At 39.9% G+C, this 72,089-nt stretch overlaps 1 long non-coding RNA gene across 4 annotated transcripts; it reads right to left on the reverse strand.

The window, feature by feature from the left end:
- Positions 1-8,809: 8,809 nt before the first annotated feature.
- On the reverse strand, positions 8,810-57,069 carry Gm38477. 4 transcript variants are annotated; one of them, XR_876201.2, is made up of 6 exons: positions 56,838-57,069; positions 52,989-53,135; positions 38,376-38,473; positions 12,053-12,285; positions 10,684-11,018; positions 8,810-9,527 (listed from the first exon to the last, which is right to left on the reverse strand). It is a non-coding gene; the product is annotated as a predicted gene, 38477 (long non-coding RNA). The 4 variants fall into 4 exon arrangements; XR_876202.2 differs by lacking the exon at positions 38,376-38,473; XR_876204.1 differs by lacking the exons at positions 8,810-9,527; positions 10,684-11,018; positions 12,053-12,285 and adding an exon at positions 33,151-33,249.
- Positions 57,070-72,089: the final 15,020 nt, after the last annotated feature.

The raw sequence follows: 72,089 nt of genomic DNA on the forward strand, positions 1-72,089 counted from the left end.
TCTTATTGAATTCCTACTGAATTCCAAGCTCATTGGCTTCAAGGATTTTCTAGGACATTGGAACACTGATGGAGGCTCACCTATGTCAAAATTCAATCTTTAAAGGCACTTATAATAAAACAATACTGAAAGAGAGCATACACCATACTAATGCGGGCATAGGTTTGAGTATAATGGTTATGAGAATACCAAAGTTCCAGGAGGCTGAGTTTCCTTGAAACTCTTTGCCTCTTGAGTGCTTCCAGGCCACTTAGCCTGTCAAGCAGATTTCACTGGAGTGGGCGTAGCAGAAAAATGAATGGAGGGAAGCTTGACAATAACGTTAGTTCTATAAAGCATCATTAATAAAAAATGAAACGTAAGTCTAGAACTAGCTAGAACAGTACCTGCTGTCTCCCACCCCTGCCCATCAACAATAATTCTGTATTGATATTAGTTAAAAAATGGATATGATTATTTTCATTTCATTACATGTATTTCATTTGAGATTTATATTTATCAATGTGTTTTAGTTTTTGTGGTTTCCTAGGCAACAGAACTTCCTAGCCAATGGAATGGCAGAACAAGACTTGTGGCTTGATGTCCCTGAGTACTAGAAAAGATTGATGAATTCTTTTTAATGCTTGCTTAATTGCTAGAGAGATAGCTTAGTGGTAGACGATGTGCTTAACATACACAACGTTTGGGTTCAGTCTCCAACAGCACACATGGAAACACATGAATACATTCATATGCACATTAACACATCATCGGTGCTAGCATTAGCTTAACAATTTTTCATAATTCAGAGCTACCCAAGGAAACAAATCATTTAAAAGTATCTGTATTTGTAGAATTTTTCCCTTTAGCATATTTACAACCAATACCCATTCCTTTGGACACAATGAGAATAAATAAAGTCATGTGCTCACATATTTCCTGCACCAATTACACAGTTAAGAAAAATATGAACTTATCTCAGACTTGTTCTTAGAGTTTTACTCATCTACTTAGCATCAATTGTTTGGGTCACCTAATTTATGGAAGAAAAAAATTTCATGTAATGTTCAAAAAGACTTAAATCAGTAAATAGAAGAAAAACTGAGAGAAAACTTTCTTTACAGATTGCTAGCTGAGTCCACATCATTACTCTCTTCCTTCTCCATGTCTCTTCTGAAGCTCTTCTACACAGATACTGAAAGCAATGGTGCACTGGAAGCTATGGCTGTATGAGACCAGAAAATGTCTAGTAAGACATAGGTTTTTAAAACAGTGTTTCCTCCTCTACTTGAAATCTGTGCAAAATCAGTAGAAGATGAACATAATATGGTTCTGTCCTGCTGAAGCCAAGTTGTTCCCCTCCCCTGTAGTTTCTGTCATAGCTATTCTAGAAATTCTGCGACTTCTGTCCAGAGAGCTGTCCTCAGAATGGCCCTTCCCACATTAGAAGTCTAAGAACATCGCCACAGACAGATGATAGAACCTAAAGCACAAAGGCCATCCACTGCAGATACACATCCCTTTCTCTTGAGTGTGTCTTCTCAGTTTTCACTCATTTTGGGTCTTCAGACTCATTTCCCAGAAGACATAGATGGCACTTGAGTCACTGGGGACTGATTTACATTGCTTTAAGGACTCCAAACACCTGGCTGTGAAGTGCAGCCCTTTCAAAACTGCCCTGCACTCACAGAATATTTAACAGGATCCGTGGACTGATAGGAGTAGTTTTATGTGAACTGTTGGATGGCAATGACGTTTCTCAGATTGCCACTTTTAAAAGAGTTCTCTCGTGTGCGTCAATGGCAAGAGTCGTTTTCCAAACCTGTATCATTTCCTTAGTGAGTCAGCCTCACAAAGCTTATATTGCCGTCATTGTTTGTACTACAAAAATAACGAATCCCTAAAGTGAGAAGAAAAGCCACATACAGTCTCTATAAAATTCCAACTGAAACAGTCATTCAAAGTGCTTTGCCTTCTGAATTATTGCTTAATGTCACCTACGACCACCACTGGGCAAAAATGTGGAACACATAGAATCAGACAGGGCAACCATGAAACCTAGAAAAATATATGTACACTGGGAAAATATATTCAGGGAAAGAGAAATAAACTTGAAAGCAATAGAGGGGGACTATGTAAGAACTGAGAGTGTTGTGTTTGACTGACCGTATGGCATCATTTAGCAATCTAGAGACAGTTTTCTTTTTTCCATTGTGATGGCTTGAGAGTCAACAGACACCGTTTGGCCTTCTCCTCAGGCTTGATGTTGAATTTATGCTCAGCTTCCAAACCACACACACAAACTATTTTTCCCTTAGAAAGTGCTCATCTGGTGGCTTCATAAAAAGCTTTTAGTAGCTGAAAAAAAAACCTATTTGTTTATTTTCAATGTATAGCTATTTTAGACTTAAACAAAATGCCTGTAGCAGCATCATTCAATAAGGAGATAAAGAAATGTAAGTGTTGGAGGGTGAAGTCTCCCACCTGCCCTGTGGTTCCTCTTTCCTGCCATGGAGCAATGGTAGACAAGTCGAAGTGTAGAAGACTGAAGCACAGGTAGCCAGCTCTTACAGGTGGTTGACTGCTTATCTCAAGGGTGGTTTTTCATAGGATAGAATAAAGAGCCACCACATTTTCCAGAGATAAAAATTAACTGATGGTTCTGATCAACTCCCACAATCCCTGAAATGGCAGAGGAGGGAATCAAAGAGACTGGCACCGAGTTCATGAATTACAGACATAGCTCCTGCGACAGTAACAGTTTCTGACTATTTACTCTGGCCAATAAGCTAAGCACTGTGTGAAACACCTCCCCTCCCCCACACACATTCACCATGTTTATGGAAAATGAAACTTAAGAACATTACCCAAATTGACAAGGATAATAAGTCAAGGAGTCCAGAGAAGGAGCCTGTTTCTTCTCCGTCATTCCAATATTCTGTCCCTAACTCTCAATGCCATTTCCCTATCTGAAAAGAAGATAGATCAGATGATGTGAAAATTCAGGAAAATCTCCTCCAAACTTTGGAGAACACATCAAATCTCAGGGCAAGATGAATGCTGGGTTCTGCTCATTCTCTCGTTTCTTATACAGTGAGACCAGGGACCATGGGATGGTGCTGCTCTCATTCACAGAGTTATCATCCTCAGGTAAACCTGTCTAGACATACCCACACAAATATGCTGGAAGCTATCTATCCTGTATGATCTCAATTCCATGCAGATTGACAATGAAAGTTAATGATAATAAAAAACACTGACAAAATCAAGAAATTATAATTCTTTTTTAATGTTTTTATTAGATATTTTCTTCATTTACATTTCAAATGCTATCCCAAATAATTCTCTTTTTTGTTTGTTTTTTGGGGGGTTGTTTGTTTGTTTGTTTGTTTGTTTTGTTTTTTGTTGTTGTTGTTTTTCGAGACAGGGTTTCTCTGTGTAGTCCTTGCTGTCCTGGAACTCACTTTGTAGACCAGGCTGGCCTCGAACTCAGAAATTCACCTGCCTCTGCCTCCCAAGTGCTGGGATTAAAAGCATGGGCCACCACGTCCGGCTCTGAATAATTCTTAATATCTTGATTTTCATTCATCTTGATTTAACAATGTTATCTCAATATTATATTATTGTCAATGGAATGTTAAATATTTTAAAGGATATCTGTAATTCTTGAAAACATAACACATTATACAGACTAGTAATGTTTGATCAGTGAAGATGCACATGTATCCATTTGTCCAAGAATTTCATAAATTCATTCTTTTTAATAGCTGAGTAGTATTCCATTGTATAAATATACCACATTTTCTATATCCATTCCTCTTTTGAGGGACATCTGGGTTCTTTCCAGCTTCTGGCTATTATAAATAAGGCTGCTATGAACATAGTGGAGCATGTGTCCTTCTTACCGGTTGGGACCTCTTCTGGATATATGCCCAGGAGAGGTATTGCTGGATCTTCCAGCAGTATTATGTCCAATTTTCTGAGGAACCACCAAACTGACTTCCAGAGTAGTTGTACAAGCTTGCAATCCCACCAGCAGTGGAGGAGTGTTCCTCTTTCTCCACATCCTTGCCAGCATCTGCTGTCACCTGAATTTTTTGATCTTAGCCATTCTGACTGGTGTGAGGTGGAATCTCAAGGTTGTTTTGATTTGCATTTCCCTGATGATTAAGGATGTCGAACATTTTTTCAGGTGCTTCTCAGCCATTTGGTATTCCTCAATTGAGAATTCTTTGTTTAGCTCTGCACCCCATTTTTAATGGGGTTATTTGATTTTCTGGAGTCCAGCTTCTTGAGCTCTTTGTATATATTGAATATTAGTCCCCTACCAGGTTTAGGATTGGTAAAAATCGTTTCCCAATCTGTTGGTAGCCTTTTTGTCTTAATGACAGTATCTTTTGCCTTACAGAAGCTTTGCAATTTTATGAGGTCCCATTTGTCAAGTCTTGATCTTACAGCAAACACCATTGCTGTACTGTTTAGGAATTTTTCCCCTGTGCCCATATCATCGAGGCTTTCTCCCACTTTCTCCTCTATTAATTTCAATGTCTCTGGTTTTATGTGGAGGTCTTTGATCCACTTAGACTTGAGCATTATACAAGGATATAATAATGGATCAAATCGCATTCTTCTACATGATAACCACTAGTTGTGCCAGCACCATTTGTTGAAAATGCTGTCTTTTTTCCACTGGATGGTTTTAGCTCCCTTGTCAAAGATCAAGTGACCATAGGTGTGTGGATTCATTTCTGGGTCTTCAATTCTATTCCATTGATCTACCTGTCTCTCACTGTACCAGTATCATGCAGTTTTTATCACAATTGCTCTGTAGTACAGCTTAATGTCAGGCTGGTGATTCCACCAGAGGTTCTCTTAATGTTGAGAATAGTTTTTGATGTCACCCTTAGTGAGGTAACCCAATAACAAAAGAAGTCACTAGATATACACTCACTGATAAGTGGATATTAGTCCAGAAACTTAGAATACCCAAGATACAATTTGCAAAACACAAGAAAATCAACAAGAGGGAAGAGCAACATTTGGATACTTCATTCCTCCTTAGAATAGGGAACAAAATACCCATGAAAGGAGTAACAGAGACAAAGTTTGGAGCTAAGATGGACTATCCAGAGCATACCCCACCCAGGGATCCTTTCCATAATCAGCCACCAAACCCAGACACTATTCCATATGCCAGCAAGATTTTGCTGACAAGATCTTAGTATAGCTGTCTCATATGAGGCTATGCCAGTGTCTGGCAAATACAGAAGTGGATGCTCACAGTCATCTATAAGATGGAACACAGGGCCCCCAATGGAGGAGCTAGAGAAAGCACCAAGGAGCTGAAGAGGGCTGCAACCCTATAGGTGGAACAACAATATGAACTAACCACCCCCCCCCCCCAGAGCTGCATATGTAGCAGAAGATGGCCTAGTCGGCCACCACTGGGAAAAGAGGCCCCTTGGTACTGTAAACTTTTTATGCCCCAGTACAGGAGAATGCCAGGGCCAAAAAGTGGGAGTGGGTGGGTAGAGGGGGGGTTAGGGAATTTTTGGGATAGCATTTGAAATGTAAATAAAGAAAATAATAAAAATTTTAAAAAGAAGGTGCTCATGCATTAACTATGACCTCCCTATGCATACATAACTGATAACTTCATTGAGAATAATCCTATCAAAAGTAACTTTGTCTCTGTGTTCATCTGACCCAGTGATTCTCTGCCATTGAAATGGTCAAAATTTAGCATGGTTTCAGACACAAGATGAAACTCAGAAGGTATTTGGTGGTCAACAAAACCACACACTGGCATTTCTTGTGCCCTGTGAACCACGATTTCCCCTTTAGTTCCATGATTCAAAGCAGATAATATTGGCCCATTGGAGCATCTCTTGTTGATCTTTTTAACACCTAGATAAAGGCATCCAATAACATAATTGGTTCTTGAATTACAGGTAAGAAAAGTATTACCAGCGCTACTGTATTTTCACTTAAGATATTATAAACTTACACTAACTCTGGCTTGACACTAACCCTGACATTTACTGAATTCGCTCCTCTTCTGCATTTTAATAATTTCAGTATTTATAACCATTAAGAGATCTTGCCTAATAATTATTTCATTTCACTATCAAGGTTAATCCAATCAAAGTGGTCACTCAAGTGAGTTTCTTAGGGGTTGTCAAAAAATGAATGCCCTCTAAACCTGCTAGAAGAAAATATATTTTACATGATACAGGTGGAGAAAAGGGCATTCCAAATAGGGCTCCATTTACCCAAAATTAAGGCCAACAATAGATTGGGATTTCACAAAACCAAAAACTTCTGCAGAGCAGAAGAAACAACCAACTAGTAAAGAGAGCATCCACACAAAGGCAGAGAATCTTTGCCAGCTAGGTATCTGACAGGTGATTAATATCCAGAACATATAAAGAGTTCAAAATCAAGGTATCAAAAATTTAAAAAAAGAAAACATTCAAAAAATAAGCCTAGGACCAAGCAGTGAGTTCTCAAAAGAAGGAAAAATAATGATAATGGCTAAGAAATATCTCAAGAAATGTGTATCATTGTTAGCACATAGGAAGATTCAAATCAAATCAGCTTTGAGATTTCCTCTTACCCCAATCAGAATGGTAAGGGTCACCAGAAAAACTGACAACAAATGCTGGAAGGGATGTGAAGAATGTGACACTCATTCACTGTAAGTGACTTTCCATATGGTTGGAACCATTATGGAAATCAGTTTGGAGAAATTTGACAAGGCTGAGCCTACCCTATGACCCAGCTTTACCACTCTTGGATATGCCCAAAGGACTTGACATTATACTCCACAGATACTTGTCCATTGTTGTTCTATTCACAGTATCTAGGAAATGTCCTAAAACCAACAAATAGACAGTGAAGATGTGCATATACACTGTGGAATACTATTCACCTGTAAAAACAAAATCAGATCATGAACTTCTCAGATTGTGAAGGCTAATCTTGCCTGTCAAGTTGACTATATCTCAGATTAGCTAAAACCCAAAAATAGAGGAGCACACCTGTGAGGAATTTTTGCTTGATTTAAAGTGGGAAGATCCACTTATAATCCAGTTCTTTGAGGTGTGAAGACAAACCTTTAATCCAGGTCTTTTTTTATCCATATATATGTGGGATTTATTAGAATGGCATGTGTGTGTACATACAAATATTCATATAGATAGAGAGAGGGGGATTAATTTTATAGGTGCTTTTACTCTAGTGATCCGTGATCTCTGACTAACACACAGATAAATGGATGGAACTAGAAATTCCTATTGAGTAAACTGACTCAGGCCCAGAAAAAAAAAAAAAAATCACATGCTCTCTTGTCGAAAACTCTTAGCTCCACATCTTCAGACGTGAGTACATACTCTGGGGTAACTGAAGACACCAAGAAAGTAACAAGTGATAATTTCTGGGGTAGAGAGAGGGGGAGTGATAGAGAGAAGAATAGTAAAATATAAGTCATTTGATGGGGTAAAGGAGGAAATGGGAGTCTCTAAATAGGAAAGGGACAGGGAGATAAATACAGACAGACAAGCACACAGACATGCACGCACATGCACACACACACAGAGACAGACAGACAGACAGACAGACAGACACACACACACACACACACACACACACACACACACCAATGTCTAGGGCCTGTAAGTTGACTTGGTAGGTCAACGAGCCTGAAAACGTGAGTTTAGACCTGCAGTCCAAATGGAGGAAGGAGAGAACTGACTCCCACAAGCTGTCCTCTGACATCATCACAAGTGCTGTGCCACACATCCTAAATAAATTAAATGCAACTTTTAAAATTCAAAAAGAATCTGTCTTCCTTTCTGTGAATACGGTAATTTGGAGGAGAAAGTCAACATGGTTTCTTTAACTTTTGCTATGAAGACACCAATCAGAAAGAGCATAAACCAGTAACATCTTGACAAAGCCTTCTGCCTTAGTCAGGGTTTCTATTCCTGCACAAAACATCATGAAGTAAGGTGGGGAGGAAAGGGTTTATTCAGCTTACACTTCCACATTGCTGTTAATCACCAAGGAAGTCAGGACTGGAACTCCAGCAGGCCAGGAAGCAGGAGCTGATGCAGAGGCCATGGAGGGATGTTCCTTACTGGCTTGCTTCCCCTGGCTTGCTCAGCTTGCTTTCTTATAGAACCCAAGACTACCAGCACTGAGATGGTCCCACCCAAGGTGCCTTTCCCCCTTGATCACTAATTGAGAAAATGCCTTACAGGTTGGATCTCGTGGAGGCATTTCCTCAAGGGAGGCTCCTTTCTTTGTGATAACTCCAGCTTGTGTCAAGCTGACACACAAAGCCAGGAGTAGATCTTCCCCAATTCAAGCTGCCCCCAAGGTTGTAATCTCTCTTTAGTCCTCAGGTGCCCGTGGTGAGGTTCCTTTGCTGACACCCAGGGACGTCAGTTTCTCAACTGATTCAGACGATTGGTATCATTGAGTGCAAACTGAGTGGTTGAAATGCCCCCATCCCTCTCCTCATCTAAAAACATCTGAAAATGTAGATAATCGTAAGAATATTGTTAACTGCTGAAAATACTTCACCTTCTCACACCATGGCCCTTTCCTTCATTGAATTCTTCCTGCTTATAGTTATACTTATCCCATATTTTCAAATATCAAATTGTTTAGCCCCTGTAGCCACCCCCTTTAGGAATATGTAAGTCACTGGGCACTTAGCAGTTTATGTTTCCGATATTATTCCACATTTTATTATTGTGTGGGAGAGTTATTGTAGCTATTTAAAGTAGACATATGGTTACCTAAATAATAACAAGTAAAGGGTCCATGAAAATACAAACCACAAATCATTTTTCAACCCCATCATTTCATATTGAAAATAACACGCTCAGAAAGAAATTCCCCATTTGCAAAGAGCAGCAGTGTAATTAGCCTCCACTTTGATTTCCTTACTGGTGATGCAGCCCTTCTTCTCTCCACACAATGCCACACGTTGTCATAAATGGACATTTGCATAATGGATTGGAAGAGCATATAATCCAAACATCTGGACCCTTCCACATATGGCTCATTAGCTGTTGCTACAAAAGCCAAGAGAATGCCATGCTGATGCAATTAAATGTGACTGGAAAAATACATGCCTCTCACATTTTTAGTTATCCATATGTATATGGTTGGCAGACAATTCAATATAGTCACAGGAATTTCGAGAAAGCAAAGTGTTCTATAGCCTGGTCTGTTAACCAGCAATGTGCTACTTCCTGGAAGCATGGGGGTGGGGTAAGAGAGAATGAGTTGTTCTGGGCTGCCGGCCACTGCTGCACATTGCCATAGTGAGAGAATAGCTAATACATAAATAAATTCAGTCAAGTATCAGGATTTCATGCGTCCTTCATGAGGGTCAGAATTGGCTTTAAAACGCTATGGAATGGTAAGAAGAAGGTCTTTATCCAGCTTTTCTTGACTTGCAAAGAAGACAAAGCAGGTGATTTCTGGCAAATCCTTTTCATCGCTCTCATCTTACACCAGTCTGCAAAGTGTGTGGCCTGCCCAGAGTCAAGGCAAGAACACAGCTCATTAGCCTTAAGGACTGGGCAAGCTTTCCTGGTAGGGGAGCCAGCAGTTAGGGAAGGCAGGAAGGCACTGAGCAACAAGGCTGGCTCTTTAGTGTTCAAGCTTTCACTACTGCCTTTCCAGCTGACCTGTGTATCCTGAAGACATAATAGTCCCTCCCTGCCCTGGGGTGGCCTTTTCCTTTCACAGCTCAGAGGGCAACAGAGTTTTTGTAAATGGAGAGAAGCACCTTTTCACACCTTGCTCAGTAACCGCCACAAAGAAAGAAAATGTACCTGCTCCTTGATCTTGGGAAGATACTGAGTTACTTGTTCCTGCATGAAATTTCTCACCCTCACTGTAAAGCCAATGAGCTCCAAATGTAAGGTCATTATTTATGTCATTATCATTTAGATTGCCTAAACGGCCATAGAGGAAAGTGAATTGTTGTGTCTTTGATCAGAATTATCCATCTGCCTTCTCTAGAATAATGTATCTGAGTGATGCACGCAAGAATTGATGGAGAGGATGCTGAACTATGGTCGCTGTCATATCAAAGGCTTTAGAACTCTGCACTTGGGATGGTACTTTTTGGAGAGCCTAAATAAGACAATGTGAGAGGTTTTCTATTGCTTAACTGAACCCCTCACCAGCTCCTGACTTGTCAGGATGGAATGGGAGCACAACCCTGAATGAGAGAGTGACCTTCCATCATGAGCAATTTCTAGAGAGAGACTCAGCTAGTCTGCATCACAGCCCACATATTCAGGATAGGAAAATGAATGTCTTTGGTGGTTTACAGCAGTACCCACTGCAATCAAACCTCACTTAAGAAATCTGATTTTTCAATGTGTCTATGATAAGTTTTTTTCCTCATTTGGAGGATTCTTTAGTATTTCAGTTTCTCTCTTCTCTAATATAAGGAATAGGTTAGCCACCCTTTCAGGGAGACCTAGTCTCTAGATTGCAAGTTTATTTCCCATTATAAATTCTGCATATTCTCTCTCTCTCTCTCTCTCTCTCTCTCTCTCTCTCTCTCTCTCTCTCTCTCTCCCCCTCTCCTCCCCCTCCTCCCCCTCCCTCCTCCCTCTCCCCCCTCTCCCATCCCCCTCCCCTTCCTTCCCTCTCTCTCTTCCTCTGTTTGTTTACCTGTTCTGTGACTCCGTGTTTATCTCTGAGGAGGTTTTTTTATGGTCCAAATGTCATTCCTGACTGTGATTGCTGTTTGTCTAGTACCATCTTGCCATAGTGGACAGAAGAATACTGGATGGAAGCACATTAGCGGATCCATGGTACCCTTGATTTCAAAGAGTTTCTATTCCTGAGAGTAACTTGCCTTCATGTCTTCTTTTCCTCGTTTGTCTGTTATAAGGAGCTAAAATTAACGGGCAGCCATAGCAGATTAAAATTCACCATACCCTTTCATTGTATACCCTGGTGAAAGTCTTCACTTCCAACAGTAGGGACCTTAATGCACGGAAAACCTAAAATTAAAGAGAGATAGAGCTGCAGGTAACCAAGTGGGCTACAGGAGTAACAGAAAGCTGAGTGACCCCACTTCCTGGATTCTACACCCATGTATGTCCCATGCTTGTTCTCATAGTATTATTTACTTTGAATATTTCATAAATCCTGGAGAATAGAGCTGATCACCACAAGGTATCAGCATGAAACTGGCTTATTTCTTGCACCACAAAAGAAGGTTCTCACATCTTCAGTCCAGCAGACTCCAGCTCTAATAGTATATCCACTCCAGTTATACATTTGGCAACCAAGAGCAGCGACTACCAGATGACTCCATGAAGTAAACCAGCCACTTGGCCTCCTGGCCTGTTATCAACCCCACATCCTCAGTCCAACAGTTGAACTAAATTATGCTTCAGTTCCTCAGTGTCAGGGTCATCCCATTTATCCTGTCTTCATCATCCTCTCTGGCCCATGAATATTGTTCAACACCATTCATAATACACTTGTGTTATATAACTTTTAGAGTCACTACAGTACAGATTTTCTGTGTTGCAAAATCTTTCTTTCTGGGCAATATCTTTCTCTCTGTAAAATATATTCAAATATACTTGCATCTATCGATTTCTGTCTTCTAAGGAATGTTTTTCTAAAGCGGACAAAGATCAACTTTTGTGTGCTCTCCAGTTTTAATACATAGCAACTAACATAACCTATCAAATAAGATCTAATATAGGGAAACATTACCCAAAATACTAAATTATGCATATCATTTGAACTATGGACAAGAGCTAAATTACACACCTATATCTACCTCTAATTATATTCATCAATTTACAGATGTATAAAGACATACCCACATAGATATCATTTCCTGGAAGTTGTCCATATACTACCAATTCCTGGTTTCTTGGGGGAAAGAAAATAACAGTATGATAAATTATACTTTGACACTCCAAATTTCTTTCTCCCGTAGCAATACTGCACTTAGTCATCACAATAATTAAAAATAAATAGATATGTTTCTGAAAAGCTATAGGAGGAAGTGATTTACCAGTTTTCTCCACTTTATGCACACTCTGTCCTTGATTTCAGCTTATGTTTTCAAGGATGTTGGTGTTTTCCACAATCTCGGATGATGAAGAAAAGGTTCCACTTCAATGCGTAGCTGGATATACTTCAGATTAGCAGTGAAAATGTTTGCTTTGGGAGTGCAGCGAGTAGGTATCTCCCCTCCACATTCAGAGTTCCTGTCTCTGTTCTGCTTGCATTCTCTCCAATCGTGAACTTTGCAGAGGGAAACAACACAAAGCTGTCAGTCCTCAGGGTCCTGCTACTGTTGCACATAATAAACTGCTTTCATCTCAGACCTGGAGGTCTGTATCTCCCACCAACATCCAGGAATCTGCAATATGCTAAACTGTTAACTCGCAAGGATAATACAAAAACAAACCCTCCCAGTCTTCAGAGTTTGAGGCACGGTGGGATATGGTAAGCATGCATCACAGGCGTGTCAAGCACCGTTCTAAGAAGCACTACACTGATAACATAATCACCAATTTTACTATTACTTGGTGAGGAAAAAAGGAGGAGCTAGCAGGGGAAATAGCACCGTCCCAAAATCTTAAAACTACATGTTGGTAGAAACAATACTAAATGTCTCTTCACTAACTGCATTGCTGCAGACTCAACACACAGTGTGCTTCTTTCTACTTTTTGTACTTCACAGGGACATATGGAGTTCTGTGTTGGGAGCTCAGAGTACAGAGTTTTATATCATCACTGAACTCCTCTGCCATTTGGACCAATGACTTAAATCACTGCTTTAGCCTGAGCCCTTCCAAAGCAGCGTCTGCACAGAAAGGGTTTGAGTGCAAATGAAGTTTTCTTGGATTGAGCTGGAAGTCCAGGAGCACTGAATCTGAGAAAGAGAAAAACAATTCAGAGAGCCAACCGCTGCGTCAGGCTGTGCCCAACCCGCAGAACTGTCAGCGGAGAGTGAGGAAATACAGATTAGTACGAGAGAAAATGCTGATCCAAGTGTCCTTTTCCCCCATGGTAGTTCACAGGCATAACCTGAGGTATCAGCTACTCTGGGTTACCCATGAGTGAAGCCAAATAGCTTCCTACAGAATCAGCTGAGAATCCATCCCTATATGAAGAAAGAGACGGAATGACAGATGTCATCAGATTGCTATCCATTTTTCCTGCTGTAACAAATACCATAGACTTGGTACAGGTCTCGGTAGAATTGAATTTTTCTATAACAAATTACCATAGACTGAGTCTCTTCTAAATAACAGATTTTACTTCACAGATCTGGAGAACTAGGATCAAGGAATCAATAAGTTCAACCTCTGACAATGAATTGTTTTTCCTTACCAGTTCATAGGTGGTACTTTCTGGTCATTTTTACCTTCAGGAAGAGGTAAGGCTGGACACTAGACCTATTCAAGTGCCCTGTTCTAAAATAATAAATGGAATGCATTTAGTCTTGGTAACTTACATTTTAAACATACCCATAAATCATGTGTGTGTGTGTGTGTGTGTGTGTGTGTGTGTGTGTTATAAATGTATATGTGAAGAAAATTTACTGGGGATAGTAGTCTGCTTTGTCTTATTCTAATCTTCATAGACTTACCAATGTCCCTCTTTCCCTACTCTTATCCCTGAAGCTTATCTTTTTTCCTCATACTGCCAGGATTAAGGTTGTCCTATGCAAAAGTTATTTTAGTGGTTAATTGCATCATGCGCTCTCTGGTACTTAACTCTCATAAGGTATTCATGTTGACTGCAATACTATTACTCTTGGATCAAAATCTCTAATCCTTCAGGGCTCAAATTCTCCTTTCGGGGGAATTTTACAGCTCCCAAATCAGAGCAAGTTATCTTTCTTCTTTGTTCCCACATCAACCATTCTCAATGACTCCCTTGTTATAAATCACTGTATCATAGCACCTGTCCGTGTCTGCTTCCACACTCATCTACATGCCACAGTGAGGTATTCATTTTCGTCATGTGTGTAGTTTAAGGCACAAAGTGAACCTTTAATAAACATCTGTGGAACAGACAGATAACAAAAAGAATAAACATACAAGTGTATTAGCACATATCTCGATGTGTCTTGGTATACGTCCTATTACTGAGCTCTAATCAAAAGAAACTTAGGAAGAAGAGTATACTTGGCTCTCAAGTGCCAATCACAGTCAATCAGTAAAGAAATGAAGGGCAGGAACTTAAGCAGGGCAGGACTGTGCAGGTAGAATGCATGGAACTGAAACAGAGGCCATGGAGCAATGTTGCTTAATAGTTTGTTTTTCATGGCTTGATCATTGTGCTTTTATCTGCTCAGGGATGGCACTTCCAACATTGAGCCTGACCCTCTCACATCAAGCATTAATCAAGAAAATGATCCCTCCAACACACACACACACACACACACATACTTGTCTATAAGCCAATCTGATGAGAAAGGGAGGCGGTACTAAGAGTTGTAGGGACAAGGAGCAGGACAGGAGAAAAAAAAGAAAGGAAGATGGACAGAGAAGAAGTCAATACAGCTTCCACATGGCTTTAAATAGCCACAGGTAGCGATAATATCATATAGGGATAGAATAATAGGGATTGCTTGTCTAATCTAGGTGGGCAGCTTGTATCATTATTAATGGCTCTGAAATTTTTGTGTGGGCATCTTGTGAACTGAGAATTTATTGATGTATAAATCTGACTATTTAATTATAAGCTTATAGAGGTTGATTTTACCGGGTTACTGGGAATTATGACAGCTAACCACGAGGTGGATGGTCATCACATAGGGCTGGCATGGCAATGAGCTGCCAAGGGAGCTTGGCAAGTCGGGTGGAGACCTCTCAGGAGCTCCAGGCCAGAGAGTCTACCGAGAATGATAGTTCTCTCCTTCAACCACATGGTTCCTGAGAATTTAACTCGGGTTTCAGCCTTGACAGCAGTCCCTTACACACGAAGGCATCATCGAGGTCTTAAACTGTGATCTTCATCAATTTCAAGGTGTGTGTCTATAATCCCAACTTAAGGAATCTAAGGTAAGAAGATCACAACTTTGAGGCCACCCTGGGATACCCAGTGAGATCATCTCTCAAAACAAACAATGTCCATGTCTGCATCTAAATTAACAAACCCTTGCTTTCCCGTGTGAACAGCCTAAGTCAAAAAATCACCATGTAAAGAATTTTTTTTTACATAAGGACCACATGAGTTTATCAGGCCATACGGAATTGAGATCACACTGTCATAGGAGTTATTGACTCTGGCATATGACATAGGCTTCAACCTGAGGCCAGAATTCATGGACTGCTTAAACATACATTTTTAGCTTCTAGGATTTGAATGTTTTTATGGTAACAAACACAGTTGGAAGTCTGCAAGGGCTAATAAATTTGGTAACCTTGGCAATGGACACAGATGATTACCTGAAATGATGTAGAACATAAGAGGAGTGTTACTAATTGTGGAGAATTCAACGTGGAAGAACAAGTTGATGACTCCACTTGAGTAGAATCTAGAATTACTGACATGGAAAATGTTCGACTCATAGTAGCATTAAGCAAAACAAATGAAACTCCAGTAAATGGACAATATTTGTTTCTGAAGTAGGAGGATGTTTAAATAATCTTAGGACATTTTTCCTCAAAAATTAGCAATCATTGTCTTATAAAGACAATGTCTTTACTAGCAAAAATGCATTTATTTCTTCATTTAGATTTTTCATATTATTTTTAAATTGCTCTTGAGTTAACACTATGCATGTTCATTGTGACCTCTGGTCTTTTTAAATAAGCATGATTAGTTGTACCTAAATATGATGGTAAAAATCTTCAAATAAAATTCCTTGACTAGACATGGTCTCTTACAATGGGATAATGATTACAAGTTCTTTCTTCACTGTGAGGAAAGACATCCCATTCACATTTTACCTCTGTAGAGTGAGATACTGGGACTTCAGGAAAGAATTCTTGTCAACAGAACATAAAGTGTCTCCGTATGACACCAAGAGATTTAATTACAAGTGGGCTGGTGCAGCTGTCTGTTAAGACTTGAATCAATAAATGCATTGTTATCATAACTTGATTCAGTAATAACAATGATTACCAAAAGGACGAAATTGTATCAACCACAGAAAACCTACACGGACATTCTGTTTAACCCATTTGTTATAGTATATATGTAATAAATAAAAATTAAATTTGTATATCCTCACAGAACTTCATATTGATATAATACACTTTGTACTTCACTTAATATGTTTAATTAAATGAAAAAAAGAGATGTGAAAACTAAATATAAGGAATAGTACACTGAAAGAAATCCTGGCCTTCGAGCTTTTAATTTTTATTCTTTCTCCTTTCTCGAGTGAATGTTATTAACTATTTATATGGGCCTAATGCCAAATATAATATCAGTAACTCAAAGAGTCATAGTACAGCCATGTCTCTGCTTCACATAAATTCAGACTTAGTAGGGAGACATGAACATGAGCTAATAAGTTTAAGACAGTGTACCATAATTGTTATAGCACCAGAATGGCTTTTATATGTATAAATACGTGCATGTGGTTCTCAAATATACTGACTCAATTTAATCTTACCAGAATAAGGAATAGCGGCATAAAAGTATTCACAGTAGGGAAACTGGACGTGATGGTTCACACCAACTAATCTAAATGATGGAGTCAAGCTCCAGGTATGAGAAAATCCAGGACAAATAAAGAAAAGCGTTACAAAACAGGGTCAAGCAGCAATGCAGGGGTCACCGTGGCCCTCCACAAAACAAAAACGAATCACATGAACTGCCTTCTAAATGAATAACAGAAATTTCTCAATAAAAGTGGGAAATATAAAACTCTCCACGAGAAGAAGAAATATTTGTTGAAAAGGAATGCAATCATATGACCATAGTCCCACAGAGCTTGAAACTCCATTTTAAATCCCAAGCTTCACTTGCTTAGGTCACAGGCGGCTGTGATTGTTCATAATCACAAGGATATTAAACAGAAGGATGTCTAAGTAGGTCAGAGATGTAGGTCACTAATCATCTGATGCTATCCGTCCTACTTTAAAATTTCTTAGCGCTAACCCTTCCAGTGTGTGGAATTTGAGGCTTGCCTTTTCTGCCAACCTTAGCATAACAGAAAAATAAAAATCATGGCATGCCCTTGAAACTCAAAGGCTGCAAAGATATGTGGCAGCTCAGCAGGTGTGGTTACTCATCTGAACAGTTACTGATGTCATAGGCCGTCCATATTCACTAAGGTTTTACAAATACTGACAATACTCTTATAGTAAACCACACATGCAATAAATGTTTGAGCAACTCCTTTGACGACTGTCCTTCGCCCTTCCCACTCTATGGTACTCAACTGAGGCAAATAGATTCTAGAGAAGCACCTTGCCAGTTAACTAAAGAACAATATCTTTCATCTTACAAAGGGAAATGTTGCTAAAGAAGATTGATAATCCAGAAAGAATATTTTAAAGAAGATTGATAATCCAGAAAGAATATTTTAAAGAAGATTGATAATCCAGAAAGAATATTTTTTATACTTAAGCTTTGAAATTATAATATAGTTACATTTCTCCCTTCCCTTTTCTCCTTCCAAGGTCTCTTTCAAATGCCCGGCTTTGCTCTTTCAAATTTATGGGCTCTCATTTCATTAATTGTTATTGTATGCATAGATGTCTATTTCCTAAAAATAACCTGCTTAATCTACATAATGTTATTGTATGTATGTTTTCAGGAAAGAGCATTTGGAACTCAATACAAGCTTTTTTTTTAATCTTCATGTACCAGAATATGCTGTCATTTTGACTTTTTAGAATTCTGTACTATGTGTTCTAGAAGGCTTCCCATTCATAATGACCTTAATTGCCACAACTATATGTTGTGCTACTCTTATAAAATACATTGCCTTCACTTTTAGGACATTGTACGCTAGTATATAACAATTAACTATAATATTTCATGGAAAATAAAATATAACCATATACCCGTAGATAATTTCTGGAGGTTTTGCTCATCTTTGAGTGTTGTTTACTACTCTACACAGATGGTGTTGAGTGTTAAATTTAAGCAATAAAAAAGACATTACCATGGTTAGGAAATAAGTTTCAGAAACCTTTTAAATCTGTTGCTCTGAAGTTCCAGAATAACCTTTGGCTTGGCTCTGCTGTTGTAGAGCCTTGGAAGTTTGTAAGAAATCTGCGTCAGCACCCATCTGTGCACTGACTCACCACGGGCCCCAGTGTTTAAAGATCCTCACTGTGAAGAGGTTAGCTATCCCTACAAGTTTCATGATTCTTCCAGTAGAATCATTATGGTCAAGATTTGGTTCATGATTTAATATTCTTCAAGGCCAGGAATTTAACAAAGAAATTACCTGGCTTAATTCTTTACTTACTCATACAACAAGGGCACATATTACTAGCCAAGCCTCTCTAACTAGAAATAGTGAATTAAATATTAGGTATATATTTACATATCTTCAAAGGTACTAAAGGTCTACTAAGATATGTAAACCTTAAAGTGTCAGGCTCTTAGAGAAGGGAAGGCAAGAAACTGAGCAAGAAATTGTTTCATCTTCCTAACTCAGTCTTTTGCCAGATCTTAAGAATGGAGGAAAGGGGGAAAGCCAACTAAAGATAGGAGTCAAACAGAAACTTTAACTTTCTCATGCACTTGGAAAACTAACAAAAATAGGTTAACTACTTGGAATGCCTTAGGAAGTCTTTAATCGAAGACTAAAACCCATTCTCAAAACTGGGCCTGCATTTCTAAAACTAAAACTTAGCTTCAAATAAGTTCATTCTCTCAGTGTATTGAGGTAATATTCACCTACTTGCCACAGACTAACACAGATTGGGTGTCCGATCTTTAGGGAACGGGTTTCTGGTTGCAGGTGAGCAAGGGTCAGTGAGAACTGACAAACAGAGGCAGACATGAGGGAGAGCTGAATCTGAATGTAATTTTTGTCAAAGTTAGCATCAGTTATATAGAATACAGGAAACAAAGGAGTAGGGTGTCACAGCAGGCAAGGGACATAGAAGTTATCTGACACAAAAGGAAGGAATGACTTCAAAGGACTGACAGAAACCAGGTAATGTTTACAGTAAAGATAAAACAGCCCTGCCTAATGATAGGTAAAGATTTCACATCCTAGTCACAATTTATGCTACTCCTTTGAGCCTTGTGAAAGCTAGTATCAGGGGGGTTCTGCTCTAGCAGCCCTTATCATGAATAATGCAATACCGCAGTCCCCCTATTTCCTTGGCCTTGGTAAATTATTGCATATGAGAGTAACTTGACTGTTCTCTTAAGTATCTGTAGGGAATATCCATTTGTCAGGAGAATTCACCAACTTTCTTCTAATATGCAATGTGGACTGCTATACCTGGCTGTAATGAAGATTCTAAGTATACTTTGCTAAGCTTGCCCTGAGACTTCTAACTCTTATCCAGTAGAATACTGTAAGAAAGCATGCAAGACCCTCCACAATATTACAAGGACAAATCTGGGGCATCCTAGCTATGGGAATGCCATGGTTCCAGGAGGCTAAGTTTCCTTGAAACTCTGTCTCAGGACGGCTTCCAGGTTTCTAAACCTATAATGCGAGTCACTACTGGAGTGGATGCAGTACCTATTCTAACTCCGTCAAAAGAAAAACAAATTCTCCTGGAGGATGGGAACAATAACCATACCCTCAAATGATCTTGAAAATATACCAAGTATATGACATTCTATCCGAAGTTATCAGCCATACAAAGAAAATTTATCAAATAATTGAAAGAAAAGGCAAACCATACGGTTTTTTAAATGAGTGATGAGAGATAATCTTCATAGTAAGTATGAGTCATCAAATTAATGCAGTTAATACAATGGATGGGAAGATGCAGCATTTTAAACAGATCCCATTGGAATCGATAGGACATTGATGCCAATACTGTGGTTCTACAAACATGAGCCCAGTTCCGGGACCTGTCTTAGGAAGTACAAAGACTAAACTGAAGATGTTTACAAACTTCTTAACACTAGGACATCTAGACCAGAGAATTCCTAAGTTGTATGATAGCAAAAGAGGAAAAATATCACTGAAAAAAATCTACAATGTTTTAGCAGGTGATTGCTGCACTGGAAAGGATCCAGTGGAGGGGGGGCAGGGGGGGCGGGGGGGGGAGATATGTTTTGATGTGTTGGTAATATTCTACCACTCAAAATGAGTGCTTCTTCTGAAAAAGAAAAACATAAAAATATAAGAAATGATGAAGTTTTTAATTTGTGTACAGTGTCGGTTAGTTTTCCAATGACATAATCAAGAAATAAGATAATGTATGAGAGGAAACTTGGTTTTCCTCTTTAGATGTTTCTGGTCACCGTCACATTACTTGTATGTCACACAACACAGCTATGGTCAATAAGGGGAAGGAAAGAAGATCATGGAATAAATCTATACTAAATTCCACTGGGAGCTCTTGTAAAAACCAGAAATTAGGAAGTTACACATTGACAAGATATAAATGCCACAGGATAAATATGCCCAACCCGAAAGGAAAATAAAGGGAAGGAGTTGAGAAAAACAAGAACAGATGCCACCAGAGTAAACATTCTGGATACCTGGCGTCCCAGGATGCTGTTGCAGGATGCAGGCTCCTCAGGTCTAAGCTTTCAGGTCCATGTGGCATATGCTATGCTGGTTGCTTCCTCTTTTGGCTAGCTTTATGTACTGCCTACAGCTACTTTAAGCAGGGGTCTATAGTTCTGAAATATCAGGCTTTCTTGGATTTCTATTGCAGCTGCAGTCTTTCCCACAGCTCCACCGATCACCCACACAGAAGCAGTAACGGCATCCTTGACACACAGTACTTAGTCACCCAAGTTTTCCTCTGAAATTTGGGTAGAAACCTCCATGACCTCATAACTCTTGCATTCTAGATGCCTCCCCTGGACAAGGACAAAGCCTACCATTGGCATGAGCTATGCTGTGTGCCTTGAGCCCCAAGGGTCCAGGTTAGTTTAGACCTTGTCTTTTAAGGTCAAGTGACATACAAATGGCAGAGCCTCCTGAGACTAACAAGCTTTTTTTAAAAGAAAGATCTAAACAAGAAACAAAATCCTCTTGTAGAGAACCCCAAAACGGTTTTAGTTTTTCCACACTTTAAAATCAACATAAGACTTTCTGAATTAAAAGAAAAGTTTTGAACAACCTCATATCACCTCAGCAGTATGGCTGTAAATATACAGGAAACTACTTCTGTGTTACTTGTCGGAATCCACGTGGTCTTGCTAAGGGCAAGCTGTACAGCACTGTTACGCTTTCAAGGAGGAGAGAAGGCAGAGGGTTAAGGAGGAAATCTCCTCAGCTGTGAGGATAACATCACAAAGAAACATAACTCTATGAGTCATGGTGTCTTGCACAAAAGAGTGGGTGCTACATCTAGTTCTTCAATGGTGTTAGCCTTCCAGATAGCAGCATGGTCTGATGAGTATAATATAGACCTGGCTGTCCTCAGATTCCTGGCTTTCTCTCTGTCGCCTTGTTCCTCCTCTGTTCTATACCTCAGCAGATGAATCCCTGCCTATTTTGCATATAGCTTCACAGCTTCCCCTTCAGTTCAGCCAATGGGAAAGACCCATAGAAGATCAGACTGGCATCATTATCGGCCTCCCACGCCCTTGAACTTGGCTGTTACGGTTCTAATTCCTAATGGTACCCACTGTCCTTGGAGTCTAGTGAAACTGCCTTCCTTAGCTCAATCCCTTCCTTTGATATCCAGTATGAAGTTTCTCAATTCATTTGGTTTATCTACTACTACATCATTAATGGAATAATTCTTTATGAATGAAATATTCTTGGTTTTAACATACAAAGTAAATTCTACTTTCCTAGATTTTGTAAATAAAAGTAATACTACATGAAGTGTGTAAGTGAATTCTTCTATGCTATACATGAAAATCTGAGACTACAAGATATGGGACCATCTTTATAATAGAAGATTGGCAAGTGTTATATGAACGTCTTAGAGAGATGGGCTGGGAGTTATAGAGAAGTCACAGCCTAAAGGAAGAGACAAGAAAACCCTTAAAGTCCAAAGCTGAAGTCACGGTGTTTATTACAGCAACAGAAATAAAACTAGCAAAGGAGAACTTCAAGTCTAATCTGATGTTAATTCCGTTCTTGAAGTTAAAATTGAAACACCTTTGTGGTGGTTTGAATGAGAATAGCTCATAGGTTCATAGGTTTGAATCCTTGGTCTCCAGATGGTGGAACTGTTTAGAAAGAATGAGGTGTGGCCTTGTTGGAGAAGGTGGGTGCCTGGGGGTGAGCTTTGGGGTTTCAAGAGACTCATACCATTCACAGTTCGCACTTTCTGCCTCCTGTTTGTGTGATGTGAGCTCTCAGCTGTTGCTCCAGCTATCTGCCCCAGTGTGTTCAATAAACTGAAACCATAATCCTCTAAAATCATAGGCCAAATTAAACACTTTCTAAATTTCCTTGACCATGGTGTTTTATCACAGTAGCAGAAAAAATAACAAATACAACACTTTTCTGAACTTTTCCCCTACTATTATCTTTTTCTACCTAGCTTTATAAATCCAGCAACTGTACATCACACTCTTATACTTCAAAACTATTTCAACTTTAATTTTTTTCCTTAACCTGAAATCCATAACTAAGATTCTCTAATACAAAAAAGTTAAGGAAGTCAAACTGCAAACACCCTGTGTCTCTAACCCCACAGAGCAGCTCCAGACCCCAGGACTGTAACAGAGTGTTCAAGATGAAGGAGCTCTCAGAGGCTGTCAGATGAAGCCATGGCAGAGGTCTGTGGTTTGAAGCTGTGTTGGTGGCTTTTGCTTTCCAGTCCTGGTTGGAATCCAGCCTCAAGAGAATGCTCCTTGAGTGCATGGGTCAAAACACTTTGTGGGGATCACTGTTGGCCAATTCCATTTGATTCTTAAAATTTGTTATTCTCACATGAGTCTAAGACTGGCCTTCCTCATTTCTCTCCATTCTCCATTCACTCCCCTTCAGGATATGTCTTTCAATCTCTTAAATGTTTAGCTTTTGAAAAAGCTAACAAGGGAAAGGTCTTGAAGACAATTCCAGCTCTTGTCACAATCACAATGCATGTCACATCTCCTTGTCATCCATGGAAGAATGACAAACCATTTCAACACACTATTTTCATATATTGCAGAGGAAATAGTTCCCATTCGTGTACTCGTGTCAGTATCTCCACAGTGCCTATTATGTGTCACACACATCTCTAAACATTGATAATAAAAGTGATCAAATGAATCTCTGCTTTCACCATCCTTCCATAATAGTGGAGTAAAAGCCACACCAACAGGTAAGGAACAGGTAACTATCTGAGGGAACTGTGAAGAAGCAATTTTAATTGGAAAGATAATCTTGAAATGTCATTTTACCAAAAAAGGAGTACTGTGGGAAGGGCAGTGTGTAGAAGAATTCTACACTGAATGGTGAGAAGAGGCTTCAGCCACAAAGACCAGATAAGAGTACTGGATGTGTATGGGAGAAGGGAGATGGTGTGTTTCTGTGCATGGGTAGTGTGTGTGTGTGTGTGTGTGTGTGTGTGTGTGTGTGTGTGTGTGTGTGTGTATGGTGTATATGAGTGTGTGTCTGTGTGGTGTGTATGTAGTGTATATGATTGTGTGTGGTGTATATGAGTGTGTGTGTATTTGTGGAGTGGTATGTCTGTGTGTCTCTGTGATGCATGCGTCTGTGTGTGTCTGTGTGTCTGTGTGGTGTGTGTTATGTGTTGTATTTGTAGTTGTTGTGGTGGTGAGGGTAGTATTTGATTTTTGTTTTTACTTGTTTGGTCAGTTGGTTGGTTTTGTTTAACCATGTAAAAGAATAGGGATAAAACAACCCCCTCCACTTTTTTTTTAAGATTTATTTATTCTTCATGTATACAGTGTTTTGACTGTCTATATGCCTGTAGACTAGAAGGACCCAGATCTCATTATAGATGGTTGTGAGTTATCATGTGTTTGCTAGGAATTGAACTCAGAATTCAAGAAGAACAGTCTGTGAGTGATCTTGACCTCTGAGCCATCTCTCAACCCACCTGTCCCCTGCATTTTATAAAAAAAACAAAGTAAGTGATAGGATAAGCTTTGTCCTTGACATCATTACTGTATTTTCACTACAGAGCTAAAACCCTCCTTCCAACTTCTCATACCAAAATGATGGCATACTGCACCCTATGTAGTCACCCATTTTTCATTACCATAAAGAATAGAAGCTCCAGTCATTGTGACACATGGCTGTAATGCCAGTACTTAAGAGGCAGGAGCAGACAGATCTCTGTGAGGTCAACCAGCCTATTCGAAAAAGTGAGGCGCAAGCCAAACAGGGCCACACAGGGAGACCCCCATTTCTACAAAACAAACAAAAAGACAACAAAGACAGGCTAACTTTAAGAAGTTTGTTTAGCTTATAGTTTTGGGTGACATCATTCTGGTAAAGCCTATCCCAAGCTCAGAGAAGCTCTCCTTAGTTGCAACATGTCATGGCCAGTGCAGTAGTGTAATTGGATTGAAGCAAGAGGATTCACCACAGGTCAAGAAGGCATGAGGGAATTAAGGTTGCTTAAACACCCATCCCAAGCAAGGAAGAGCTAGCCCTGCCCGAAGTAGAGAACCAAGTGTATTTCTTTCTCTTTTGTCAGTTTCAATAACATTCCATGACTTAGTTTTCCAGATAAGAACATTTGTCTTGACACTAGTGAACATACATGCATACACATATACATACACACACATGTGTGTGTGTGTGTGTGTGTGTGTGTGAGAGAGAGAGAGAGAGAGAGAGAGAGAGAGAGAGAGACCGTCTTTCTGATACCTGTCAGGAAACCTCATACACAGTCATTCAACATGCAGACGACAGAAAGTTGGAAAGTTGAGCACATTGTCCACTGAGCCAGGAGATGGGCAAGGCTGACCTAATTTAACCTCCAGAGCTACCTCCAAGCACTCAGGTATATCTCGTTTACTTTCAAATGCCTTCCCTAGAAGAATGACTTAGCACACAGAACTCTACACGTGCAGTTATGAGCTTATGCGTGTACATTGCATTTTCCCTGGCTCCAGTGTGCATTCTTTAGAAACTATTTCACAAACGTAAGGCTATTTGAATCAAACCAGACTCAAGTATCTTGGTTGTTTTCAGCCTGCCATGCTTCGGAAGCAACTGAGTTTCATTTGACTTTAAGTAGGCTTTTCTGAGACCTCTCTTCCCAGAGGCATTTGGAGAATAGCCAGGAATCTTTTGAAAAAACATTTCACTTTTCTCTCTGGAAAAAAAAAAGTCATGTCTCATAATCAGTAAGTACAGACATATATGAGCATATATATCCCATGACCGTAAATTGTGTATGTGTCCCTGTCCTACACACACACACATACACACACACACACACACATACACATACACACACACACACACACACACACACACACACACACACACACTCCACTTAGTTTACTGCAGTTTATATGGACCTATAATAACAGGCCAGCTCAGGAATGATGCCGGCCTCAACATTAACAGAAACGTGAGGAAGAAGTTTCCACTGTCACATACATTACTTTTGGGGTATGTAAGCTCCCAGTGTGGTTGGCATCTGAGAAGCAAATAATAGTTTTTCCAGATTCGAGTGGAAACACCAGCCTTGCCTGAGCATTGTCTTTTTACTTTTGCAACTCAAGATTCACCCAGATCTGGAAAACAAATGCATTTGTAATTGCAGCCTGTCCTCCTAAGGAATGGCCTGGTTTCATTCAAACTCTGCTTTGGAAGGCCCATCTCTGAAAGGAAGGACTAATCTGTGAGTAATTACACATTAGCCTAGCAGTGACAGGTTCCATATTTTACCCAAGCACTAAGACAAAGGACCTCTAGGGTGATGCCTTTGGGATTCACTTCAGATATACAGTGTACACCCAGAAAATAAATGGTAGAGTTTCACTGTTCATAAGTGGCTTAAAGACAATGGTCATACTGCCAAACCCTTCTCAACCTTGGTCATAGACATTTACTTTTGTGTGGGGAGCAGTTAACAAAAAGACTCATAGCTGGTCAAAGAACTAAGAACAAAAGACGGAAATTGCTCTGTCTCAAATGGGTCAGTATTACCAACTTCCTCACCAAGGCTCAGGGGACAGTGCCTAGGAGAAGCTAGAGCCATAGGATCAGGAGAAGTGTTGTGAAATGCTGTTTCCTGGTTATAACTAGGCCACTGCACTTAAAAACTCACAGTTGTGGTTACCTGCATAAGACCTGTACGAGATGAAGCCTGCTAAAACTACAATGTAGATACGGAAGGAGCTAGAGTAGTGGATAGTTCCTGAGAGAAGGAAAGTCATTCTTCAGAGGGTGACCCCTAGTAGGTTGCCATTCTCCAATTTACTGTCCCATACTCAGGCAGATATGAGCTGTATTAAATGGACTTAGTGTGTGAGAAAGGGATGGAGACTTATCAGGGAGAGTTAGAGGGAGGAAATGGGGAATATCATCATACTTCATCATATAAATATATAAAATTTTCAAAGAATAAGTTAACATATGTATAGTAAATAGTTGAAACAAAGAAACTGATGACAGACATTAAAATATGCAAACATATGAGGAAACTTTGTTTTAGATACAGAATAAAAACACACATTTACAAAGTATTAAACAAGGTCCCTTTGCCCTTCAAGTTCTTCTGATCCTTTTTGAAGTTTAGGGAGAGGAAAGAGGCAGAGACCTGAAGCCTGCAGATTGGCCTGGAAAGCCTTGGATGGGCTGTGAGTGATGTGTTAATGTATCATTGCTAACCTCTGCATCCATACGCAGGAGGCAGATCTACACTACTCAGATATCACCTCCATGAAATATCTACTAAGCTCCAAAGCTTCAGGACATTCCTTTGGGCATCGCAGCTATCCGTGTTCAGCAAGTGTCAGTGCTTTCCTGCGTCTTTGGAGGAAAAATAATTAAGCAGGCATCAATATTTTCTTTTCTAAAATGCAGAATGTATAAGTGACAAGTTGGGTGAAATTTTTGGATTGGCATCCTCAAAAATCAAAGCTTTCTCTGTTCCTATACCCTGGAATAGCAAGGATCATGGTTTGGGGGTGTCTCTATTGTCAGTTTTCCTGTGATTGCCCATGTCTACATGTTGTGAGACTAGGCCGGGGCCTAGCAAACACAGAAGTGGATGCTCACAGTCAGCTATTAGATGGATCACAGGACCCCAATGGAGGAGCTAGAGAAAGTACCCAAGGAGCTAAAGGGATCTGCAACCCTATAGGTGGAACAACATTATGAACTAACCAGTACCCCGGAGCTCTTGACTCTAGCTGCATATGTATCAAAAGATGGCCTAGTCGGCCATCACTGGAAAGAGAGGCCCATTGGACTTGCAAACTTTATATGCCCCAGTACAGGGGAATGCCAGGGCCAAAAAGTGGGAATGGGTGGGTAGGGGAGTGGGGGGGAGGGTATGGGGGACTTTTGGGATAGCATTGGAAATGTAATTGAGGAAAATACGTAATAAAAATATATAATTAATTAATTAATTAATTAAACTTTCTTACTTTTACATATTTCAATTTTTGAAAAAAATATAACAATTTGTTTATAGGGGGAAAATGACTACAGGGGTGAAAAGAAAGTCTTACTGTTTCTAAATTGAGAAAGATAGCTCCATTGTGGGTTGAAAGGACCCCGAAATACGTATTGACACCATGAGCCCAGTTCTTCATAATGTGACCTCACTTGCAAATATGATCTCTGTACATATACATTTGCATGCGTCTGTGTGATGCTGGGGACCAGACCCTGCCCCAAGACCTCATCACAGCTTTGTTCATATTATTTTATGCTCGGTTCCCCTACATTAAACAAGTATTTCTTGAACTTTTGAGCTCCAGCGATTCTTCTGCATAAGCCTTCTACACCGTGTAACAGAGTGTTTCTACTATGGGATGAACCCACTAAAGAAGAAATAGGAAAAAACTTACTGAAAAACACCAGTAACTTAAAAACATATAAAGTGGGGTTTCCTGAGAAGTTCAGAGAGAAAATGTTCCTGAAGATCACTAACTTTGGAATCCAACTCTCCAGTTTTATGGGACAACAAGATTCTCTCACAATACACTGACTGTACCATGGACCCATGAGTGGAAATAAATCTCAGCCCCCTTATGATGTTTCTGTCAGAGTATTTTACTACAGTAACAGGGAAAGAAAAAAAGAACAAGATACCACTTACTCTCATAACAACAACAAAATGTCAGTATACATAGCACCTTGTCCACACACGCCAAAGATGCAGCTAAAAAGACTTTGTCAACTGCTTCTTTTCCATATATAAATATCACGTTCTTATCAGTCTAATATAGTTACAAGAAAAAAGCTGAAACTTTTTGTATATAATCCAAATGCCCTCCTGTCCTCCAAATTCTTGAATCATATCCAAGCCTTTGGGTTCTGGAAACTGACCAATTCAGAGTAATATCCAAGCTTTTATTGAACGCTGATCAATTTAAACTATTAATCCTTTTTAAGTCCTCACTTCTAGTTTTTGTAGCCATTGAAGCAGTTTCTTCAGATGAAGAATTTCAAACTATACCCAAAAGAAAATCTGTGATGAGAAAAGTATCTGTTTCATAGATTAGAGGTACTGCTGAAACCATGGATCACTTGTAAGTTTATTGGGAATCCCTCTTTGTGGGGATAAGAGATTGGGACAGCCAACATGAGCTACTTGTTAAGATAAACACTCAAGAAAGTTTCACTTTAAGAGCAAATGAGTTTGACACACCAATACGATTTCCGGAACATAGTTTGCAAACAAGCTGAAAGGTAGAAAAGAACCTTCTGGAAATGCCATGTTTCACTACCCTCCCCCACACATATACAGCCAAGATGCCTCCTACTTTTAACACAGGAAACATTTGTGGGATGAGTGTAGATCTGGAAGCATGAGATGTTGTTACCAGATCAACTACATTTGAAATAAATTAAAAGTTAAGGTCACAGATGACTTTGTCCTATTGAGTTTCCGCTTGTGTTTTTTAAGACCTAACTCAAAACCTACAGACTTCCTAACTTCTCCTTTCTCTAGATTTCAATTCTGTTAACTTCTTGAAACAATCATTTTTTTAAATTTCATTGGCATACTCTAGTGTGTGGGGGTGTTGTGAAGATAGTGTCTCTTGAAATCGAGCCTCAAATTCTAATATTAAAACTTAACTATTTGTAATTTAGAATTTAGCTACATTGTTTCAAATAATATGATTGACGTCATATGAAAGACTTGGAGGTTGAATGATGCATTTTAAAAAGATTAAATGCAACTGAAAGAGTCTACCAGCATCTGCCTCGTCCTGACTCTGCTCAGCCAAGTCAGGAGAGATTTCTACTCTATCAGCCCTTGATAGCTAACAGCAGCCTCAAGACATCACTGTTATTTTTAAAACATTTGTTATCCAGAGCTTTACCACTGCTCAAATACACATTCCCCCATTTCAGCCTCAATTCCCAAGTATGCTTATAATTGTTCAGGGTGGAAGAAACCTTCTTACCAAAACAGAAGCTCCCGAGCTCCCACCTTTACTGTCCTATATAACTTAGGCTTGTGAGTAAATATCATCTTATTCCATGCTCTCCAAATAACTGGGGTAAAGCATAGAAAATCCCATCAAGTCAAATTAATTATGTACCTGCTTAACCCCACTCCAATGACTCAGTCTGAAACACCACCTTTTGCTTCGTTAGAAGACACGCTAAACCACAAGCCCCCTCATTCTCTCTTTCCCTCGCTCTCCTCTTCCTACTCCATTCCTGCTCCTTTCTTATCCAAAATTATCCATGTAACACTTTCAGAAACATTAAAAACCCAGCTACGTGTTTTTATGAATTCGCTGGCATTGACTCATACCACCACCAATCAGTCATTCCTTCTCTTCAAACTTGATGAAATCATAATGATTCATGAGCTTTACTTGGAAAGGCTGTGGAACACACTCTTGTGGGGTCGATCAGCTATTATATTACCCAAATAACTTAGTTTGTAAAATAATAGAATAGCTGCATCCCTACATAAATCTAACATGCCAGTGACTTATGTAAGATTTTGGTCATATTTGACACAAGAAAAAGTGAGGCTGGAGAAATGTGTAGAGATTTGGAACTCACGGGATCTTAGCTCCTCGAGGTGAGTAGGAATCTAGTAGCTTCTAGCTTGGACAAAGAGGTGAGAGTCTAACCTACTCATCCCAAACTCCATGAAACCAATAGTCACACAGAAGTTCTAAAATAACCAGAAGGAATACTTCTAAATAAAGGGAAATCTGAAGTAAAATAGTAAAATATTCAGGTTTAGAGAAAATATCCAAAGGATCCAAGTGAAAGAGATGGGATGGTGATCATGGTTCAGGGCCATAGGAAGCATAGAGGTAAACAGTAGTCTTCTGAGGTTTAAGAGAAACAGACTAATTCAATCTCTCTCTTTTATCTTAACCAATCAAAAAACACAGCAGCAAAATTTTAATGTTCCTTTTACAGACACCAGTTATGAGAAAGAGCAGAAACAGAATTCCCCAAATGGCAGTCCCAATTCAGTTCACTCTCAACATTACAAAGAGAGATTCTCTACCATATGAGTTAAGCAAGGACAGCACATACCACTGGAAAGGTTTGATGGTTATAGGGTTAATTCTGCAGCTTGAAGATTCTATGCCCCATTATAGGGGAATACTAGGGCCAGGAAGTGGAAGTGGGTAGGCTGGGGAGCAGGGGGAGGAGGAGGGTATAGGGGAGGAAACTAAGAAAGGAGATAGTATTTGAAATGTAAATGAAAAAAACATCTAATTAAAAAAATAATTCTGTAGCTTTTTCTAGTGTTGACTGCTACTATAAGTAATTAAATTAACTTCATTAAGTTCACCTTACATGTGCATTTTAAATTTTTTGTGTTAAATGAAATACTGAAGCATTATAGACTCCAATATAGCTCTTAGAATGTGAAAGGCATATAATTCATATCTGTTTTTTTTTTCAGAAAGTTATTTTCAAAATAAAAACATTTCCTATTGTATACACAATGGACTTTCTGTCACCTGTTGAAAAGTGACACTGAAAACCACATCAACTCCACTTTGTGAAGAGGATGCTGCCAGGAGAAGAGAAGGCACTGCCAGGAAAAGAGATTATAGTTCCAGTTTCCTTCTAACAGAGCTCAGGTACAAAGAGGATCCTTCCAGTCCAGTTTCTCCCTTGTTCATATCTTGACACAAAAGTTCACAACGTTTCTTCTCTGTCCCAGAAACATCTTTGAGCAGAGAACACTATGTATCACACAAAATGTCACACTGACACCATTCTAACTGGAAACTACACATTTCTGAAACTTCCTGAAGTCCCATGTTCCCTTTGATAGGGCTATGTCCAAAATTTACTGTCCTCTGGAAAATATTAAGAGGCCACAAATTTGCTCTGATGACATTCTGTGGCTGAGAAATGTCTTTAGAGACACAATTCTAGAGTTCTCAAAGAGCCAAGATTCTCATCCTTGGGAATTTGTCAGCACCCAAAGCTGTGTATCTAGGCAACCATGAGATAAAACAAGAGGCTGGATATAGAGCAACAAAGAAATGTTATGAATTTAAGAATCAGCAAAACACTCATCCTATGATCTAGTTGTCTAGTCTCCCTTCTTTCTGTATGGCAATGATTAACCAGAACATTCATGAATGAGACAGTGAATTTATCATCTTCTGATTCCTGTCCTTTTCATTTCTCCTCATGCCCAATGTCCATTCCAGATCTGTCATTTGTGTCATCTGGCCAAGCTTAGAAATAGTGTCTTCCACCCTTGTTGTTATGCCAGTGCTATGCCCACAGAACTCCCTCTGCTCAGCACAGCTCATCTCTTTAACAGAACAGGTGTTCCTTAGAGTCCACAGAACCCAAAAATGTCAACAAGCTGAAGAGCCCACTGGGGAGAGAGAAGAAAGCAACCATAATGGGGGAGGGAGAGAGGGACCTGGGAGGGAAAGCAGACAGGGGAGAGGAGAGGGGAATGTGATATGATATTGAGTGGGGGAAAAAAGGACTAAAGCCCTGAGGGTCAGCAGAAAGAATGGAAACAGGCAACCTCAGGAGGTAGGAGCTTAGGGGGGACCCTCCAGAATTCACCAGAGACCTGGGAGGTGAGAGACTCTCAGGACTTAAAGAGAGGGACCCTAGATGAAATGCCCTACAGTAGCAAGAGGGAACTTGTAGAGCCCATCTCCAGCAGGAAGACAGGACATCAAGTAAGGGAATAGGGCTGCTATCCCACAGTTACAACTCTGATCCATAAGTGTTCCTGTCTGAAAGAACTGCAGGGATGGAAATGGAGAAAAGCCTGAGGAAAAAAAGGTCCAGCAACAGGCCCAAAGTGGAATCCAGCTCAAGTGGAGGCCCCAAGGCCTGACACAATTACTGAGGCTATGGAGTGCTCACAAAAAGGGACCTAGTATGACTGCACTCTGAAAGACCCAAAAAGCAACTGAAAGAGTCAGATGCAGATATTTGCACCCAACCAATGGACAGAAGCTGCTGACCCCTGTAGTTAAATAAGGGAAAAGCTGAAAGAAGCTGAGGCAGAGGGTGACCCTGTAGGAGGGCCAGCAGTGTCAATTACCTGGACTCCTGAGATCTCTCAGATACTGGACCACCATCCAGGCAGCATGCACCAACTGATATGAGGCCCCCAACACATATACAGCACAGGACTGCCATGTCTGTGTTTAGTCAGAGATGATGCACCTAACCCTCAAGAGACTGGAGGCCCCAGGGACTTTAGACGTCTGGTGGCAGGGGAGGCATCCTTGTGGAAACAGGAGGGTGGGGAGGCTGTATGGGATGTAGAACATTCAGAGGGTAGACCAGGATGGGAATAAAATCCAGAGTGGAAGAAGAAGAAAAACATTAATATTAATAACAAAGATACATTATCTGAAAAGGCAAGTGACTTAGAGCTACACACAGCATGCTCACCCTGCCCAAGGCCCATTGTGCCCTAAAGGAAGAGCTTGCTGGTCCATACGAATGAATTTGCAGTGTTGAGAGGTAGATTACCATATGTCGAGAGCTCTCGGGTCATCTCAGAATTTCAGAACCTCCTTCAGATGCGCCTTCTCTATAAGTAGATTCCTTCAGCTCTGGGGTAGAATCAGAAGAGTGGAGACCATATGGCTTTAGGCTTAGGATACAGGAATGCTAATTCCAGTCCCTTAGAGTGGATGTTAATTGCTTTACCTCCCTTCCACTAATTAATTCATCTGAGAGTCTGTAGTTCGTGATTCCAGTTCAAGACCATTTCATATAGGACTTCAGACTATAAACACTGGTCACCTTAAATATCAAATTTATTTTCTCCACTGATGTCAAATACTAGGGAATCCCTCCTACTGATTCCAACTGTTCAAAAACTCCTATCAACATGGGCATTGGTAAGCGGTTTTTGTAAATTCACATGCGGGATTTGAAGTCTGTTCTCTAGAAACTAGAAAACTCTGTCATAAATAATATGCAAAGAAATAGATGGAAGAGTTTACCCATAGGTCACAGATAGCCAAACCCTACTTTATATCACAAAGTACCAAAATGGAATATATGTTTATTACAAATCTGAACAACCCAAGATATCTGTTTTGAAACCAATCATTTTATTTCCCCACTTCTAGAAGATATGCATTTCCTAATATCCCTTTCTGTTTATTTTACCCTAACTACCCTAAGAATAATTTATTTAGCAAGTAACTATGAACAAGGGTTAAGGTTTGATCTGTTGCTATATAATGTAATTCTAAATTCTGGCTCTGATTGCCCCCTGGATGAGGCGATTTTCACAGACCCAATTGATGCTACGTAACCTTGCCCACCAAGTTATCCCTTGTTGATCAATAAAGATGTCTACAACCTATAGCTAGATAGAAGAGAGATAGGTGGAGTTTCAGTTCCCAGAGTTGGGGTCTGAGGAGGACCATAGGGAAGTAGAATTTAATAGTTAAAGGGTAGATTTCTGTCCAGCTCTAGTTTTGATAAAGGCTTATTATGAATATAAAGGTTTTATGTCTTTTATCTGGGAACTGAATGGTCAAAGGCAGGATAAAAACACCCAATTGAGATTACATCTTTACAGCAACAAAAAAGCTTCAAAATGTGATAATTTTTTATTATTATTTTATTTATTTATATTCCAACTGTCGTCCCCCCTCCTGGTCACCCCTCCCACAGTCCCTCATCCCATTATCTCTCCCTCTTGCCTCAGAGAGAGGGTACTCCCCCTCTCCACCCTCCCACCAGACATCCCTCTTCCCTGGGGCATCAAGTCTTTCGAGGATTAGGAAGATGCCATAACTTTTGAAAGCAGTGACATATTTTTCACAACCTGGTCCCAGAGATTTGTTGAGTGACCCAGGTGATATCAAGACTCCATTGATGGTCCTGGGGAAGAGACAACCTATTCAACATTTCCTCTGAGTATTATCCCCAAATACATGATAAGGGCTAAGTAAGTCTCTAGTAGAAGAAGGACCCAACTATCCATTATTTCTTGTACAAAAACCCATCTAGACTACGGCTTTCCTATATCGAGTTCTCTAGCCCCTACTATTGCATCTGAGTTTCTCATTGGATAATATATTCAGTGCCTATTTGGCTACTGCATGTTCTGCCTGGCTCTATGACCACCACAGTGAGCACAATTAATATCTGCCATATCAACCACCCTTAGCTTTGACTATCTCCTTTCCTCTTCATCCAAGCACTTATTCCTGAAATAATGTGGTGTAATGCTTATAGGTCTTAAAAAATATTTTTAATAATTAAATCTTAAAACACCCTGGTCTCAGCATATCATTTCACAAACCCAAATGATATTCCTTTCATTCACTGTCCTCTCTCTCCTATTGAAGACTCTTGAAGACATGGATAAGGTGCTGAGGTGAAAGACATTTCACACTGGCCAAGTCCTTCATTAAGGTATCTCTCTACCAGTAAGGTAGAGAGCCATGCTTCTAACTCTTTGACTTCTGACTCCTGAACTTTCTTCTTTGGCTTCTTTGGCTCGGTAAATCCAACACCTCTCCTGAGACAACTCTATGCCCACTTCTGCTACACCAGGCATATCATCAATCAAAAGAAACATCATTTGAACTGATGTCTCTCGCTTCTTTGTTTCCTGGGCTTTGCTGCCCATTCAAATTTAATATGAGATGTTGGCCTCTCATTTTCTTGGTCTGCATGTGGCCTAGGGTGGATCATCATTCAGATGGACTGAAAGGTCTATTAAAATTCTGGTGTCTGAGCTCTGCTTTGGGAAATATTGGATTAAAGTCTCTGGGTGTGAGACTGAAAAATTTGCTTTTCATCTGTTAACCTTTCTCTCCCACCCACACATTTCCATGTACACTGTTTTTAAGCACTGGATTAAAAACAAAGATCCACTCCCCACAGCTGGCCTCTACCATTCCATGTCTATATAGAGTCAGTGAATTTTCTGCCCTTGTAAATCTGGGGAACATGTGGTTGAATGGGTTGCCATGGTAGCTGAATGTTTCTCCAGATCTTCTGGTGGAAGCGTGAACCAAAGCTCTCAAGGGTGCTATTTGTTTCCATGATGTTACAGGGTATATATTCTCACATGCCTAGGCACTAGGAACCCCCTCCCCATGCCTGTACACAACCTCCTATGCATGGTTGGGAGGAAGCAAAGGGAGTCGGGGTACAGATACCAAGTCATGAACTCTGTCCTAGTGAACTGCTCTCTGTGGCAATCACTGAGAAGTCTGATGCTAGGTTGGGCATAGGAAAAGAAGGCATGGTGTCAGGGTCTGCATTCCTGGGAATTGGGTTGGTAATTCTCTAGAGAAATATCTGTTGAATGGATAGATGGATGAGATGGATGGATGGATGGATGGATGGATGCATGGATGGATGGATGGATTTTAGAAAACAGTGAATAAATAAGTCTACAAATGGATGGATGGATGGATGGATGGATGGATGGATGGATGGATGGATGGATGGATGGATTTTAGAAAACAGTGAATAAATAAGTCTACAAACAGTCAAGACTCAGGAAGAGAGAGCTGCACTGTTTGAAAGGCATTTTAGTTACGCATAAGCATGCTTTTTCACAAAATAACTCAAACTGCTTATTGGTATGCTCTTGGCGAACAAGATTCTGGCAAAGTGCTGAGTCTAAGAAGCAGCACGAATTATACTTTTTTGGGACTATGCCTTTGTGATTTTGCTATTAACCAAAGCAAATAAGTAGCAACCATGTAATGTGTTTATTATCCCAATCATTGAAGTTATGACAAATCTCCAACATAACAGTTTGCCACAATCATTGTTGGAGACAAGAAGAACATTCTTTAGAAGCATATGGGCCTGTGGGTGTGGGTCTGTGGTGCGCAGTACTGAGGAAGGGACCATAGAAGCCTGGAAAAAGTCATGCATGCAAGCTTAGAAAGCAAATTGCACCTTTTTCAGCAAATTGGAAATTGATGGTGTGTAAATCTGAAATCCTAGCAGTGACTATTATTTCCACCCAGGCTATTATTAACTGGTAATATTTTCTCTAGTAAACACTCAGTTGCCCATGGCAACTGGAGTTGTGTCATATAGACACAAGGGCTCCCTGGCTTTACCAGAAACATGGAGAGCGTTTTAAATCAATTTTAAAAAATGCAAAGAAGTTTGCCAAGAACAATATTTTTGAAATAGTAGACTCGGTTTTTACTCGAGATAAAGAAGAAAACTCTAATGAAATCAAGATGGATGCATTGCCACAAGCCTTCCTATCTAATGTTTGCCAGACAAGCAAGAAGTACCCTTCCTTGCGCCTAAGCCCTGTGTTACTCTGTAGCAAAATGAGGTCCTATGCCTCTTCTCAGGAAATCATTGACACCATAAGCTGTTTTCACTGAGTCCCTTAACTTAAATCTCTTCTTCACTGCTTCTCCCAATCAATATTTTAATACCAAACATTAGTATGAATGCACAGCATGCATGTGAGGAATTGCACAAATTATAGCAACAAGGCTTAAAAAGAGTTTACAGTTGCCATGCTTCTTGTAACTGCTGCACACAGCTGAAGGTGAGAATGTTCTCTGTTTATTCGGAGTTTCTAATTTTCCTAAAAAAATAATAAAATTACCTGTTTTTTTCCTCATGTAGGGAACAAAATTAATTTTCTATCTGTATGAAATTTACATACAATGACTTTTTTTACATGAATTTCCAACGATAAAATCTGTCTGAGGTGTCTGTGAAGTGGGGGTTGGGGGGGGGGCGTCTATGTTACAGAAGTCAGTGGATTTCATGGTCATACGAGTTTTAAATTACCACTAACTATGCAGCCTCAACAACTCATATTCACTTTCATGCCGTTCTATGGGCTAGTAATCTGAGACAGAGGTGTGTGTGCTTGTTTTCTCTCTAAGGCTGTGCCTCCCTTCTGGCCTCTGGTGATTGGTTATATTGATCTTGTCTTTGATCTTCCCATCTTCTGTATTCATGCTCACGTGAAGTATGTGTCCCTTTTTATCACAGTGTCCTTTTTATGAAGATATTGGTCATGGGACCCACCATCTCATTGTAGTTTCTCCTTAACTGCACTAGGCATATCCATGTGAACTTCCCCTCTAAAGTTCTGCCAGTTAGAACTTCAATGTATAGATTTGGGGGTGGGGGGCATGATAAAAGTCATGATGAATGTCAGAATACATTAGAATAGTTAGATACTGATTATCATAGCATATAAACTTATGCTGCTTATGCCGAATGCTTGGGTATCCCCCAAAGGGGCAAAGAGCATGAAGCCTGCCTATGGTGTGGCTCATCTTCCTTCCAGACTCTCCAACTCCTATCTTCATCCCTCCTTTGAATTCTAGATGGTTGAAATGGCTTAGCAACTCACAACAATATAACATCCATTAACTTGGTTTTTGGAAGCTACTCTTTTGCCCAAGCTTCTCTTTAAAAAGTGACTCTAGAATGGTCTTCTAACCATTAAATTTTTTAATGAATCTTCAAATTAAACTCCAAGATATGGAAAACATTATATTGAGGAGACTCAACATGGAAATTCTTCCCAAATCAAACAAAATATACCGAAGGAAATGATAGTTGTACAATCTGACCCAGATTTACATGCAAATTGATGTGACAATAAAATGCTAGCGCCTCCATCATCTATTGAAATAACAATGTTGCTAATATACAAAAAAGACAATATACATCTCAAAATCAGTAATATAGAGAAACAAAATGTTACCTATCAGGTCTGAGAGTCTGCTGTCAGTTGGCTGAGGCAAGAAAAACTCCCGCTTGGAACAACAGGGTGCATTCAGTTTAGCTCACCATGAGTTGCTTCTAAGATGGAAGTTCAGGGTCAAGGGAAATAAAGTCAGTACACAAACACATTTCTACTTCTTTTCTATCTCCTAACATCTCATTGGCTAAACTAGATTGCATGATCAAGTAAAAATTGTGACAGAGACCCACGAGCTCCATGGAGATGAAGACTGTGAGTATTTGCTAACCATGAAATAGTCTGTGACAGGAAGGACGAAAAGAAGGTCATAGAGATAGTCACATCGAGGAAACACAAAATCACTGCATTGGTTTTAGTCTGAAGCTTTCCTCAGATCCATTAAGAGTTTCCAGAGTTTGCTATTGATGAGAACGAAAGGATAATGGTAGTTGTTTCTTGTTTGCTATAGTTATAATTTAAAAATGATATGACAGACTGGTTGATAACAACAACAGAAACTAGTTTATTCACAAGTGTGGAGGCTGGAGATTTGATATCAAGTGGTCAACTCAAGGTATCCAGAGAGTAGGTTTGCTCTGATGTAGGGCAAGGTCAACAAATCACCATCTCTCTAGCCATGCTCTGGCATGATCCTTCTTATAAAAATTCCAGTCACACTGCGTTAGGACCCACTCTGAAGTCTACATTCTACCAACTGGCAATTCAGATTTCTACATATAATTCATTGACACCAGAGAGACAAAAACATGGGTCTTGGAATCAAAGAGAAGTAGGCTTCAGTCTTACATCCAAAGCTTACATAGCACAGGAGTAGCTTTTCCAGGTTCTCAAAACCAAAATTGTATATACAAAGCTGGAGACTGTAATATTAGCTTTGCAGGACATTTTGCAATGGCTTTCAGGAATAAACAAAATAACACACATTTAAAAACGTATTGCCTAACACACTGATGCAGAACAACCACAGATAATTATTGCCACTGTTATTTGACTATTCAACATTTTAACAAGGCACATTCTGTACTAAGCACCAGAGACAACACACAGTGCCAGTTATAAAGCAAGGTGATGCAAAATTCACATAGAAGTGGGAGAGAAAACAACAGAAAATAGTCTGCAGGCCATGATGCCATTATGTCATTTAGAACTATTTCTTCTTTAAGAATAAAAAGCCTAAAGAAAGACTTTCTTAGTCTTCCATTGAAAGGACCTTCTGGGCCACAAACGCATATTGCTATGCTGACTGCATAGATGAAAAACTGGGACACATGGAAATTTTGTGATTTCACTGTCAACTTGGAGTCAGTAAGATAAGCTATTGCTAGAATCCACTCTTTCCTATAAGCATGGCTCTCTGAGTCAACTGCTTTCACTCCTTTCTTTGCTTTGAAGATCATATACAGCTTGATTGGAAAGTTACACTCTATAATTTCACAGTGATTACATGGCCCTGAAGATCGTTTTGTAAGTAAACGTTTTGAAACCAAAGATAATCATTGTTATACAACCATAACCCTTTTTCTTATGCCATGTTCTCCAACCAGAAATTTATCCAAGCTAAAGTTACGCTTCATAGTCTCAGGGGCAGGCAGCCAGCTTGGCTTTGCATTGCTACAACCCTAGCACCACTGGACTCTCTGAAGACAGCCTCAGGGATAACCTCTATCCTTGTCACAGATGCACATACACAAGCTGTCACTGTACTCTCAACACAAGGGCTGACAAACACGGTACACTGAGATGAATTAGACCACAGTCTTTGTGCAGGGGTGAAATACCCTGTTCAGGAACTCAGCAACATGCTACTGATTTCTGGACACCAGCCCTTCTCTCTCCTAAGAAACTTTATAATCACTATGCCAGGTCATTTCCAAACTTTCTGCTTCTCAAGTCCCTACTCTAGGCTAGTACAGACCTATCTCTCATTAGAAATACCAGAGGACAGTTTGCAAAATAGGCTAAAGTATTAAATATGTTAATAGAGTCTCTTTTTTCAAGTAATGCAGAATTCCAGCTTTATTTGAAATATGTCTGAAAATTTTATACAGTATTAAAAATTTAGACCGTGTACCCTATATGGACCTAATAGCAAATGAATCCCAGTGATATTCCACTCTGTGATTTTCTAAATGTACATGCATGTCACTCATGCACACACACACACACACACACACACACTTACATCATTTCATTTTGTGTAAATGTGTGTGCCTGTGCATGCAGCAGTACACGTGTGGAGATCTAACACCTATTGCAAGTGAGTGGATTATCTTCTTCTACTGTGTTGTTGGTCCCAAGGATCGATTCCTATCAAGATCAAAGGCAAGCATCTTTACACAATGAATACCTCACCAGCTCCACACATGGCAACTTAAACTATCTTAAGGAAAAATCATATGCTTACCTCCTTAAATAAGGAATGGATATATTGACAAACCAAATCAATTGGTTTTACTAGAATTTTGGGATTCATAAAGCAAAATAAGAGGAAAAAAACTTATTTAGCTAGAATAACCTGATAAAATATCAATTTTATAGTTTTCTCTCTACATTATTTACATCTTGCTTGGTCACTAGCCTCTTCTAAACAATAATCACTAGATTTTGCTCTGTGGAAATAAAGATTGTGTCCTCTGTTAATAAGTCTGTGATAGTTTTGTCTAGATAAGTTTGATTAGTGTGTGTGTGTGTGTGTGTGTGTGTGTGTGTGTTAGATTCATTACATATTTAAAAATACATATATCAGAATAAAAACATCTAGTATAAACAAAATACATAATGGCATGGCAAGACCCTATTGATGAAGACACCACATACTTTGGCTATAGGACACAAAGAAAACAAATCCAAACTGACTAGGAATCTCCCTGTTATCTAGCTTTTGTGGTAACTGAAGAAACTACATGGAATGCTGGGGGAGAAAAGAAACAATCTTACCTAGTATAGGATGCTGATGCTCTAAGACAGACCTGCCAGAGAAGATGTGCTTAGTGTTGTAATAGTGCCAGCAACTATATGGGTTTGAAGCCTAACTCACAAGAGGAAATTTCATGCTTGGGACTGTAGTCCTCACCTAAATCCCATAACTGGGGAGGTCATAGATCCTTGGGTAAAACCTACTATTACTATTTTGTCCAATGGCCAGGCTGGGAAAATGCTTTTTAAAATATTTATGCTTATAGCCATAGGCCTGGATTCCTCTCAGTCTTGGACAGAGTCTTCTTTATCCAGTGTCTCTCAATGAGAGATGCATAATTTAGTCAAAGCACTGAGAATAAGAGACTGGGTATTCAGCCTTCATGGGGCATGATTATTAACACCAAACACTCACATCAGATCTTTGGGGACAACTCAGAAGAGGAGGTAGAAAGAATGCCAAGCTAGAGGAAGGGGAGGGATTCTTGGAAATACCATCTTCTGGGCGTGAGAGGTAGATCACTCATGCACCTGTAGTATCTTCACAAGACCCACACAAGATCATATCCAGGCATAAATGGAGTAGACCAACTCTCCATGCAGTCCAATAAACTTGGAGCTGTGAACAAGCCTTCCAGGTGCCTGTTGGAAATTCTCTGCTTGGACATACATGCTTGGTGGAAAAACAAGAACATCAATCCCTGTGCTCTCTGGAGAGAACTATGGTCTCCAAGGAGCACCATTATGAGTGTGCAGAACTCATCTTTTTGGGGACTATGATTATCCACAGTCCAAACTACCTGGTACATTGATAGCCTGACTCATCCTTTGGAAAATGTTTCTAGTGAGTTCTATTTTTTTATTCTAAAGCCAGGATATTAAAGAAGCTTAACCAGTGCCTTTGTTAGGTACCTTCTGAGTGTTACATGTCACATGTATCATTGCTGTTGGGCCTTACCACCATTGTTCTGGTAGGTATTATCATCCTTACACTTTATAGATGGAGAAAAATGACCTCAGGGGATTGTAAGCTTTTCCCTAAGCGGAATAGAGCACACATGTTCCTGCTTGTGCTTCTACTGTTTGGAAACAAAGAGCAGAAGTTTAGAACCCTCTATGGTCATATATCAATCAGTGTGACACTGGCAAAGTAAAGCCTGAGACAGCCTGAGATTCTTCCTGCTCTGGTCTATTCAGTCCTTCCAGCATCAAGAACCTTCAAATATTTCTGACAGAAACACCTTCAACCTTAAATTATACTGATCAGCTACCATTTTCCAGAGTCACAAGTTAAAACGTGTCTTGTTTGATAACTCATAAAATGTTTACAGCTTGGACGTATTCGGTCTCTGTCATTGACTTCTCAGAATCCTGCCTCACTTTGCTGTGGTCATGTGGGTTTAAAAAAAAAAAACTCATCTGGAAGACATAATATTGATGTCTACTTCCCTCCTTATTCCATTTTCACTTTTCAGTGTAAAAGCAATACGTTGGGGACTTGGTAATGGTTTTTTACTGTTTTCATTGTTTCTAGAGACAGAAATGTTCCATATTCATATTTCCCAATAAATTTGTCATCAAAACTTTTCAGAAAACCCTCATTAATCTTAGTCCTTTCCTCCATGGAAATGAAGAGGCCTTGAAGCAATTTGAGTATGAGTACGCTGTTGCAGAGCCAGCAGCAAAACTGAAGATAACTCTTTTCAAAACGTTTCAGATGTCTCTCAGATAACTTCTAGTCATTGTTAATATTAGAGCATAACTTTTTTTGAAGATAGGAAGAGAAGGAGAACCTAGAAGCAGAGCAAAACAAAAAAAGAACACAGCATCACTTCCTGCAGACTGGAAAATATAATCTTGCACTCATTTTTGTCTGGCAGATATTGCCTGGTACATTCTGTAGAAAGGAAAGTAAGACACTGGAGGGAATCACAACAAAAATTCATGTCTTTCTGTTCATGGATGCAGGTCCAACAAATGGGCAAACCAGCTTATGACTTCTTTATTATTATTACTATCATTATTATTATTATTAAATCTTTTTATACAGTTCAAATTTTATCCCCCACCTGGTCCACCCTCTGACTGCTCCTCATCATATACCTCATCCCCTCAACCTCATCTCCAACAGAATGTCCTCACACACACCCCACAACCCTCACCAGATCTCTCCTCTCCCTGGGACCTCAAGTCTCTCAAGGGTGAGGTGCATCTTTGCTCACTGAGGACAGACCTCGGGAGTCCTCTGCTGTACATGTCTAAGGGGTCTCATATCAGCTGGTATATGCTGCCTGGTTGGTGGCTCTGTGTCTGAGAGATCCCAGGGGTCCAGATTAGTTGAGACTACTGGCCTTTTTATGGGGTCACCCTCTTCCTCAGCCTCTTCCAGCTTTTCTGTAATTCAACCACAGGGGTCCTTGACTTCTGTCCATTGGTCAGGTGTAAGTACCTACATCTGACGCTTTCAGCAGCTTGTTGGGCCTCTCAGAGGAAAGCCAGGCTAGACTCCTGTCTGTAAGCTCACCATAGCATAGTCATAGTGTCAGGCCTTGGAGCCTCCCCTTGAACTGGATCCCAATTTGGGCCTGTCACTGAACTTCCTTTCCCTCAGACTCTTCTCCATGTTTTGTGCATGTAGTTCTTTCAGATAGGAACAAATCTAGGTCAGAGTATTTGACTGTGGGATGGCAACCTCATGCCTCCACTTGATGCCCTCCTGTCTTTCTACTGGAGATGGACTCTACAAGTTCCCTCTCCCCACTGTAGGGCATTTCATCTGAGGTCTCTCTCACTTTGAGTCCTGAGTGTCTCTCACCTCCTGTGTCTCTAGTACATTCTAGAGGGTTCCCCCCTTCCTCCTTAGAAATCTGCTTTAACATAGATTGTCCTTACAGAATTCTAGATGGACTGCTTAGGCAGGGTTTTGGGTTGCTGAAAATTTGATCTCAGTCAGCTCCTGATTTCCTGTCTAATCTTGAGACCTTCATCTCTGTACCCCATTTCCTCATTAGTAACATTATTCAAAAAATATGAACATATTTTGGGAGAGGGGTCAAAAGGAGGCTAAGAAGGCAAAAGAGGAAACACAAGGAATGGCTTTTTCAGATTCAGAACTCAGATGGCCTGAGTATCTCATCAAGGGTACGTGGGCCACTCACTTTGCATTCTTAAAAGCCAGCAAGAGAAAATAGTTTATTCAAAGCTTTCAATATTGAAAATATTAAATATTCAAAGACATAGACATATTTAATATGACTTACTTATGTATACATGTATATACATATACATATATTATATGTATATATGTGTTTGTAAACATCTCATATTATTCCATTGATATATATATATATATATATATCATGTTTATCAGAGCTTCACTATCATGTTTCTCTATCTATAAATTTAAATTTAAGAATTCAATTACAATGAAAAGGAAATAAAACCCTTTGTAAGTACATATTTAAAAATATTTCAAAGCCACTGTGGTTCTTGTTTAAACTTAGGCTCGGAATAGATGCAGAGTGTAGGAGAACAGTATGTGTTTCTACATATCCAGGAGCCATTCACCCGTGAAAACCACCGAACAATCAGTATGAGCATCTGAGGAGCAGAGAATGACGTCAACCAGATCAACTTTTTCTTTTGAAAGATTTATTTATTTTTATTTTATGTGTGTGTGTGTGCCTGCCTCGGCCTGCCTGTATGCCCACCACATGTACACTCAGTACCTGCCAAGGTCTGAATAGGACATCGGGTCCCTGAGATCTAGAGTTACAGCAGTCGTGAGCTGCCATGTGTGTAATTGGAATGTGTCAGGGTCCTCTGCAAGGGTCAAAAGTGCCCCCAACTGCTGAGTCATCTCTCCAGCTCCAACATGGACTCTCTTAAAAACTGTGCTTTTTTTAACCCTGACTGAGAGTCTTATCTAGATGTTTTGAAGCAATACCCAAGATACAATTTACAAAACACAAGAAAATCAAGAAGGAAGACCAATGTGTGGATACTTCATTCCTCCTTAGAACAGGTAACAAAATATCCAATGAAGGAGTTACAGAGACAAAGTTTGGAGCTAAGATGAAAGGATGGACCATCCAGAGACTGCCCCACCCGGGGGTCCATCCCATAATCAGCCACCAAATGCAGACACTATGGCATACACCAGCAAGATTTTGCTGAAAGGACCCTGATACAGCTGTCTCCTGTGAGGCTTTGCCAGTGCCTGGCAAATACAGAAGTGGATGCTCACAGTCTCTATTGGATGGAACACAGGGCCCCCAATGGAGGAGCTAGAGAAAGTACACAAGGAGGTGAAGGGGTCTGCAACCCAATAGGTGGAACAACAATATGAACTAACCAGTATCCCCAGAGCTCATGTCTCTAGCTGCATATGTAGCAGAAGATGGCCTAGTCGGCCATCATTGGGAAGAGAGGCCCCTTGGTCTAGCAAACTTTATATGCCCCAGTACAGGGGAACGCCAGGGTCAAGAAATGAGAGTGGGTGGGTAGGGAAGCAGGCCAGGGGTAGGGTATAGGGGACTTTCCCGGATAGCATTTGAAGTGTAAATGAAGAAAATATCTAATAAAAAATTGAAAAAGAAAATTAACCCTATATCTGAACTACTCAATCAGAATTTCTGAAAATACCCAACACAACACCCCAGGCAATCCTGGAAAACAGCAACAATTTATCTGATTATTTAGGGAGTTTCAAAGCATATACTGATCACTCACTGTAATTTTTCTTTGTTTTTTTTAATTAAATATATTAACATATATATTATAATATATAATAAATGAACAGAAGTTTATACATTGCCTTAGTCAGGGTTTGTATTCCTGCATAAAACATCATGACCAAGAAGCAAGTTGGAGAGGAAAGTATTTGTTTGTTTATTCAGCTTACATTTCCACATTGCAGTTCATCACCAAAGGAAGTCAGGACAGGAACTTGGAGGCAGGAGCTGATGCAGAGACCGTGTGGGGGAGGGGTGCTGCTTACTGGCTTGCTCAGCTTCCTTTCTTATAGAGCCCAGGACACCAGCCCAGGATGGTACCACCCACAATGGACTGTGCCCTCCTTCCTTGATTGAGAAAATGCCTTACAGTTGGATCTCATGAAGGCATTTCCTCAAGGGAGGCTCTTTTCTCTGTGATAACTCCAGCTTGTGTCAAGTTGACACATAAAACCATCTGGCACATATATTTATTTACTTGTGCTTATTTGTACCAACAATAATTAAAGAAGAGAATGAATCTGGGTGAGAGTGAGGGACAGACATGGGATGGATAGGAATGAGGAGAAGGAGAGGGAAACTGATATAATTATGTTTTAACTAAACAAAATAATTGAGTAAACAAAGTCTGAATTGACAGTTTGTTTGACTTTGTTTTGAATATACTCACAAATTTTATTCTATAGTTCAAATCACTCCCATGACTTTAGTTCTATTTATATAACGTCCACTGCCACAAATAACATGCTGTGGGCTCACTGTTTCTTCCCCTCACACTACTGACATTTTGGGTCATATAATTTTTTGGTCAGGAAGCTGTCCTTTGTGTGGTAGATGTAGCAGCATCTACGGCTACTACTCAGGAGGAATCTATAGCGCACCTTCTCAACCCTCCTGCTACCTCTCTCGGGACATGTATACTCAGGTTGATGCCTGTGACAGTCTTACTATCTCCATGTCCTCTGTCACCCTGGTCCATATCCATTATTCAATCCCTAGAGAGAAGGGATTGAGTAAAGATTCTCTTTCTGCGAACTCTCCTATAAGCACTCATGCAAGCAAGGCCCATTTTAGGGATTAAACCACTGGGGCCTCTCAATGTCAGGCTTCCCCTTGGCTCCAAAGCCTCATAGAGAGAATAAGCTGCCTTCACATTGAGGTGACTTGTATTTAACCTCTTACCATTAAGGATTTGGATTTATCACATTCCCCAGTCATTCAGTAACTTTGAGTTACTTGAGACAGATTAAATCTCTTACAGAAACAAATACATATCTTAAAAATCAAGAAGGAATAGAAACTCACCCTTGGGATCTAAATTATTTGCAAGAAGTAGGAGAGCAATGAGAAAGAGATAGTCCTGGACTGTCAAAAAATTAAATACTAAATAAATAGATGTAAATACATAGTTATCATAACTTAAATTGAAAAAAATCAAGTTTTCCCTAGCAAAGGGACTAGTGCAGTGAGAACTGGGTATGTGGGTGTTGTTTCTTGAGATACATTCTGTAACTATTAAAACTGATTTATGACAATCTCTAATATTACTCTCATGGCAGAGTCTTCAGAGAATTCCAGAGAGTCAAAGGTATCTTTGTCTCGCTTCTTAGATAAAGAAATGGGCTTTTCATGGTATATTTTGGTTTGGACTTTTTCCCCAAATTAGTACAAACATAGATTTACTAACGATATAGAATGCTTTCTTATACACAGCAAAGCAACTATCTCCATGCTATGGATAAAACTCCAGCAAAGAATGATGAGGTCACATACTCAAAGTTAATAAATAACAATTCTCAGACTTACACAGGGACATGTTGATTCTGGGCTGAGTATAATTTATTATACAGCCTGGCTACTTCTGAATCATCAGAATATGTGTGCATGTGTGTCTGTGTTTGTGTATCTGTGTGTGTGCCTCTGTGTGTGTCTGTGTGTTTGTGTGTGTGTCTGTGTGTGTGTGTATGTGTACATGTGTGTCTGTGTGTCTGTGTCTGTGCCCTTATTTGTGTGTGTGTGTGTGTGTGTGTGTGTGTGTGTGTGTGTGTGTGTGTGTAATAGACTTGAAAGGGAGGTAAGAGAGAGTGTGTAGAGAGAGTAATATGAATGCATTTTATACATGTCCTCTTTGTTAAATCGTCAAAGAACAAACAATAAAAATGTATAAATAAAATGGTGATTTTGAGAAGAAGAACGAATAAGTAAGATTCTAAGGTAGTCAAAGCAGGACTCTCCTTTAACTTCTTGGTAGAATGCTCTGTTTGGCACATTTCAGGACAAGGTGTGGGAACTCGGCCTTACTGCCCAAGAGCTAACTAATCCAACTTTCCTTATCTCTTCCTCTAAAGGTCAAAGTAGTAGAACCATTACCACTCATACGAAGGGGTGAACATAGTGTTCAGTTTCATATTCCATTGTGGCAAATATTGTGAATACCTGTCATTTCTCTTCCTGTCCCCTCCCTTCCCTAGTACCTAATAAAATGGGAGGAGACAGGTAGGGTTTTCCCTTTGCTCAAAGCAGTTTCCTGTAGGTTTCAATTGTTTCAACGGGGAACAGTCTACTAGCAAGCAATTAATATTCTGAAATGATTAACTTTCAAAGAAATTTCCAAATTCTTTCTGATAAATAGAAGTCATTTTCCAAATGTATTCAGGGGAAACAGGCACACCCCTACCTTCTGGTTCTCTTATAGAGGAACATCTATGTGGTCATCTCTTATAATTCTGATACAAAAATTTCCATCCAATATAAACAGCAATTGTTTGATATATTGTCTGCCATAACTGATACAATCTGGGGATAGAGCACTCTTAATGATACATCGTATGTCTGGATAGAATCCTCATTTGTTAACTGCTGCTTATTTGTGGAAAGCTAAGTGAAAGTGACTTGATAATTTGAAAATTATTTAGTGATTTATCAGTAAGCCAGATAGGAGAACTAGAGAAGACAGCATATGGAAGACTGAAAAGCAAAAAATTACAATTCATCTCAGAGGAGAACTGAACTTTGTGCAAACAATCAATCAATCTTTAAAAACTAAACTTACAGTTTTCCTCTTATGAATATTTGAATTTATTATGATGGTCCCTTAGCATGACTGTATCTATAGCTGTCTCAGCATTTCATGTGTATGCGTTACGGTCCCAAAGTCCAGGCTTCCTGCTGGGCTCCTGCACATCCAAAATGCAACTTGATATGTTTTTTTTCATAAGTTTACAAAGTATTAGTTGTACAAAACATAAAATGAGGGACTGTAAGAATGATTCAGCCATTAAGAGCACTGTTTGCTCTAGAAAAGAACCTGGGTTCATTTGCTAACACCAACATGGCTACTTATACCATCTGTAACTCCAGTCCTAGGAGATGCAACACCAACTCTGGGCTCCACTGGACACTAGATATGCACGTGATGTGTGGACATACAGGTAGACATAATACCTGTACTTATAAAATACATTTTTAAAAATGTTTTTAAATTGAATGAACTACAAGAGGATGAAGGATTCTAATATTTTAACATTATTATAACATTACTCATTTCTTTGCCTTTCTTAAGGTCCTGGGTAATTGTAAGGTTTCAAAACAGACACTTATTGTTATTTTATTTTTATATTTTTATCCCTATATCACTATTTTCCTCTGGAATATTAGCGACACCTGTCACCTGCCTCCTTTCCATTCTTAGTCCCATGTCGATCTTCTTTCTCCCTTTATTTCACTTCATTATTTAGTCATTTTAAAGATTAATTAACCAAAAACGATGTGGCCTGCTACCTATGCAGATTTTGCCTCAGTGTTTTTTTTTCTTTTTCTTTTTCTTTTTCTTTTTCTTTTCTTCTATTAGAGATTGAACCTACAGCTCTGTCTGTGTAATTTTAGCAAGCTAGTCTAGCACTGATATGCATCCACAGTTCCTTGGTACCACCACCCTCTTCAGGGTTGTTTTTCTGTCTGTGTGTTTGCCTGTTTGTTTGTTTGTTTCAGTCAAGGCCTGACTGAAACAAACCCTGTCTGGTATTAAAGTTGTGACTGCCCGGCTTTGCCTGTTTGAGTTACAAGCCTGTGCTACCAGACAGTGTTTAACCCTACTTAACAGCAGATCCCTATTGCTGAAGACAGCATACACTTGAGCCATAGGACACGCATAAACCAAGCTAGGGTTAACTTGGATGCTTCATCTCCACCGGCTCACCACAGAGTGTGAGGAGTGGCTGTATAAGCTGTGGGAAGAGAAAAGTAATCATTGGCCTTATCCAGTTGTAAATTTTGTGAGAATAACAACTTTCTGAGCAAGATAAAGTCACTTACATGATGGCGGCAGAAAGCAGTAGAAATACCCACTCGCTTTCTGATTGTATTAAAGGTACCATTCCACAAAATGGAGCTCATACCTGGCACAGTTACTGGGTACATAAACCTGTGGCTATATAGCTTATAAGCCTGGGGAAAACCTAATACTATTATTCTGCTTATGGCATGGAGTATTAAGCCTTACCCCTGACTACTTTTCATTATGCTCAGAGATTAGTCCATCTCTCAACTCTCATCAGAGCTTCTTTTATCAGTATGTGGAATTTTAAAAAAAGGTTCACAACTGGGCAAGATTCAGAGGAAATGGAATATCTATATCACATACTCCTCCAAAGACTGGGGGATCCTCTCAGAAGCAGCTGAAAGATTTTAAGAGGCAGAAGCAGCAGATGACGACAACAGTGTTTCCTAGACACAAAGGGGTAATGGTGTATATGACTTCACAGTGGTTGTGACAGCATTTATAGACCTACACTAGATCAAGGCAGAAAAGTCCCAGAATGGAGGAAAAAGATAATTGACAAAGGCTGGTGCCGGGGGTGGGGGGAGGGAAGGGAGGGAGGAAAGGGAAAAGGAGAGGTAGAGAAGAGGGAGAGGAAAATAGAGAGAAGAAAGAGAGGAAGAGGGGGGAGGGAAGAAGAAAAGGAGGAGGAGGAGGAGGAGGAGGAGGAGGAGGAGGAGGAGGAGGAGGAGGAGGAGAAAGAGAGTTTTCTCTAAGAGTGTGGATCATGGTAGGTCTAACACACTCCAGTAGGTGGCCATTTACCCAAAACTATTTAGGCAGCACCAATGGGACTCAGTAGATCTTTATTTTTTTAAAAGAAATGCATAAGGACACAAAGTTGCGTGGGCCTGGAATGTGGGGGATCTTCAGTGAGAAGGAGGAGATGGGAGAACACAGTCAAAATACAATGTATAGAGTATACAAAATTAATAGAAACATTTTTTAAAAAGATATGTCAGAATAATTGATGTTTCTGCAAGTGGCTGTGTTTTATAAACAGAGTTGTAGCTTCTGTTTTCTATCAGATAGTTCATAGAGACATTGTTTACTTTGATATATGTTTTGAATACTTTTATAATGATGTTAATGACCTAAATTTTTGGCACTACCCACACGTAGTATTATCTCTAAAGCATTAGAGTACAGCATCATTAATTCTGGTATTTATACCCCAACCTAATAACTTTATTTGAATGAGATTTCTGAATCTTGAAGCAATCCTTTCCATAAATTCCATGTTTAGAAAGATCCTTGTTGCCTGTGGTGTGTCCATTCCAGTGGATGTGATGAAATGCATAGAAACTTACCAGCAAGAAAGAAGTCTGTTAGTCATGTGGTAGTGTTAATCTGTCAGGCATTACCTCATGAGTCATTTAGAGGAAAGGGCAGGGTTTCCTCTTGAATTCATTACAGCATGAAAGGTAGCATTTAGAAGGTAAAGTACACAAAATGAGACTGTACCTCTCAGGTAGAAGCATGTTTCCCATGAGAAAGTCCACTTTTTACTTAAAAGAGACAGTATTCTTTTGGTGTTTGATCCTAAATAAGTGACTGGAAATTTCTGAGCTCATCAGTAAAATATTCAGAATAGCCAATGGAGAGAAAAGAGCAATACAAATAAAAACTGTAGAAATTAGAACTAGTACAAGGAAGAACAGATGTACTTAAGTTGCTTAACTGAACTTAAAAATTTTTTCTAGCTGTATGAATATCTAGAGAACATATTTTAACAAACATAGAATAGCTAAAATTAATTATTTCTCTCCTGTCCTCATCTTGGATGTTACAGCTTAAAAACTAAGACTTCCTCTGTGTGCTTGGTTAAATATGAGGATACTTTAAATTAAATTTAGAGAAATTGTATTACATCAGATTATACTTAAGGTAAGAATCCTTCCTTTCTTTCAAATATTAAATCTAAAAAGAAGAGATGGCTATGAAAAGGTTATAAAAATATGCAATTTTGGGGGCTCCTAAGCATCACTGTCCCTCAATTTCCTCCATGTACATGAAGAATTCCACAGGCCCTTACATGTCTGACAAGTTGTTCTGAGAACCAGTTGAAATGGTATATGTGACATCACTCAAAATCTCAGTGCATATCATTGAACATAAGGAATAGCTGAGAAGATTTGAAGTTATTTAGCCAGAAAATGAGAACAATCAAATGAACAGACTCAATGTCATCAAATACTTCAAGACTGAACCACAGAAATGGTTCTGGATAATCAGCACAAATGTTTGTGCACACATACACACACACACACACACACACACACACACACACACACACAGACACACACACATACACACACAGAGAGAGCAGGAGAGCAAGAGAGAGGGGAGAGAGAGAGAGCTGCATACATGACCAGCAGCTGTTATGAATGACAAAAAACACAACTTCAGTCTCACTAAAAGATATTTCTAGTAAACCTTTTGGAAACTTTGACTCTCCAACACTAGAAACATCCAGGCATGAGTTAAAAGACATTATGCTGGTGAGGCTAAGGAGAAAGTTCATGTATTAAGTTGGCAACTGAGCCATGGGAGCTACACAGTATCTTCCAAAGTAAAAAAATCTGGTATATGAAACATGTAGAGTATTTATATTTTCAATTCTTTCTCCTTAAATATTGAAAGTACCTTGAGTCCGTTTTCACAGCACTATGAGTTCTTCTCACAAGGGCAACAATCTGAACCTTTCATCGCCTCTGCTTCAGGGAGAAAGTAACAAAGCAGACGAAACAGCAGTGAGCATGGCAAATTAATCCATCCGAGTGAACAGCCATGCTGCAGGAAGAGGTACGAAAGACACAGAGGATCAGCACCATGCCTACACAAAAGAAATCCTGCACACAATAAAGAAACATGTCATGTGATTTGTGTTTAACCAAATTCACAGGATCTATGATGCTAGGGTCTTCATATTTAGCTCTGAGTCTGTAAACTTACACAAATAAAAATGATTATCAAGGTAACTTATTGCAGTCATGAAGAACTGTGAAGCACTTATGTAAGTAGACTCTGTAAAGTCTAGTTGACCCCCACCACAATGCCTTTTGCTTCACTCCCCGACTGCTCTCAACAATTGTTTTAGTTTGCTCCCTGTGAATTGCCCAGATAATTTCCCTGACATTCAGAAATTTGCTTTTCAGGAAACACTCTGGGTGTGCTGTGAACATGGTGCTAAGATTACAAAAATGTTCTTCTAAGAGTTTTGGCACCATCTAGCCTGTCCTTAGGAGACCTGACGTTAAATCAAACCCTTTGCTATCCAATCCAAACCATGGCCTACAGTAAATCAAAGGGACATAATTATATGCAATAACCTTGTTGTGTGTTCTCACTAGAAGGTAGACCCAAAGGTGCATATAACCAAGGCTGACACATTGCAGTAGAGAGAACCAATTTCCAATCTTGTTGACTTCACATACCAACATACACACACATACACACACACATACATACATACATACATACATACAGACATACACACACCACCATCACCACCAAACTTCCTCCCTCATATTTAAGTTTCATCCAATCAACATGAAAACATTATGATCAAGAAATTTCTACCATAAAGTAAACATTCACTCTAAAAATCCACTAACATGACTAATACATTTGAGTCTGGTACAAGTGATATCTCCTTTGTTAATTTTTAATAATTTTGACTATTCATTCAATATGGTATGTGTATATGTGCAGGCAGGTCTATGTCATGTGGGATCAGAGGACAACTTGTGAGAACCAGTTCTCTTCTTCTACCACGTGGGTCCCTGGGATGGAACTCAGGTTAATTGGTCTTAGCAATGGGCAATTTCACCCACTAAGTCACCTCTCTGGCCTACAAATGTTATTTCTGTCACACACACAGAGACACACACATACACACACACATACTAGCGAGCACACACGCACATGCACATGCACACATACACACACACACACAATTAATTTTAGGTATAATTTCTTTTTTTAATTTTTTTATTTTAATTAGGTATTTTCTTCATTTACATTTCCAATGCTATCCCAAAAGTCCCCCATACCGCCCCCACTCCCCTACCCACCAACTCCCACTTCTTGGCCCAGGCATTTCTTAAACTGGCATTTAATTTTAAATATTTGAAAGGCAATTTTTAAGTAAATATGGCAATGAAGTTGAGGCTTGCCTGCAAAGCTGAGACCCATCGTGGTTCAAGCATCTCACCAGAAATGGAAAATCATGAAATCTGAAGTTTTTTAAAGTATTAAAAAAAAACCCATCCTATTATAAAAATAGCAGTTTTCATTTCTCCACTTTTCCATGTTTTTCCACTAATATAATTGTCGGGGCTATAAATCATTTCAACAGAAAGCAAGCAAGTAGAAAGAAATCAAACATACCCAATGGACTGGAAACCATAAAATAAACAGGAAGTTCAGACTCAAAATTTGAACTTATAAGATAATAACAGTTATTTGTATCTTATTCAAATCAGAAAAAAAATATTTCGACTTTACAGAGTCCAGATGAAATTGGAGAGCTTCAACTTTGTCTCTTTTCCTTGTTGCTTTAAAGAGAAGAAGAAGGAAAAATGCTTGAACCCAACCAGAACACAATAAAAATAAAGTTATACACATATTATTTAAAAGAATCTTTGAACTCCTACAAAACACATTGAATTATGGTTTCTTTTTAAATTCATTGTCAATTTAATATCCTTTACTTTAAAATGAAACCTTTAATGACAATTTCCAAGTTTTGACACTTGAAAGAAACCAGTGAGTCTGATTTTTACTAGAACGAAGTTGGAAAATATTGCAAACAAGAAAATTGAGAGTATTTAACTACTTCTAGAATTTTAGAGTTGGTGAGAACTTCAGACCATGCAGCTCAATATTTTTCAAGATGTATTTTGCTTTACTGTATGTTCCATAATAAAATCCCCTTCCCAAGATATGTTGAAGAAGCTATGTTTTAAGCATCACTTATTGAGGACTGTCTGAAGAAAAGAAGGAATAGAGGAAGAAAAGAAGGGATGGAAGGAAAGCCCCTTCTTCTTCTTCTTCTTCTTCTTCTTCTTCTTCTTCTTCTTCTTCTTCTTCTTCTTCTTCTTCTTCTTCTTCTTCTTCTTCTTCTTCCTTCTCTTCCTCCTCCTTCTCCTTCTTCTCTTCTTCTCCTCCTCCTCCTTCTTTTACTTCCTGTTTCTTTCCTTCATTTTTTGAAAGTCACTTCTGCCCATCCCTTGAGCAGCAAGCACCAATCCACGACACTATTAATGATACTCTATTATACTTACAGACAGGAGCCTAGCATGGCTATACTCTGAGAGGCTTTACCCAGCAGCTTACTGAAACAGATGCAGAGACGTACAGCCAAACATTGAATATAGGTCCTGGGCCCTTATGGAAGAGTTGGGATGAGCTGGGGGAAGGGTTGTAGGCCCTGAAAGGAATGAAAACCCCACAGGAAGACAACAGTGTCAACTAACCTGAGCCCTGGGGGCTCTCAGAGACTGAGCCACCAATCAAAGAGCATTCACAGGCTGGACTGGGGCCCCAAGTACATATGTAACAGAGGGTTCCTTGTCCTGCCTCAGTGGGAAAGGATGAACCTACTGTTGCAGAGGCTTGATGCACCAGTAGGGTGATACCCAGAAGGGCTGCACCCTCTCAGAGGCAAAGGCAGTGTGGGGGAAGGACTCTGTGAGGGGAGGACTAGGAGGAGGGCAGCATTAGGGAGAGAGAGAAAGAAAGAGAGAGAGAGAGAGAGAGAGAAGAAAGAAAGAGAGAGAGAGAGAGAGAGAGAGAGAGAGAGAAAGAAAGAAAGAAAGAAAGAAAGAAAGAAAGAAAGAAAGAAAGAAAGAAAGAAAGAAAGAAAGAAAGAAAGAAAGAAAGAAAGAAAGGAGGCAAGCAAGCCAGCCAGCATTTCTTGATGTAGGGTGCGGACTAATTGGTAGAGTGCTGCTTGCCTAACATGCACAACACACTGGACTTGATCCTCCAAAACTCTATGAACCAGACGCGATAATGTTCCAAGGATTGTCCCAGCTATTATTTCCCTATGGTACTTTGAGAGACCACTTGAGAAGGCTCAGTAATGAGCTTATACAGGTACCTAGAGCCAAGTCATTATGAAAACATTGCCATAGTTCTGAATCTACAAATGAACACCCACAGACTTGATGCCCAAACTCTCTATACCCCTCCAGAATCTGGCGTGGGTACAGCTGATATTTATTCCTACTGGTCAGTGACAGGCTGACCGGGCACTAACTGTACTACAGTTCCCTACCACAGACAACACTTTGCCAGATTGGAGGTCCTCAACCAATCCATGTGACTAATTCGGTGGAAAGCGACAGAGAGGAGGCAGGGCAAACCCAGACCGCTGTTTTAACTTTACTCTTTCCCCAAACTCAATCATGAGTCCACGTTAGAGGAAACGTTGATCTTCTTAATTTCGCAAATGAGAAAATTGAGGACCAGAGGACTGAAGTAACTTACTTGAAGTCAGATAGCTGAAAAGAAGCCAACGTGGGTTGAGAATTCAGTCGTTTTCAGTGCTAAAGGCCATGCAGTGGCTGAAATTTCCTAAAATGAAACGGTGTTCATCCCATCTCTCATGGAGTGGTGAGAACCTGCAGCGTACATGCATCAGTTAAACTCCTCATGGTGTGCCAACACCAAACCATAGCTACTTTAACTTCGGATCTGTCATACAACGTTTTCATCCGGGTAACAGAGGCGGTCTATGGAATGTTTACTATGTCTAAAATCTTTAGAGCGTGCTGTCTATAATGCCTTACTGGAAATTCACCTCTGAGCTAGTAGTAGCTTAACATCACGTGGCCGCTTTGGGACGAGTCCAAGACCAGAACCCGAACCCCTTTCCGCTCAGTGGTGCTCCTTCCTCCAACACCACACTTTTGCTTTTTGAAGGAAGTGTCCATGTTTTAGCACAACCCAAGCCGCTCCGTAATCAGGATGCTGACTACAAATCTACTTTTCTTAAGGACAAGGTGTGAATAACCTCTGAATAAAGGGCCGTGCGATGGCCTGCTGTAGGTTTGAGGAAACTGCCCCCTGTCGGGATGCAGGCACGTGGTGTTTAAAAGACACACTGAACTGTTAAAAGCTCCCTGAAGTTCAATGAGGACTAAAGGAGGTTTGCAAAATTTCTGGTACGTGGAAACAAAACGCTTTGCCATATGCCTTCTTAAAAAAATTATTTTCCAGCTGCAGTCAAATTCACTTTTAAAGACTGGATCTGCAGTATCAAACCTCAGCATCCGGCTACTCAGAGATGGCCCTAGGGTGGATCTATTACAGGCTAAATAATGTCTACTAAGAAACTGGGGAGCTGTATTCCCTGCGCCTCTTTCTCAAACCCCGGCAGACCACCAGTGCTCAGTAGTTACTGCTGTGTGGTACCAGATAAGGTTACAGCAGGGATCGGGAAGTGTCTGTGACTCCGTTTAAAGATAAATTGCTACATTAACACAGAAGGGTTTTGCAAAGGAAGCACGCAATCACGTTGCCATGCTTTTTCTTTTTTTTTTTTTTTTTTTTGGATCCAATTCTGAAAATAAAGGAAGTATCCTCAATAAATCATCTTCCTAATGGAAATGACAGAATTATTCTCCCAGGGGAACAGCACAGACCACTTCACATCCCTCAGAATGGGAGTAGGAAGGAAATGGGGACATAGTTTCCTTGGAGGATCTAAGGATCCTGGACATCTGTTCCCCTTTGTCCCATACAAGTCACTTGTAACAATCTTTAAAGTCATTGTTTATATGCACAGGATAAGCTCCTTCTCAAAAATGATACTGTATCTTTGTTAAATTAAAAATAAAATCTGTTTCTATAGTTCACTACAATGAAAAATAGCATGTATCCAAGTTAAAAAAAATTGTGAATTCTTGTAAACTGCCTTTTTATTAGCAATGTTAAAAGATAAATGCAAAAAAAGACCAGTTGGTAATGGTAGCAGAACTTGGAGAAGGCACCGTGTGATTGTCTTCCCTTGTCAACGTTCTTCTTTTCAAAAACATTCTATATACTCATAATTAAATTATCACATGCTGGCATTTTAAAAATCACTTACCTCTACATCATGTAAGCATCAGGGAGGGCTTTACTGCATCTCAAATTCTCACTAGAGTCGTGTGTGTGACTCAAAGCTTTAAAACCAGGCCTAACATTCACCCCCTTCACCACTTGTGTTTCTTAATTAAGAAATTCTAATGAACTTTGTGCACCTTTTGGCAAGAACAACTTCAATTCATTCCTTTTTAAATGAATCTGTTAGAAGTCAAGGCTTCTTTTCTATTCCAAGCCTTAGGAAGTGCCACTCCCCACCCAGCTTCTGATTTCTGAGAAATTCTTGCCCAGGTCACCAGGGAGTAAGAGCCAGTTTTGAGGTCACCAGGGAGTAAGAGCCAGTTTTGAGGGAGAGCCACGTATACAAAAGTCTTGGGATTTTGGTTTTTTGTTTTTAAATGTGGAGGAAATGTCATTTGACTAAAGCTAGGTAAATGGCACTGCATATGGATTTATAAATTCTGCTGAAACATTTGACCAGATCCTTTGGAAATTTTTCCCATCACTGAAGTCTGTCATTTGTTTCATTTTGGACATGGTGGCAAGGTGATCCAGGACACTGACCCAAAAAATCTTAGTGGCTTTGTGTACAACAACAAATTAATAAAGTAAAGGAATTTTTTTAAAAAAAAATTCAGTGACTAGCCCATTTCAATCATAGATAGATAGATAGATAGATAGATAGATAGATAGATAGATAGATAGATAGATAGATAGATAGATAGATGGAAATATATAGATAGATAGATAGAGATGGAAATATATAGATATAAATATATAGTATATTTTCCATTCTAAGTTCTTTCACTAAATATTTATTCTGCAAACAAAGATCCTAGGAGTCTCTAGGACCTTTTCAGAATGTCTCTATGATTTCCACATTTTTCCATTTAAGCAACTTCATAAAACCAGAATTACCTTTCATGTTTGAACCAAACAACATATTGTAATAAATCCACAAAAAATAGACAAGAGAACTTATTTTTCATTAAGTTAGACACTGCTAAGATTTGAAAGGTATAAAATAATTCCAACATTTTCCTACTGTGTTTGGAAAACGTACCTTTCACAGAAACATTTTTATTCTTATTTGTTTATAACTTCACACATGGGTACTGTATCTATACCATTTCTGCTTCCCCTTCTCCCATCACACTCTTCCCATTACCCCCACCCACCACCACTACCACCATTCCCTTTGGAATCCATCACCTCCCCTTTCACAGTTATTATTATTATCTGTATACAGCACCCAGAGCCTGTTTTTTTTTCCATTTTTATTAGGTATTTAGCTCATTTACATTTCGAATGCTATACCAAAAGTCCCCCATATCCACCCACCCCCACTCCCCTGCCCACCCACTCCCCCTTTTTGGCCCTGGTGTTCCCCTGTACTGGGGCATATAAAGTTTGCAAGTCCAATGGGCCTCTCTTTCCAGTGATGGCCGATTAGGCCATCTTTTGATATATATGCAGCTAGAGTCAAGAGCTCCGGGGTACTGGTTAGTTCATAATGTTGTTCCACCTATAGGGTTGCAGATCCCTTTAGCTCCTTGGCTACTTTCTCTAGCTCCTCCATTGGGAGCCCTATGATCCATCCAGAGCCTGTTTAGTGTTGCTTTTATTACATGTGTGTAGAGCTCACCACTCAGTATTGGACGCTGTATCGGGGGACTTATCCCTGGAGAAAACCAATTCTCCCTCCTTCAGCAGCCTTGAAGACCTGTTGATCTTCATCCAGAGCTGGGAAGACACGAGCGTAGCCTGTCATATGGCACTGATTAAAAGGAGGGAGAAACGAAGAAAGCACACTGAGAACCTGCATTCGTCTCTGATTCATGACTGAAAATGCAGCGTAGCCAGCTGCCTTGCATTTCTGCTGTCACGGCTATAACGCCTCTTTCAACGCCATCCATGCTTTCCCCATCACGACAGACTATAACTGTGAACCACATCCACTCTTTCTCTTGAGTTCCTTTACAAGATATTATGTCATGGCTATTAAAAAGCAATTTATTTATACTTGGCTTTTTTTGATCAAAAGCTTTGTTCTGTTTCTCTTGAAATTTGGTCAATGTGTATGGATCTTACCTGATCTAGCATCTCTCTCTTCCCCTCTCTCCCTAGTTTCCTCCCTCTTTTCTTCCTCCTCTCCTCTCTTCCTCTCTCTGCTCTTCCCTCACTTTCTCCTCCCTCAGTCTGAATGGGTGAGAGATCACTGTCATCTCATCCCAGTTGAGGTCATTCTGGATGTGCTAAGTTTAACCTTCACACAGCATCAGCAGTCATATAGGAATAAACCAAACAAATACCAATTATTACAGCCTGAATAAGAACCCAGCCCAGCCATAAACATTAGAGGCATCACAAGTAAGCTTTACTTTCAATTACTAAATGCTGGCTTCATTGGAATGCAGCTCGACTTTGACAATCAATAACTACTTTTTTCTCCCTTTTTCTCTCTCCCCTGAGAATTTGCTATGAATTTGCAATGAATTCTGCAGATTCTCACTTTGTGTGATCCCATACTCTGAACTCTTATTTCTAAACTCTCTTCTCATTTGACTCAATAAATGTGGAATTAGTACATGCACCAAATGGAATACTTAAATTTCTACACAAAGAGAAATTCTGCTAAAGTGCTAATGCTTTGCCCACCGGTAGGAAATAATGAAAACTTATCTCCAAGAATTAAATTTGTCTTTCATATTTTCCCTCACAAAGTTTAATCTCCAGGAACCTCAAAGCTCAGTGAGTATGATGAATTTAGAAGCAGACTACGGTAGCTTAATTTACCAGAATAAAACACTTTCACACTCTACCAGGAAAATTCTAGAGCTCTGGACTTCACTCTTCCCATCATTTTTGTCAATACTATGATTTTTGGAAACTCTTCAAAAAGAAAGTGAGTTCACCTTGCTGTTAAAAGCTTAACTCCTGCTCTATGGCAGACTCCCGGTGCTGGCTCTAAGGAACACTCCATTAGTGCCTGGGCATCCCTGCATCATCGGTTCCTTGAAACCTTGAGATGCATAATTTGTTCTCCTAACTCCAGTGTTTCTCTCCTCCTTTCCTTGCACTCGCTTTCATTCATCTCTCTTCTCAATCCCCTAAATATCTAAGGAAAAATCTGTTGCTTATGACAAAGGTGAATAGGGACAGTTACATATAGATATCTGTTTCAGAGAAAAGTCAGATCTACTGACGTTGTTTCCCAAGCTACTGAACACTAAAAATAAATTACTTTCTTTATTACATATAAATTCAATTCAAATGTAATTACTAACACTGAGAAATAAACGGAGGAAAGAATAGAGTGGTAAAACATTGTTGATTTGCAGTACTTGAAAGGTCTTCTGCCAACTCCAATTTCTATCTACTTGCAACCACAAAAGTGTCTAAAACTTAAAGGCAATTAATAAGAAAAGTGTTCCTCTTCGGTTACTGTTAATCCATGGCTTAACTATGAAATACTTTTCTAATTTATTTATTTATTTATTCACTTTACATGTTGATTGCAGCCCCCCCCCTACATCCAGGCCCCTCCTCCCACCCCTTCTCCTCTGAGAAGAAGCCCCCTTCCCCATAACAACATTATAAAAGAAATCTGGAAAGAGTGTCCTAATCAAACACACAGAATTAGAAATAAAAGGTAAAGTACTTCTTTGTTGAATTTGTATCCTTGTTGTTTCTTTTTCTTGTGTTATTATTTTGCTAAGACTTCAAACACTATAGTAAGACTGTCAAGAATGGATACAAGACAATGATGAAGATGGTATATCTACATTTTTCATATAAACATTGCATTACTATGTAACAAATTGCTACCCAATGCATGGATCAAGAGACCTGGGACAGTTTACATAGATCCTTTACTCAGAGTCTCAAAAGATGGACATCATAGAATCAAATCCAGACAGCACAGTGCAGGAGGAAGAAGACAAACACAGACCTGCAGACCTCCATGCCTTGCATGTGGCCAGTCTACAGCAGGGAGGAACACAATGTGGAAGTATATGGTATTCACAGGAGAGAGAAAGTGGAACAGCTTGAGCATTGTGAAGAAAGATGAAATTAGAAAATCGTTAGTGACATGAAACTCAAGAAGAACGAAGACCAAAGTGTGGACACTGCCCCTTCTTAGAATTGGGAACAAAACACCCATGGAAGGTGTTACAGAGACAAAGTTTGGAGCTGAGACAAAAGGATGGACCATCTAGAGACTGCCATATCCAAGGATCCATCCCATAATCAGCCTCCAAACGCTGACACCATTGCACACACTAGCAAGATTTTGCTGAAAGGACCCTGATATAGCTGTCTCTTGTGAGACTATGCCAGGGCCTAGCAAACACATAAGTGGATGCTCACAGTCAGCTATTGGATGGATCACAGGGCCCCCAGTGGAGGAGCTAGAGAAAATACACAAGGAGCTAAAGGGATCTGCAATCCTATCGGTGAAACAACATTATGAACTAACCAGTACCCCGGAGCTCTTGACTCTAGCTGCACATGTATCAAAAGATGGCCTACTCGGCCATCACTGGAAAGAGAGGCCCATTGGACTTGCAAACTTTATATGCCCCAGTACAGGGGAATGCCAGGGCCAAAAAGTGGGAGTGGGTGGGTAGGGGAGTAGGGGAGTAGGGGAGACACTAAGAGAACACAAATGCCAGCCCAGGCTACTATACCCGGCCAAACTCTCAATTACCATAGATGGAGAAACCAAAGTATTCCACGACAAAACCAAGTTCACACAATATCTTTCCACGAATCCAGCCCTTCAAAGGATAATAACAGAAAAGAAGCAATACAAGGACGGAAATCACGCCCTAGAACAACCAAGAAAGTAATCATTCAACAAACCAAAAAGAAGACAGCCACAAGAACAGAATGCCAACTCTAACAACAAAAATAAAAGGAAGCAACAATTACTTTTCCTTAATATCTCTTAATATTAATGGACTCAATTCCCCAATAAAAAGACATAGACTAACAGACTGGCTACACAAACAGGACCCAACATTCTCCTGCTTACAGGAAATCCATCTCAGGGAAAAAGACAGACACTACCTCAGAGTGAAAGGCTGGAAAACAATTTTCCAAGCAAATGGTCTGAAGAAACAAGCTGGAGTAGCCATTCTAATATCTAACAAAATCGACTTCCAACCCAAAATAATCAAAAAAGACAAGGAGGGACACTTCATACTCATCAAAGGTAAAATCCTCCAAGAGGAACTCTCAATTCTGAATATCTACGCTCCAAATGCAAGGGCAGCCACATTCATTAAAGACATTTCAGTAAAGCTTAAAGCACACATTGCACCTCACACAATAATAATGGGAGACTTCAACACACCACTTTCATCAAGGGACAGATTGTGGAAACAGAAACTAAACAGGGACACAGTGAAACTAACAGAAGTTATGAAACAAATGGACCTAACAGATATCTACAGAACATTTTATCCTAAAACAAAAGGATATACCTTCTTCTCAGCACCTCACGGGACGTTCTCCAAAATTGACCATATAATTGGTCACAAAACAGGCCTCAACAGATACAAAAATATTGAAATTGTCCCATGTATCCTATCAGACCACCATGGCCTAAGACTGATCTTCAATAACAACATAAATAATGGAAAGCCAACATTCACGTGGAAACTGAACAACACTCTTCTCAATGATACCTTGGTCAAGGAAGGAATAAAGAAAGAAATTAAAGACTTTTTAGAGTTTAATGAAAATGAAGCCACAACGTACCCAAACCTTTGGGTCACAATGAAAGCATTTCTAAGAGGGAAACTCATAGCTCTGAGTGCCTCCAAGAAGAAACGGGAGAGAGCACATACTAGCAGCTTGACAACACATCTAAAAGCTCTAGAAAAAAAAGGAAGCAAATTCACCCAAGAGGAGTAGACGGCAGGAAATAATCAAACTCAGGGGTGAAATCAACCAAGTGGAAACAAGAAGAACTATTCAAAGAATTAACCAAACGAGGAGTTGGTTCTTTGAGAAAATCAACAAGATAGATAAACCCTTAGCTAGACTTACTAAAGGGCACAGGGACAAAATCCTAATTAACAAAATCAGAAATGAAAAGGGAGACATAACAACAGATCCTGAAGAAATCCCAAACACCATCAGATCCTTCTACAAAAGGTTATACTCAACAAAACTGGAAAACCTGAATGAAATGGACAAATTTCTGGACAGATACCAGGTACCAAAGTTGAATCAGGATCAAGTTGACCTTCTAAACAGTCCCATATCACCTAAAGAAATAGAAGCAGTTATTAATAGTCTCCCAGCCAAAAAAAGCCCAGGACCAGACGGGTTTAGTGCAGAGTTCTATCAGACCTTCAAAGAAGATCTAATTCCAGTTCTGCACAAACTATTTCACAAAATAGAAGTAGAAGGTACTCTACCCAACTCATTTTATGAAGCCACTATTACTCTGATACCTAAACCACAGAAAGATTCAACAAAGATAGAGAACTTTAGACCAATTTCTCTTATGAATATCGATGCAAAAGTCCTCAATAAAATTCTTGCTAACCGAATCCAAGAACATATTAAAGCAATCATCCATCCTGACCAAGTAGGTTTTATTCCAGGAATGCAGGGATGGTTTAATATACGAAAATCCGTCAATGTAATCCATTATATAAACAAACTCAAAGACAAAAACCACATGATCATCTCGTTAGATGCAGAAAAAGCATTTGACAAGATTCAACACCCATTCATGATAAAAGTTTTGGAAAGATCAGGAATTCAAGGCCCATACCTAAACATGATAAAAGCAATCTACAGCAAACCAGTAGCCAACATCAAAGTAAATGGAGAGAAGCTGGAAGCAATCCCACTAAAATCAGGGACTAGACAAGGCTGCCCACTTTCTCCCTACCTTTTCAACATAGTACTTGAAGTATTAGCCAGAGCAATTCGACAACAAAAGGAGATCAAGGGGATACAAATTGGAAAAGAGGAAGTCAAAATATCACTTTTTGCAGATGATATGATAGTATATATAAGTGGCCCTAAAAATTCTACCAGAGAACTCCTAAACCTGATAAGCAGCTTCGGTGAAGTAGCTGGATATAAAATAAACTCAAACAAGTCAATGGCCTTTCTCTATACAAAGAATAAACAGGCTGAGAAAGAAATTAGGGAAACAACACCCTTCTCAATAGTCACAAATAGTATAAAATATCTTGGCGTAACTCTAACTAAGGAGGTGAAAGATCTGTATGATAAAAACTTCAAATCTCTGAAGAAAGAAATTAAAGAAGATCTCAGAAGATGGAAAGATCTCCCATGCTCATGGATTGGCAGGATCAACATTGTAAAAATGGCTATCTTGCCAAAAGCAATCTACAGATTCAATGCAATCCCCATCAAAATTCCAACTCAATTCTTCAACGAATTAGAAGGAGCAATTTGCAAATTCATCTGGAATAACAAAAAACCTAGGATAGCAAAAAGTCTTCTCAAGGATAAAAGAACCTCTGGTGGAATCAGCATGCCTGACCTAAAGCTTTACTACAGAGCAATTGTGATAAAAACTGCATGGTACTGGTATAGAAACAGGCAAGTAGACCAATGGAATAGAATTGAAGACCCAGAAATGAACCCACACACCTATGGTCACTTGATCTTCGACAAGGGAGCTAAAACCATCCAGTGGAAGAAAGACAGCATTTTCAACAATTGGTGCTGGCACAACTGGTTGTTATCATGTAGAAGAATGCGAATCGATCCATACTTATCTCCTTGTACTAAGGTCAAATCTAAGTGGATCAAAGAACTTCACATAAAACCAGAGACACTGAAACTTATAGAGGAGAAAGTGGGGAAAAGCCTTGAAGATATGGGCACAGGGGAAAAATTCCTGAACAGAACAGCAATGGCATATGCTGTAAGATCGAGAATTGACAAATGGGACCTAATGAAACTCCAAAGTTTCTGCAAGGCAAACGACACTGTCAATAAGACAAAAAGACCACCAACAGATTGGGAAAGGATCTTTACCTATCCTAAATCAGATAGGGGGCTAATATCCAACATATATAAAGAACTCAAGAAGGTGGACTTCAGAAAATCGAACAACCCCATTAAAAAATGGGGCTCAGAACTGAACAAAGAATTCTCACCTGAGGAATACCGAATGGCAGAGAAGCACCTGAAAAAATGTTCAACATCCTTAATCATCAGGGAAATGCAAATCAAAACAACCCTGAGATTCCACCTCACACCAGTCAGAATGGCTAAGATCAAAAATTCAGGTGACAGCAGATGCTGGCGTGGATGTGGAGAAAGAGGAACACTCCTCCATTGTTGGTGGGATTGCAGGCTTGTACAACCACTCTGGAAATCAGTCTGGCGGTTCCTCAGAAAATTGGACATAGTACTACCGGAGGATCCAGCAATACCTCTCCTGGGCATTTATCCAGAAGATGCCCCAACTGGTAAGAAGGACACATGCTCCACTATGTTCATAGCAGCCTTATTTATAATAGCCAGAAGCTGGAAAGAACCCAGATGCCCCTCAACAGAGAAATGGATACAGAAAATGTGGTACATCTACACAATGGAGTACTACTCAGCTATTAAAAAGAATGAATTTATGAAATTCCTAGCCAAATGGATGGACCTGGAGGGCATCATCCTGAGTGAGGTAACACATTCACAAAGGAACTCACACAATATGTACTCACTGATAAGTGGATATTACCCCCAAACCTAGGATACCCAAGATATAAGGTACAATTTGCTAAACACATGAAACTGAAGAAGAATGAAGACTGAAGTGTGGACACTATGCCCCTCCTTAGAATTGAGAACAAAACACCAATGGAAGGAGTTACAGAGACAAAGTTTGGAGCTGAGATGAAAGGATGGACCATGTAGAGACTGCCATATCCAGGGATCCACCCCATAATCAGCATCCAAACGCTGACAACATTGCATACCCTAGCAAGATTTTATTGAAAGGACCCAGATGTAGCTATCTCTTGTGAGACTATGCCGGGGCCTAGCAAACACATAAGTGGATGCTCACAGTCAGCTATTGGATGGATCACAGGGCCCCCAGTGGAGGAGCTAGAGAAAGAACCCAAGGAGCTAAAGGGATCTACAACCCTATAGGTGGAACAACATTATGAACTAACCAGTACCCCGGAGCTCTTGACTCTAGCTGCATATGTATCAAAAGATGGCCTAATCGGCCATCACTGGAAAGAGAGGCCCATTGGACACGTAAACTTTGTATGCCCCAGTACAGGGGAACGCCAGGGCCAAAAAGGGGGAGTGGGTGTGTAGGGGAGTGGGGGTGGGTGGGTATGGGGGACTTTTGGTATAGCATTGGAAATGTAAATGAGCTAAATACCTAATAAAAAATGGAAAAAAAATCGTTAGTGGAGTGGAAAACCCCACCACCTGGGCTCATAGTGGGATCCCAGCCTGATCTTCTGCTAAGGGTCATGTCTGTGACTCATATTAGAGTCACCACTACGGAACATGGAGATTTCCCTGGTCGGGAAGCTGTGGAGAACCACATGGATATCCTGGGACTGTGCATAACTGTCCTTGCCCCTCAATGGATGTGAGGCTCTGGAGAGCTAGCCCCATCTTTCATTGGTGGCAGCACTTGATGAGAGACCCCTGCAGCTCTCCCAGGTGCTGGCCCTGGTAGGAGGAGTGTGGGTGAGTCCATCCCAAGGGCATGAGTGTGAGAGAGCCGACTCTGCCACTCCCCATTTGGCTGCTGTGGGATGGCTTATATGCAGAGGTAGTACCCTTTCCTCCCACTTCTCCCCACCTCTGACATTCGGGAAAGCTGCACACAGGAGAGTCAGCTACTTAAGAGAATTAGCTCTGCCCCTAACCAGCTGCAACACTTGAGAGAGCAGGCCCTGCTCCTGGCCAGAACATCACAACCCAGCTGACCCTGGTGGCGTGGGGAAGCGGGGTGAGGAGTGGCACAGGTGGAGCTGACCCTGGTGGCGTTGGGAAGCGGGGTGAGGAGTGGCACAGGTGAGCCATCCCTAAGAGCAAGAGAGGGGGGAGCTGGCTCTACAGCCCTACAATGCATCTGCTGTAAAGCGGCCTGTGTGCAGGAGGTAATGCCTTCCTCCTCTTACCCCTCACCAGTTGCAACAGTCAGGCAAGCTAGCCCCACGATCATGAGAGGAAGAGCTGGCCCTGCCGCTCATAGGTTGCAGTACTTGGGTGAGTGGGCCCCGTACCTCACCAAGCAGTGCAATAGAGCTGGCCCTGGTGGAAGGGATACAGGTGAGCCAGCCCCTCAAAGGTGAGAGTGAGGGAGAGCTGGCCTGCCACTTATCTGCTGTGGGGTGGTGTGAGTGCAGGAATAATGCCTCCCCCCTCCTCCCACCACCTGCAGAAGCTCTGAGAGCTGGCCCCATGATTGTGAGAGAGGAAAAGCTAGCCCTGCTCCCTCACTGGCTGTAGCACTCAGGAGAGCAGGTTCTGTGCTTTGCCTAGGAAACAGTGGAGCTGACTCTGGAGGGATGAGTGCAGGTGAGCATGCCCAAGGGCATGAGAGCAGTGGAAGAGCTGGTCCTGCCTCCTGTGGGTGGTGGCATTGTAGAGCACTGTAGGAGAGCTTGCCCTGCTGCTGTGGATAAGGGGGATCCAGTGGTCTAACCAGCTAAGTTGACATGGTCCAGATCCAGGGCTCTGAATTGACCTACCCCCAATTCTTTATCACCTGCCAATGGTTCCGGTGAATGAAAAGTCCAGTCCTGCTGTTCCAAAGCTGCAGGATCTCCATGGCACACGGCAACACAGGGTAACTTGGAGGAGTCCCAATGAGGATCAAATGTTGATGGTGTCACAGGAGGCAAAGATTTCGAGCCAAACCAATGACTCTTGAAATGAACATTTGCAAGTGAAGATGGCTGGACAGAGAGATCTTCTTACCCCTCACCAGTTGTACATACCGTGACATACTACAACTACTATGATGAGATATTTTCTATGCATTTTTATTGTTCTTTGTGCATGTGTGTATGTGCATGTGTGTGTGTGTGCATGTGCATGTGCATGTGTGTGTGTGTGTGTGTGTGTGTGTGTGTGTGTGTGCGTGTGTGTGTTTTTTGGTAGATAGGTTGTAAGGGTGAAGGGTAGTTATGAGCAGAACTGGGGTGAATGATGTGAAACCCACAAAGAATCAATAAGAAGTCATAAAAATGTAAGTAAGCCTATAGGAGCATCTGTAAGGGAGTAGCTAGATTAGGTAAATTAAAGTAGAAGACTTAACATACAGGTGGGTGGTACCATCCCATTGGCTGGGAGTCCAGCCTTGAATGCACATATGAAAGCAGGTCTCACAAACATTCAATGCTCTCTACATCCCAGAAGTCGCTATGATCAGCTACCTCCTGTCCCTGGGGCCATGTTTTCCTCATCCCTACCACAATAGAATGTATATCACCTGAACTCTATGTCAAAATAAACCTTGTTCCTCAAATTTCTTTTGACAGGATTTTGTCATGACAAGAGAAGTAACTACTACAGTCAATTTTTATTAACATAGATTTTAAAAAAAATCAAAACGATGTAACAAAATATTTAATTAAATTATCTGACTCAAATCTAAAAGTCATGAACAATATAACTGTTCATTATTCTTTGAAACAACCTGATAACCAAAACGTTTCTCTCTGAGTCCATGAAGAAAGCCCAAACCAACCACAGTCCGTGAGTGTCTTCATTATGTGCCCGGCTACTCACATGCAGTATATTCAGATCTTTTGTATTTCTTTGTTTTAAATAAAATTTTCTTGAAATTTTTCCAATTGTGAGTGGGCTTTATTTTAGCTCCTTGAATCAGAGGCCAACAACTCAGAAACATTAAATCCTAACCCACTGGCAAAAAGAAAAAAGAAAGAAGAAAAAGAAATCCATAAAACCAAGAGTAGGACATCAGATCAGTAAAGCACAGTAGAGATGAGAAGTTGACAATCATAGAGAGAATTGAAAGACAAAAGAAAGAGAAAACTGGAAGAAAATAAAACCAAAATAGGCAAATGCTAGTGTCAGACTCCACGTGCCTGGTGAAAAGTTCAGAAGCAGAAGGCTGACCATGAGCAGAACACTGTAGAAGAAGCCAATGTATGAACTCACCCCTTACTGGTAAGAAAAGCCATAAACTGAATTTCAGCGATTTTGCCTTTGATGTTCCCTATTCCATCATGCCAGCTGCTTAGTAGGACTAATTGATTTGAAAACAGTGGCCAACCAACCAGGTACACACTGGGTGTTAGTGAATCTACTGTGTCAAGATAATTGATCTCTGCACATTGGAACTCTGTCATCAACAATGGTGACTAAGTGCTGAAACGGGAGATGAAGAAAAGCTAAATATGAAGGAAAACTTTTTGTGTGGTCCCTCTGACTATAGTTTCAAAATAACACTGACACACTGTCAGTAAGTGGGAGAAGAACAGCGAAGAGAACGTAGCTGAAGTTCCAAGGGAAATATCATTTTAGATAGTTCATCTTCCAAATGATGTTTACAGTGGTCACTTCAACAGCGACTTTTATTTCCACTGTGGTTGCTAATGCATCTGAGTCATTATACATTACCCTCTAATGCTATGTGTAAAAGGTCAGTGGAGAAATAAATTACTCTGATAAATAAAAACCTATGTTCAGAAGAATTCTACAAAGCATCGGCCTTCAAGACCACCCAGAACCCTGTTGAGTATAAATAGACTGAACACATATTGACCTACCAGCCATCCATTTTGTGTACAGAAGAGTATTCTGTGATAGTAACTTCAGGTTGGCCACTATACCAGAAGCAAAATTCTGTTACTTGTATTCCTTATCTATCCTTCAAATTGTAACATTTTCTGCCACGTTTTAAATAACAGTTGCAAGAATTTGAGAATTTGAGGGCATGTTGTTTTCTTTAAATACTAGGTCTAAGACCGACTATAGTGGGAAAGACAGCGTGTCTTGCTGGTATGTCAACCCCAACACAAGCCTCTCGATGACACAATGCTTGGCTGAGGTCAACAATTTAAAACACAATAGTCAAGAACACAGACTCAAGATCCCTGAAGAAACATGCCTAGCACAGTTGGACATCCCCACGCAAGTGAGTCAACATGGGAGAACGTGGAAGATCGTTTTCTATCAGATTAAACGATTGTGGCACCTAAATGTAGAGCAGTGTATTGGATAGTCTACAAATATGTCCCTCTGTGCTAAGTCTCTTATGAATGCCATTACCACAATTCACTTTTAACACACACAGGCTGGAAATGTGTCTGCAGAATATCACATGTTGGAGTCATAGCCATAGTTTATTAAAACGTGATCTCATTTATAGTAGTTAGGATTGCTGTATGTAATTAGTTATGATAAAGACATACTGGTATGGAGTCGGTTCTGACCCAATATAACTGGTTGGTGGCTGTAAAGAGATGCAATTTGAATACGCATATGAAGTTACAAATTACAAAGATATATGTTCACAAGAAACAAACAAACAAAATGTCATAAAATTGACACAAAAAAGTCACAAAATTGAAAGGGCATAAAATATGTTCTTCCACAGAACCCTGAAATGGAGGTAGCCTTGCTGAAATTTGAAAACTTCTATAAGGCAAAGGA

This window comes from Mus musculus, chromosome 16, assembly GCF_000001635.26.
Source record: "Mus musculus strain C57BL/6J chromosome 16, GRCm38.p6 C57BL/6J".
NCBI lineage: Eukaryota > Metazoa > Chordata > Mammalia > Rodentia > Muridae > Mus > Mus musculus.